Genomic DNA, 72089 nt, shown 5'->3' on the forward strand with positions numbered 1-72089 from the left:
GGAAGGAAAGGCGGGTTGTGGTGGTAGGGGATTCTATAATTTAGAAAACAGACAGGGTAATGTGTGGCTCTGATTGCTGTAACCAAAGGGTATATATTATATATATATATATATATATAATACATATTCATATATATAAGGGGTAGATCAGTGACACCACATGAAAATATTTACAAAAATGTGAGGGGTGTACTCCCTTTTGTGAGATACTAGTACTTGTGTGTGTGTGAGCATGCATGTGTACTTGTGTGTGATCATGGATATGTACTTGTGTAGGAGGATGGACGTGTACTTGTGTGTGTGAGCATGGATGTGTACTTGTGTAAGTAGGGTGAGATGGAGTATGTGTTAGTGAGTATGAGTAAGTGTGTGTGTTTAATATGTTTGAAGGGGGGGCAAAGAGGGCACAGACCAGTTGTGTGGGGGCAATGATGGCACAGACCAGCTGTCAAAAGGGGGGGGTCCGGGGCAATTTTTCACACCAGGGCCCCATGGTTTCTAGTTACGCACCTGGTGTTAGCCTTTTTTGTCATTACTTTGTTCATGCGTTACATAGGTTGAAAACCTTTATGTCCCTTGTATTTTGGTGATATTACACCCAGTAAACATTGTTTGCGTTAGCATATGTCTGTTATTTTTCACTTTCTATGTGATTTGAGTGCTTTAATCTTTTTACATTACTGCAGGTGTAAGGTACTAGACAACAAATCTGCTCTAAGAGCACCAGGGGAAAGGCTTCTAGAGTACAAAAAAAGGATAACACAAGCAGGATCCCTCTGGTGGTTACCTATAACCCAACCCTTGAGGAGATATGCAAAATTATTAAAGACCTACAGCCAGTACTCTCAGAGGACCCCATACTGAAAAAAATATTCCCTCAGCCCAAGAACAAGAGCATATACAGAATGGCACTGTACAATGCAACAAATCCCGCTGCAAACTTTGCCAACATATATGTGACAGTAACACAGCCAGTCACAACAACAAAACATACCGTATTTGCTTAATTATAAGACAAGGTTTTTTTCAGAGCAAATGATCCCTCGTCTTATAATTGGGGTCGTCTTATAATCAGACCTCAAATAGAGGTCTGACTATGAGACAAACATCCAGATCCCCCGCAGCGCTGCAGGGGGCCTGGATCCTCCTGTATGTTAACCTCCTCTGCTGGTGCTTCTGACTCTCTGGTGTGTAGTTGGGGCAGCAGGTAGAAGTCTACGTGATTTGCATAAGCAACTTTCGCTGGAGCCGGAAGGAGGTGCCTTTAGCAGCATGGGTTGTCTACGTCCATCGCGCATACACCCTCCAGCTGTCAGAGAGAACAGCGCTGCGGGGAACTTTCCTCTCTGACAGCCGGGGAAGGTCTGACATCCCAGCCAGACCCAGCTGAGCCAGGCTCTGGGAAACCTCCCCCAGACAGCATCCACGGAAGCCTCACAAGTGAGGCTGACCGTGGATCCGGGGAGGAAAGCCCTCCACGCATGAAAAATGGCCACCTGGCTAAAACAGCTTAGGAAGCGATCGGAATCGCTTCTTAAGCATAAACTGTGTTGCTGACATGCCTCGATATCGATACTGGGCATGTTAAATTTTGCTATGTGCATTATCCCACAGAGCAGGTCATTAATTTCCCGTTTGTTGGCCCTTCTTCCCACGGCACCACAGCAGGATAGTCCAGTATAGCTAGATGATCAGGCAGTGCCAGATTTAGTCATGTGGGACCAGTTTCTGAGCCACTGGAACGGGATTTATTTTTTCATCCCCTCTGCTACTAGTTCATCCCCCATAGTCTTTTCTGATGCTTCCGCTGGGACAGGTTTTTCTGCCATTTTTGGCACTCACTGGATGGCCGGGACATGGCCCGAGGAAGTTAGACAGATCCCGGGTTTCATACAGACTTCAGCCTTGTTCGAACTGTACCCCATTGTGGCTACTGCATACGTGTGGGGTAGTTCATGGGCAAATTCCACAGACACGTTCATTTCAGACAATTCAGCAACGGAGGGCATCTTAACAAGAGGTAGATCTAAATCCCCGTACGTTATGTCTTTTGCAAGAAGACTAGTTTGGCTCTCATTACAATACAATTTTCACTACTGCTGTTCCCATATCCGAGGAACACAGAACGTGGCGGCTGACGCTTTGTAACGTGCTAACTTCTCCTTCTTTTCACAGGTCATGCCAGAAGCAGACAACATAGGGGCCCCGATTCCTCCTGGTAAGTCTAGGGAAGGGGGGCACATCTCGGGGGGTGGACAGAGTGGCAGCATATCTGGGGGGGGACACAGAGTGGCAGCATATCTCGGGGGGGGACACACAGAGTGGGACACACAGAGTGGCAGCATGTCTCAGGGAGGCAGAGTGGCAGCATAACTATTACACTTTAAATTAAATTTTTTCTTTAAAAAAGCACCTAACTTTTGGGGTGCGGCCTATACTCGGGTGCGGCCTATACTCGAGCCGATACGGTATGTATATATGTATATGTGTGTATATGTATATATTTATATGTGTATATATATATATGTATGTGCAGGAGGGATCCATGCTTTCATGTTGTTTAAACCCAAGTCTGACCCTGCCATCTGAATGTTGCAGCTGGAATCGAGACTCATCAGACTAATTTTGGTCAGCGTGTGTGAATTGTAGCCTCAGTTTCCTGTTCTTAGCTGACCTTCTGGTGCTGCTTCAAGGTTCGACGTGTTGTGTGTTCAGAGATGGTATTCTGCATACCTTGGTTGTAACAAGTTGTTATTTCAGTTACTGTTGCCTTTGTGTCATCTCGAACCAGTCTGCCCATTCTCCTCTGACCTCCGACATCAACAAGGCATTTTTCATCCACGCAACTGCTGCTCACCTGATATTTTCTCTTTTTTTCTCTGTAAACCCTAGAGATGGTTGTGTGTGAAAATCCCAGTAGATCATCAGTCTCTCTGGCATCAACAACCATGCCACGTTCAAAGTCACTTAAATCCCCTTTCTTCCCCATTCTGATGCTTGGTTTAAACTTCAGCAAGTTGTCTTGTCCACATCTACATGCCTAAATGCATTGAGTTGCTGCCATGTGATTGACTGATTAGCTGTTTGTGTTAACAAGCAAATGAACGGGTGTACCTAATAAAGTGGCCAGTGAGTGTATGTGAGCTTGCCCTCTGCCCTTGCTCTGTGGTTTAGTCTCCTTCCTTTTTCTTATATTGTGGGGAGGTGTACAGACATGTGGCTGGATGTGTCTGCCTGCCGTGTGCCCTGCCTCTGTGCCTCAACGTCCTTCTTAATATTGCGGGTCAAATCTTGTTCTTTTTTTTCTCATATGGGTTATGGGATTCTTATGGCTATGGGGTACTGTACAATCTGGCTGTGTCTTAGTGGTAGTATCTGCCCTACCGCCTGTTTCTTCAGATCATTGACCTTCTTTACTCTAGGGAATCAATTCTTGTTCTTTTTTCTAAAATTGGGGTTCAGTCTCCCCTCTGCACTTCTGCTGCTGCTTTATTACCTTCTACTTCCACCTTAACACAATCGTCCAATTTTGGGAAGCATTGAATGATGCTGGATATATGTATCTATTGGAGTGGTGCTGCTGGTCCTGCAATGCAAAATCGAATCTGAAATCAAGAAAGGCCTCTGAATTTAATCCGAAACGAATGGCTGAAAAAGAAATTCGTCATCAAAAAACAAACGCAGCAAAAGGGAAAATTTTGTCTGAATCGATTTTGCTTGACTTGCACAGCAGTCTAGTGCACAACAGCAAAAATGGCCAATCATTGTAAAAAAGGGGTAAAAGCTCATCCTACATCATGATAGGAACAGACATATATATCCTCATTACCCTTTAATGCACCCCATGTTATCGGAGCAGCCGATAACAGTGAGACTCTGCTATGGCTTATGTGAAAAAGGGGGAATGATGTATAATATTTACTAGACTTGGGCACCGGCAAACTCTTTGTGTGGGAAAAAATTATCGTATTCCACGAATATTCACCCGTCCCTGTGTTTGGTTTGGGCAAATATTCGTGTACATTCTTCGTTTGTGTTTTTTCTTCGTTTTTTTGTAGAATGGGTTAATACGGGCTTTGGCGAAGAGGAAATCCGTAGGTTCGCCACCAGGAGTTAAAGGGCCTTTAAGAACGACTCTATTTGTTGCTGGCAGGGCCTTTAACTCCTGACGCGGCACTTGGCCTAGGGAGACCATTAGTCACCCCGCTCAAAGAGTTAAAGGTCTGTACGAGCGACTCTATTGGTCGCCGGCAGGGAGCTCCTCTGACATTGCGCCGTCAGGAGTTATCGGTCGCCTGCATTGGTTGATGCCAGAGGAGGCCCCTGCAGGCAACTAATAGAGTAGCTTGCACGACCCTTTAACTCCTGACGGGGAACTTGGCCTGTCTCCCCGCTCCAAGTTTAACTCCTGATAGCAAACCTACGGATTTCCTCTCCCGTTATCTACGCAGCTTCGCAGGGGTTAACGGGAGCGGAAATCCGTAGGTTCGCCGTCAGGAGATGCTGCGTAGATAAGGTAGGCTAGATGGGGAAGGGACCAGGGAAATTAGTAGATGAAGACGAACACAAAGTTCGTGTTGTGTGTCTTCGTCTTCATATATGTTTTGCCGCCTCAATGTTCGTATGTTTGGTATTCAGGCTGAACAACAAAAACGCACCCATCGTGTTCGTTTTCATGTTCGCCCGAATACGAATGCACAAGTCTAGTATTTACATTAAAACAGAAACGTTAATCTGTTAATTTCAGAATAAAAGATGCATGAATTCTGGTACAAAGAAGCACAATATATCCTCCATTATGAAATCACACAGATCTTCCATGAGACCTGTACACATTGTTACTTGCAAAGGGGGAGGAGGAGGAGGAGCATGTGATAAAACTGCAACAACAGTTCCTCACATACTAATGCATATACACACAGACACCTCCTTCTCTTCCTGCTCATGCCACACTGTTCCCTTCCTATGCAATGCAATCTTATACATCACATTTACCAATATATTCGGGCACAGGGTACATCTTGCTCACCCTTTGAACAAAATTACAGACAAGCATACACATTCTGATACACACAGATCATTTGTACACATAATCCTGCTTACACCCCTACAGCCCTCTCATAAACACATTGAACACATCAGTGGGATTCTGCTACAGAGGTAAACTGACACCCACAAGCATCATGGCTGGAGTCAAATCCCCATTTAAAAAGAGAGCCAGCCTACAGGCTCCCAGCCCAGCAGGTGAGTGAAATGAGGTTGATGCTGAAATAGACGAGGGGTGGCGGTGAGGGGTTTGTGAGTGTTTGTGCGAGGATGAGAGGTCATATAAAAGAAAAGAGGTGCCTGTAACTGATAAGATCAAATCTAATATGCATAAATCACAGTCTCTGTGGTCTAGGTAGGAAATGAAAAGGGTTCAACTCTATTTGCCATATCACCTGTACTTTGCTCCATCTATAATCTATGTTCAGGGCTGGTCCTAGACCAAATAGTGCCCCAGGCAAGAAGCCCCTTTGTCACCCCACACTAGTACACTGTGTGCAGGAAGATATCTCTTGTGCACATCTCTCGTGTATTGTGGAGGTTTCAATTGTACCTTGTCAGGTACCGGACGGACCGCTACACATTTGGGGCAGGTTCTAGTGGGTACTGCTGGGTCCACTAAGGCACTAAGACTGCCCTGCCTATGTTAGCTCAAAGCAGCCTGTGTTCCTGTTAACCGTACGTACAAGTAAATAGTGACAGCACACAACAGTGTTTACTCTCCCAGGCTCTCCAGTGTTATTATTTTAAATTATTTTATTTATTTTTAACAACCAGATGCTGCCCTTAAGACACCGCTGCTTAAAATGGAAAAATTTAGCTAGAAAAAGCCATCTTAAGTACACAGGTCGACTGATATATTTCCTCCAAGTGGTTTACCTTCAAGAATATGAACAGTGGCAACTCAGAAAGAGAGAAAATGAACGATACCATAGTCTGATTTAAACGTAACCAGTCTAGTTAATGATCTATTTATGTCCCAAAGAAAGCAGTTTCCAATTACACTGGCATTACCATTAAATAAACAGGAAGGGGAAAGAGGAAGAAATAATGGCAATAATGGTATGGAGTTCAGACATAATAAGAGGAGGTAGAATGAGGCTAGTGGTAAGAGCATAGGTGGTGTTATGACCCAAGTGGCAAATGTTAGTTATTGTCACATAAGCAGCTGGTCCGTTTATTCATCGCCCCCTTATTTTGGAATGGCACTAAGCGCTGTGCTGAAATTTCCACCAACACAACCAAAGCTTGTGCTACATCCTCTATTCTGCTTTGTGAGTATGCATTATTAAAAACTAAAAATAAAAAAAATAAATTTGCCATCCTGAGGTGGAAGCTGCAGGTGCGGTCTGACAGTTCCTGCCACTGATTGGCTGCTTCAATTAACTTAATGTAAGAGCTTTCGGTGCATGCTCTCGGAACCCCCATCGCAAACGAATCGTTCGCTGAGCTAGCCCTGGAACTGATTGGTGGTAAGCATATCACATGGATGGGGTTGGAAAATAGGCAAAAAAAGATAGAGGATGAGGGAAGGAGCAAATACATATGGGGATTCTGCAGAACCCCTTATGAATTGGCAAAAGGGGCAATGCAGGTATTATATGTACTAAAGTGCATATGATGGCTGTAGCGTCCATTTAAGGCAGTACACATAAAAACAACACAGAAGATGTTTAGGTTTCTATAGCAACAACCAATTAGAGTCTGCATATAACTATTGCAGCACATAACTATTAAGCATCCTCTGAAGTTGAAAAATAGTAGGCAAAATGTTAGTTTCATGTTAGTTTAATAATCATTTCTGTTAGGTTTTTGCCTTCCTGCAGTATTAGGTAGGACACTTATAATGCCTCATATGTGGCTGATGACTTTATTAAGTGTGGCTTCTGTCCTATGTTGTAAACAGTATCAATTTTTTAAAGCTACAATAGGAGGTCAGGAAAAAAAATAAAGATAAAAGTAACAATCACGAGAAGCTGTGCTGTTTGTAGAACTCTTTTTTTAGGATCTTGGGAAGAGTGTATAAATACAAGTCTATATTAAGCAGTCAAAATAAGTTATGTGCCAAAAGTAAAATTCTAGGAATCATGGCTGTGGGACTATTGGCTGTGAAACTATTGGTTTCACAGTGCAAATGTAGGCGACATGCAAGTAATGAAAAGGATTAAAAAGGAGCGTAACTAGAGAGGATTTAAAATGTTTTTTGCTCATCCTGATGTGAGTTGTTTAAGGTGGTCTGGTATTAAAAGTGATTTATATGTTGTAAGGTGAAGGAGATCAATGTGGTGGTTTATTCAATAGAATAAATGATGTGGGATTAATTTTAAACCTGTAATGAATATATAAGGTTGCATGAAAAGTGATATGTTCTACCTATTTTCTGAATTATGTCCCTGAAATGGCTGATACAATTTTGGGTGTAGAGTTTAAAACAAGGCAATGTTGACTGGTATTGTGCAGCATGAAAATGATGCCTATGTTCTGACTCTTTGAGGTATGCAATAATTTTTGAAGAAATTGAGCGTGGTAGAACCAAAAAGATGCACTTATTTTCTTTTCTAACAAGTGGCATCTATACTCTTAATACATTGTCACCTAGTGGCAAGTTTTATGATTTGAACAGGCTAGGACTAGTAAGAAGAAGATGGAGAAGGGCTACAGTATTTACTATAAAGGAAGAGAGACGTAAAATAAAATGGATTTTGAAGTGTGACTATGAAAAATCCATGTTCTGCAGGTGTAGAGACCTTGCATGTTCACTTTATTCATTTAGACATTATTTCCATTTTCCAGTAATTTTGTTTTTTTACACACCAGTGATGTAAACACTGTGTGCCTCATTGTTTCTTACAGGGAAATTGTATCTTGCTCAAATACTACTTGTTTAGTTTTCCAGTGGGATTCACAGGCATTGGAGGGAGCACACTCACACGAGTTGAATGTGAGTTGGATTTCAACAGAGCCCTTTCCTGTCTGTGGTTGCTTCTAGCAATCTGGCGCAAATCACGGAATGTGGAGGAGACAGTATGCCGCAACCCTGGAGTTGCAACATTTTATCATGTTAAAAGTTTATTTTTTCTTTATTACTTACTAAGTACTTTATTGTTGCAAAAACTATTTCTATGAGAAGCAAAAAAAGAAGACTACAGTATAAAGTGATAAAGTTCTGTAAAAAAAAATATATAACATGTCTGTTTCTTTAAGGGCAGCAGTTAGTGTGTTGTAACATGAAGAGGTTACATCAGTGCATGAGGTGATGGAAACAAGAGTGTTTTATATAGAGTTAGAGAGCAGGTGCAAGTCTAAAGTATGTACTGTTTCTGTATCTGCTTAAAGCTTCAAGAACCAAGAGATATAACTTGCATTAAAGTAAAAATGTAATGTTGCAGAAAGCCTCACCAAAGAACAATGCGCATTAAAGTACTTTATGAGTGCACTGAAATCAATAGGAGGTCTTTCTGCACATGTGTACGGGAGGAGCTGAGTTGGGGTGAGTATATGAACCACAAGATAAGCAAACTTAGAAGGAGGAAAACAATGAAGGAACTAGGATATCACATCCAAAACTGACTGAGCAGTGAACCACAGCATTCTGCAGAATTCTCCCATGCATTTGTGATTGGGATCACATGGAAATGTAAAGACATTCAGCCATCATATGCGCATTAATGCATGATAGCTGAACAGTCCCTTTAAATGTACAGATGTCCTGCTTGCAAATGAATTAGGGATTCTGATTCAGAATCAGTAAATGGAATGTGTTAGGCCGAACACATCTCTTGGTAAGTGGCCTACAGTCAGCTCCAGCTATGGCTCGGCGAGCATTCCAGGGTGATGTGTCTAATGAGACCCCTTGATTTAGAGAAGGGAGCTCTTTCCTGCCTCTGGCTAATTCAAGAGGAAGAGTTGTTCTTCAGCTTCCACCTAAGGTAAGTATTTTATTAATGTTATTATCATTTATTTAAAGAGAACATATTAAAGTACTCAAAAAGTACTTTAATATGTGTTTTCTTTGGTGAGGCTGAAACATTAAACTGTCCATTTAACCCCTTGATGACAACTGACGTGCCAGACACGTCATGAAAAAACAGTTAAAAGCAATTGACGTGCCTGGCACGTCATGACCTTAAACTGGTGTTGAAAGTGATCTACAATCACTTTCTTCACCCAAACGGGGTTGCTGTAATGCCTCTATGTCAAGGCATTCAGCAACACTGAGATCGGTATCAGGGGCCATGTCTGGGGCATCAACATCCGCCATACACTGTATGGCGGCGGACGCCCGCTTTAAAATCGTTTAAGCAAGAAATAAGCATTTCAGTGGCACCTAAGCTTCACTGGTGCTGCTGAAATGCCTCGATAGCGAGGCAATCAGCAACACCGAACCACCCCAGGACACACTGTGACCACTCTGGACAGCGGTCACAACCACTGCGAGAGATGTAAACACGTTTCCAAGAGGGTCTCTCCAAACCCTTCTGGGAACTCTGGTTCCTCTTGCAGGTTGAATACAGGTACTGCATTCAACCATGCAAGTCTAATCACAATGTGATAAGTAAAAAAATAAAATAATTTAAAAAAGTTAAATAAAATGGTAATATGTAAAAACAATTCTCCACTGATGTCACCATCAGAGGAACCTTCCAGTTCCAAACATTTTTTAAATTTTAAAAAGTCCAATTACACTGCTCCAAAAATTAAAGGGAACACTAAGATTACACATCCTAGATCTGAATGAATGAACTAATCGTATGACATACTTTCGTCTTTACATAGTTGAATGTGCTGATAACAAAATCAAACTAAAATTCTCAATGGAAATCAAATTTATCAACCCATGGAGGTCTGGATATATAGTCACACTCAAAATCAAAATGGAAAACCACACTACAGGCTGATCCAACTTTGATGTAATGTCCTTAAAACAAGTCACAATGAGGCTCAGTAGTGTGTGTGGCCTCCCTACAACGCCTGGGCATGCTCCTGATGAGGTTGCGGATGGTCTCCCGAGGGATGTCCTCCCAGACCTGGACTAAAGCATCAGCCAACTCCTGGACAGTCTGTGGTGCAACGTGGCATTGGTGGATGGAGTGAAACATGATGTCCCAGATGTGCTCAATCGGATTCAGGTCTGGGGAACGGGCAGGCCAGTCCATAGCATCAATGCCTTCCTCTTGCAGGAACTGCTGACACACTCCAGCCACATGAGGTCTAGCATTGTCTTGCATTAGGAGCCCAGGGCCAACTGCATATGGTCTCACAAGGTGTCTGAGGATCTCATCTCGGTACCTAATGGCAATCAGGCTACCTCTGGCAAGCACATGGAGGGCTGTGCTCCCCCCCAAAGAAATGCCACCCCACACCATTACTGACCCACCGCCAAAACGGTCATGCTGGAGGATGTTGCAGGCAACGGAACGTTCTCCACAGCGTCTCCAGACTCTGTCACGTCTGTCACATGTGCTCAGTGTGAACCTGCTTTCATCTGTGAAGAGCACAGGGCGCAAGTGGCAAATATGCCAATCCTGGTGTTCTCTGGCAAATGCCAAACGTCCTGCACGGTGTTGGGCTGTAAGCACAACCCCCACCTGTGGACGTCGGGCCCTCATACCACCCTCATGGAGTCTGTTTCTGACTGTTTGAGTGGACACATGCACATTTGTGGCCTGCTGGAGGTCATTTTGCAGGGCTCTGGCAGTGCTCCTTCTTACACAAAGGCAAGGTAGCGGTCCTGCTGCTGGGTTGTTGCCCTCCTATGGCCTCCTCCACGTCTCCTGATGTACTGGCCTGTCTCCTGGTAGCGCCTCCATGCTCTGGACACTACGCTGACAGACACAGCAAACCCTCTTGCCACAGCTCGCATTAATGTGCCATCCTGGATGAGCTGCACTACCTGAGCCACTTGTGTGGGTTGTAGACTAGAGTGAAAGCACTGCCAGCATTCAAAAGTGACCAAAACATCAGCCAGGAAGCATAGGAACTGAGAAGTGGTCTGTGATCACCACCTGCAGAACCACTCCTTTATTAGGGGTGTCTTGCTAATTGCCTATAATTTCCACCTGTTGTCTGATTGATTGTCCATCAGTGTTGCTTCCTGAGTGTGAATGACTTCGAGTTACATTGTGTTGTTTAAGTGTTCCCTTTATTATTTTGAGCAGTGTATATATATATATATGTCTGTTTTTATGAGCAAGTCCTAAAATTAACTCTATATCTTCACAAACAATTCTTGCATGGAAACAGTTAAAATACTAGCATATTAAATGCCCATGGGGTGTCTAGTTTTAAAACAATTTATGATTTGATGGGGTAAATTGAATTGCCTGGATTCAACAATGTCCCAAATAACACAGGGAGCAGGATGACTACATATCAAATTTGAAAAATCCAATGTCCCAAATGTGGCCAAATAACCCAACAAACCAATGCATGGGGGGGGGGTAGATGCTGCTGAACACATATTTCCGGGTGTTGTTTGACAGCAACATATACCAGGAGCTGTAAATTCATACCTTATGAAGAATGTGTGTGGGAAAAAAACAGGCTTGTGGTAAAATGTGTACATAAAAAGTGTTAATATAAGCATTTGAAATACCCTGTGTGTCTAGTTATCAAAACTATATGATTTGATTGGATAAATTGAACTGACTGGCTTTAAAGATATCCAAATAGGATATGTGGGCATAATTTTCCATGTCAAAATTCCAATTTGAAAAATGCACACTTCCCAAATGTGGTCGTTTAGTAGTCAGGAGATGTTGCTGAACACATATTGGGGTGTTGTGTGACAGGGACATATACCAGGACCTGTAAATTCATACCTGAAGTAAAACGTGTGAAGTAAAAAAATGACTATCACAAGATTTGACAAAGACTGGTGGTAGAATTAGTGCATGGAAAGGGTTAAAATACTAGCATTTGAAATACCCTGGGGTGTCTAGTTAGGGCTGCAACTAACGATTATTTTAATAATCGATTAGTTGGCCGATTATTTTTTCGATTAATCGATTAATCGGATAAAAAAAATGAATGTAAATTTTTCATTTATTTAAAATAATTTAATAAACAAATGATGTTAAATACAAACAGCAGAATAAAAAAACTTTGATAATACATTTCCTGTCTTTATTTCCCAACCAGCCCCCAATATATGCACATTTGAGCCCAGGCTTGCCACGCTGCCTCCCAGACATGCCATGCTGCCCCCCACATATGCCACGCTGCCTACCACAGCACTCCACGCTGCCTCCCACATATACCACATCACGCTGCCTCCCACATCTGCCACTCCACGCTGCCTCCCACATCTGCCACTCCACGCTGCCTCCCACATCTGCCACGCCACTCTACCCCCCACATGCCACTGTGCCTGATACGCCTTATACCCCCTGAAACACCACTCCATCCTCCCCAGACATGCCACCCTGCCCTCCCCACATATGCCACGCCATGCTGCCTCCCACATCTGCCACTCCACGCTGCCTCCCACATCTGCCACTCCACGCTGCCTCCCACATCTGCCACTCCACGCTGCCTCCCACATCTGCCACTCCACGCTGCCTCCCACATCTGCCACTCCACGCTGCCTCCCACATCTGCCACTCCACGCTGCCTCCCACATATACCACTCCACGCTGCCTCCCACATATACCACTCCACGCTGCCTCCCACATCTGCCACTCCACGCTGCCTCCCACATCTGCCACTCCACGCTGCCTCCCACATATACCACTCCACGCTGCCTCCCACATATACCACTCCACGCTGCCTCCCACATCTGCCACTCCACGCTGCCTCCCACATATACCACTCCACGCTGCCTCCCACATATACCACTCCACGCTGCCTCCCACATATACCACTCCATGCTGCCTCCCACATATACCACACCACGCTGCCTCCCACATCTGCCACTCCACGCTGCCTCCCACATATGCCACGCCATGCTGCCTCCCACATCTGCCACGCCACGCTGCCTCCCACATCTGCCACGCCACTCTACCCCCCACATGCCACTGTGCCTGATACGCCTTATACCCCCTGAAACACCACTCCATCCTCCCCAGACATGCCACCCTGCCTCCCAGACATGCCACTTCTCTACCCCCAGATATGCCACTCTACCCCCAGATATGCCTTATACACCCTGATACACCACTCCGTCCTCCCCAGACATGCCACACTGCCCTCCCCACATATGCCTTATATACTGTATATGCCTTATACCCCCAGATATGTCACTTCACTGCCCCCAGTATTTAGATTCCCCTAAATTAACCCTAAACTCCCCATTAACCATAACTGCCCCTAAATTAACCCTTAACACCCCCTTAACCACAGCATCCCCTAAATTAACCCTAAAGACCCCATCAACCACAACATCCCCTAAATTAACCCTAAACACACCATTAACCCCTTAACGACAATTGCCGGTCCTGGCACGACACGGAAAAGCATGTGCTTTACGACAATTGACGTGCCAGGACCGGCACGTCTTTAAACGGGTGCAGAAAGCGATCTACTTTCGCTTTCTGCACCCAAAAAGCGTTGCTGAATGCCTCGACCTCGAGGCATTCAGCAACGCCGCGATCGGCACGAAGGGGCCATCTCTGGCCCCTCCACGGGGCGTCAACATCCGCCATACTTTGTATGGCGGCGGACGCCCGTTTTAAAAGCGTTTAGGAGGCGATCAACGGTCGCCTCCTAAACTTAAATGGTGTCGCTGGAATGCCTCGATCAGGAGGCATCCAGCGACACCAAACACATACCTTTCGATGGGCTGTGACCGCTCCGGAGAGCGGTCACAGCCGCAGCTGCCCGTGATCTTCGCCATCAAGCAAGATGGCCGCCGCCCTGCAAGAGATACAAACAAGTTTTAAAGTTCGCTAGATGGTCCAGACCATCTAGAGAACTCTGGCTCCACTTGCAGGTTGAATACAGGTACTGCATTCACCATGCAAGTCAATGGAGCCCAGCTTTCTAATCACAGTGTGATTAGTAAAAATAAATTAAAAAATAAAATAAAATTAATAATAATTAGAAAAAAATAGTAAAAAAACAGTAAAATGTAAAAATCATTTCCCACTGATGTCACTATCAGGGGAACCTCCAAGTTGAAAAAAAATGTTAAATTTTTTTTTAAAAAAAAGGCAAAAAAAAAAAAATAAATATAAAAAATATATTTTTGTGAGCAAGTCCTAAAATTAGCATATTAGCATAAAACAATTCTCGCATGGAAAGAGTTAAAATACTGGCATATTAAATGCCCGTGGGGTGTCTACTTTTAAAAAATGTATGATTTGATGGGGTAAATTGAATTGGCCGGGTTCAACAATGTCCCAATTAACACCGGGGGAAGGATGGCCACACATCTAATTTCCAATTAAAAAAATGCACACGTACCAAATGTGGCCTTTTAGTTCCCCCAAAAAATGACAAACCCATGCATGTGGGGTATCACTGTACTCAGGAGATGTTGCTGAACACATTATGGGGTGTCGTGTGACAGCGGCATATACCAGGAGCTGTAAATTCATGCATAAAGTAGGTGTGTGTGGGAAAAATACACACACAAAAATACTACTGCAAACTTTGAAAAGATGCTGGTGGTAAAATGTGTGCATGCAAAGAGTTAAAATACCAGCATTTAAAATACCCTGGGGTGTCTAGTTTTCAAAAATATATGGTTTTGTTGGGCACACTGAAATGGCCCGGCTCAAAGATGTACCAAATAGGGCATGGGCAGTGGATCCCCAAATGCCAAAGTTCAACATTGAAAAATGCGCATGCCCCAAATGTGGCCCTTTTGCCTCCAAACAGCCAGGCAAAATCATTCATGTGGGGTATCACTGCGCTCAGGAGATGTTGCTGAACACATATTGGGGTGTTTTGTGATAGTGACATAAACGAGAACCTGTTTATTCATACCTGAAGTAAAATGTGTGTGGCAAAACAAATGCAAAAAAATGACTACCATAAAGTTTGACATAGGCTGCTGGTAGAATAAGTGCATGGAAAGAGTTAAAATACCAGCATTTGAAATACCCTGGGCTGTCTAGTTTTCAAAAATATATGACTTGATGGGGTAAATTGCATTGGCCGGGTTCAAAGATACCCGAAATGGCACATGGGGGGAAGAATTACCAGATTTGGAAAAAATGGCTTTGAAATAGCAAAACGCTACCTGTACTTATTGCCCCATAATGGGTAGAAAAAAGCAAAAAAACATAAAAACATTGGGTATTTCCAAACTCAGGACAAATAGTAGAATCTATTTAGCAGGTTTTTTCATTACCTTTTATAGATGAGTAAAAGATTTTTCAACTAAAAGTTAGAAACAGTCATTTTTTTCTAAATTTTTCACCATATTTTATACTTTTTTTAATAGTAAATAATATGATACAATCAAAACAATGTCATCTAAAGAAAGCCCTTCTTGTCCTGAAAAAAACAATATCTAATGTGTGTGGGTTCAGTAAACGGGAAAGAAGAAAATTACAGCTAAACACAAGCAGCGCAGAAATGTTAAAAAGGCCATTGTCACGAAGGGTACAAAAAGTAAAATCAGCCTTTGTCACGAAGGGGTTAACCACAACTGCATCAAATTAACCCCAAACACCCCATTAACCACAGCTGCTCCTAAATTAACCCTAAACACCCTATTAACATAACTGCCCCTAAATTAACCCTAAACACCCCACTAACCATAACTGCCCCTAAATTAACCCCCACCTCCCCTAACTTTCAGTAGCCCAAATATATATATATATATATATATATATATATATATATATATATATATTACATACATATATACACACACATATATATATATATATATATATATATACACACATACACATTATATATATATATATATACACATATACTTACAGTTAGATGAGTGTCACAGCCATGTGGTTCTGGCCTGGAGAAGGAAGGGGCGGGGCCAGTTGTCACAGTGATTACAGGGAGGGGGAGTAAGTAGGAGCTGCTGCTGTGAGACGGTGAGTCAGACTAAACGGATTATATAATGAGGGGGATTTTTCAGAGCGTTTGCTCTGAAAAAACCCTCATTTTATAATCGATAATAATCGATTCAACTAATCGATAATGAAATTCGTTGCCAACGAATTTCATTATCGATTATTATCGATTTTATCGATTAGTTGTTGCAGCCCTATGTCTAGTTTTCAAAAATATATGGTTTGAAGGGGGTAAATTGGATTTGATGCCTTTAAAGATGTTCCAAGTAGCACACTGGTGCAAAAGTACCAGATTTTTAAAAAATGGTTTTGAAAAACGCTACATGTACTGTTTGTCCTATAAACAGGAGAAAAAAAAGCTAAAAAAATTTAAACATTGGGTATTCCAAAACTCAGGAAAATAGTAGAATCTATTTAGCAGGTTTTTCATTAGCTTTTATAGATGAGTAAAACAAGTAATTGTTTTATTGTAAATGATATGATACAATCCAAATAATAACATTTAAAGAAAGCCCTTCTTGTTCTGAAAAAACTATATATTGCTTGTGTGGGTTTAGTAAATGGGAAAGAATAAAAATACAAAAAATAAAATCAGCCATTGTCACGAAGGGGTTAAATGATCACGTTGGGGCTTTCATGGTAACCTTGTTAAATGTTCTTTTCAAATTATCAAATACATTGACGCATACAATACAGAATCAACTAAAACACAAATACCCATACTAAACAATTCAAACATTTCTTGAAGTGAATTTACTGCAAATAGGTGCAGTCAGTAGGAAAGTAGCAAATGCGTTTGGGGGATCCTGCAGAGACCTCTCAGCTATCATGTGCATATAGTGGCTGGAGTGTCCCTTTAATTCCATACTGTGTGAATACATCATATGTCATGCCTAAATCACAGTAATCTTGTCGATAAAGTGCCAGTTATATTAATATCCCAGTACTTTGTTATGGTCCTTCAGACACTTCTTTCTATAATGGCAAGATACCGGAGATCTTTGCACAGTGTGCATTTGCTATCATATTGTAAATTATCTTTAAAAATAGTGTCACCATCTACAGGGAATGTAAATACTCCAATCTTACAACTGTAACAATCCTTTATTTCCCATTTCATGGATGTAATAGATGCACTTTTGCATGTAGAATCAGTGTATGTGTTCTTCTGGTATTTGACTTAGATAACGAGACCTCATTCTCCTTCTCTGGTTGCGTCAACTGAAAACAGCAAAGCTTCCTGTGATTGTTAGGCACTACTCAAATTGTATTCTATAGGAGCTCAGCTCCCACTGACTTCAATGGAAACACAATGGAGCATATATAGAAAAACACATGCACTGATGTGCATATAATATAATGCATTAGAATCCATTCAAAATGGATTCCAGTATGCATTTTACTTAAATATATTAGCGGAGTGTACTTCCCTTGTTTTTATAATTGACTCTTTACCCTGCGTTCCCATCTCCTTATGCCAGCATTGCACTTTGAGGCCTCACGGCTTGCTTACACTGCATCATGCTATTACTGCCCTACCCCTCCATCATCTGCTAACACTGCACTTTGTACTTCGGCACAAAGAGACTGTGACAATATACTAGGAAACTACCAAGTGTTTGTGTAATTGGCAGATTCCATTTGCTTTGGTATACAGAGCCGTAGCTTAACTCGTAAACGTATTTGATACGTTTATTTAAAACACTGGGTTGGGAAAAGCAGAATAGAAAAAAGTGTCACATCTACCTCTTCTGTTTTTTGAGTTTGAGAGACCAAGCGACATATGATCTCAATGTGTGAAAGCAAGATAAAGCTGATAAAGAACTTTGAAACATAGAAATGCTATTGTTCTCGGTTTCTAGTGTCTTTTGGAGAGCTGCACATCGACGAGGCCCATTTAATATGATCTAGACACTTTTGTCAAATATACAGTCAAAAACACAGAAAATAGGAAATATACTCTAGTTCCTATATATCTATATATATATATATATATATATATATATACCTCTAATAGCTGGCCATCATTTGAATATGTCTAGCAATTTGGATCACTGTAGATCCTAACTCAGACCTGCAAACGTACATTTTTCCCCTGTAACATTGAACAGTTCTGGATATATAGAGATTAGAACTGCACACCATAAATCGCATAAGAAGACAAAGAAAAAAGGTAGGTGGCTATGCTATGTAAGTCCCCTCTACGCACAAAATAAAGCTATATATGCAGAATGATAAGCATGCACACCAATGACAAAGAATTTGAGCAGACATGATATATATATATATACAAATAATTGTTTACTGTATATAACACAACAAAATATACATTCTAAATGAGCATCTTGAGAATTGTAGTTCCACAACAGTTCCTGCTGGTTGTCAACATGTTGGTACACTGTTCCCTAGAATCAGTCACAAAGGTTGTTAGCATTATACTTGTAGACTTATTTTGAATTTGCGTTTTCAGGATAGAATATGTGAGATGTGTGTCCAAAATGCCAGGTGCAAAATGGCTTGTTCTAATGAGCAACATACAGACATTCTGAATGATCTATGTTTAGATCAAAGGTTTGTTTGTTTTTTTGGTGATGGTTATTGTCACAACCTGACTAAGCAACGTTTGGAAGATACAGAGCTGTAACACCCAGCCTACACACAAAACACACACACAGCCATCCACCCAGCTAGCCTCTAGAAAGAAAAAGAAAATGTAGTCTACCGACGCTAGAGTATATGTGTGACTCCAACATTCCCTACATTATGTGCTACAGTGATAGCTATTTCCAACATTGGTGAGGCTTCATTATTTATATTGCCTGGTTAATAGAAATATACGTAACATTATACCACTGGATCTTGCTGGATGGCAACTGAAAAATGAGCATGGACCGCTCCACATATTTTTTAACCATCAGCCACCTTCATAATCACCCTTTTCTCGTGTCACTACTCTACCATATATATGCCAAGCTTGCTCCATATTCCTTAAAACACCATCCTCCTTAGAATGTTACATTCCAGTCCGGTGGTTTATTATAATACCATTACATCCCTACTTTTATCTAAATCCCTTTCACGAGCCTCTCATTTTATCTTCAATCCCCTGACCTTGTGTCTTCTGTTCTTACATAATCACACATTTCCCTTTCCTCGACCATCTCTGTCTACTCCTCCTCCTCCTCCTGACCTCATCTATTTTTTAACTCCTACTTATCTCTCTGGCTTGGCTGTCTCACTTTGAGAACGTAGAATCTTGTGGACCGGTCAAGGTATTTCACAAGGGTAGCAGAGCAAGTAATATGCAGTATTAATATATATCATCCTTCTCCACCGGTGACCATTATTTCTAATGCCGCCAATCTGTCGCATACACTTCAGTGGCCCTATCGCTTTATCTACTTCGCTGCATCACTTTCTCACACAGTGTTTTTTCCAGATTTCTCTTTCTTTTTGCTATTCCTACATGTATGTTTGCGGTCTACGTTTTGCTGTCTCTTTGTGACAGCCCCTCGTTTCCTTGCGGTGTGGCACAGCAGCTTTGCTGCTGATCCACGGATATGCAGCTACTCCCCCACACTCAATACTTGGTAGTATCCATCCGCTTATTTTGCTAGTTCTTCTAGGACTGCGTCTTGGAATGTTCCAATGACTTTCATAACAGAGGGGGAGACAACTGGTTCTATGCAGTAGTTTTGGAACAGCTGCTCGGTCAGTCTTTGTCACCGTTTAAGAGGAGCATACGGCAAGGTACGTATTATGCAGGACGGCGTTAGAGAAAGTGAAGACGGGTAGGAATCGAGAGAATAGTCGGATAGGGGTCAGTGAGAAGAAGCAAAGAAGAACATAATGCTTTGTGGAGGCAAATAGATGCACATTATATGTTGTAAGTGGAGGTTAATGTGTTATACGATAGATGTATAAAGGAGCTACTGGCTGTGTTAAGCAGCCTGATATTCCATCCCCATAAGCCTCTGCCATGATGAGCGTTGGAGTGACTAACTAGGAATAAGGCATTGGTTGTTAGGGCCACACGAGAGTGAAAGGTAGAGAAAGAGCTAGGCAAGGTGCAGGTGACCAAATGTGGAAGACAGAAGTGGTCAAAAGATGGGTCAGAGAAGCTGGTGAGTGTTCGGTTAAACTAAAGGGTAAGAGCATACCAATATTTAGAGAGCACCTCATATAATTCTTCACAGGGGGGAATTGAGGGGGGACACTGAAAAATACATTAAAATAAGTATATTTATTGAAATAAGGGTATGTGTCGGGGGAATTAAGCATACATGGGAAAGGCATAGAGCTACCCTGAATCTAAGAAAAGATCAAGCACTGATTAAGGAAAAATGGGCAGACTAGATGGGCCATCAAGTTCTGTTTCTATATTATATTATAAATATCTGTTCCTTGTGTTAACTGGAAAATGCTTACAAAAAATCTGGTGTAGGGCAGGGGTAACGATGAAGGAGCTGCTTACGGCCCCCCTTAGCTAAAGGGTCATTTGCACAGTGAAGGAGAGACCTGTGCAAGTCTGACACACATTCCTTGTAAATGCTTATCACAATGATATATATGTTTATTTAAAACACATTTTTGATCATTGCGTCCGTATGTTTAATTAAGCTTTATGGATATATGACATGTTTTAGAGTATTATATTGGAATATCAAAAGTATAACTCAGCTGTTGGTAAAACTGAGCAGTTGGTTGTGAAGGGCACCCTGCATACTATGCATACCAATTATGCGCAGAACAAATACTAAGACACAATCTAATTAATTATAAGTACCTAATATCAGATAAGAAAAGAGAAAACCTGTGGATTCACATGGAACCCTCATTAACTGTGTATATTCTATTGTGTACAGCTTGCTGACATAGGTAAATTGAGAGGCAGGGTGTTTAAAGGGACACTTCAGACATTATATGTACTGTAATGAATATTATAGCTCCTTCACATTTTCATGGTGTCCATTTTACAAATGCATTTTCCCCCTACACCCTCTCCCAAGATATTTACAGTGCAAGAGGAGTGGTATATTTACCTCCAGTCAGCTCCAACACTGGTTTAGCATACTAAATGGGTGGGGGTCTCTTTAGACCCCTTGTAGACGCAAGTGTTCACATTGATTTCAGTGAGGGTGCTTTGCTGACCCAGTTGCATCAAATATTGGACCACAGAGAAAGGGAGCAGCGGGTCTGCAAAGTCTAGGTGTGGTAAGTGCTTTTTTCATTTTGGAAGAATGTAAGGTAAAGTACGATAGGGTATAGAGTACGTTAATGTACATTCTGCTTTAGAGGGTGTTTTAGCCCTGGACTGTACAGATGTGCATGGACAGTCAGGGGTTAGCAGGTTTGAGGACACAGAGATCTAGATTGTAAGCTCTTTTGAGCAAGGCCCTCCTCATTTGTTTTTTCTGTAACTCTAATTGTCATACCTGGGAACTTCTCAGCTCCGGCTACCCAGAGCCTTCCCTTGCGGTACATGGCAAGGACTGCACACTGATGTCAGCGGGCGGTCCTGCTGATGTCGTGGGAGGTCCTGCTGATGTCATGGGCGGTCCCCTTGACGTCGGTGGGCGGTACCGCTGACGTCAAGGGGAACACCCCCATGTAAAGGAAAAAATGGGTGGGGAGCGGGGCGTGTCAGGACCCCGCTCCCGAGGGGATTCCAGAGGATTCAGGTCTTGAACCGGAGGAGCAGCGCTCACCCGACAATCTCCGGGTCAAAGCCGGAGAGTTCCCAGGTATGCTAGTTGTTATGTTCTGTCGTGTCCTGGAATATGATGGCGCTATATAAAATCTCATCAGTGGATGAGATTGTGCGTGTAGTTTATTAACCAAATATAGATATTTAAAAAACAAACCAATTTTGTGCACTAGAGTTTTTTTTAGCTCTCGCTCATTTTTTCTTTTACAGCTCTTCTTACGTATTTTACACTTCTGTAATGTCCCACTCTGCGAGTATTAGCTACTTATCTTTTGCCACTTTAAGATAAGATTTCCAGTAGTTGCACATTTGCAAAGATCCCACACTCAAGTCACTTTTTATTTCAGATCATCGGGGCTCTCTCTTTCACCCTTTGCAGTCCGCAAAATCGTTCTCTGGCACCTCTCACAGCCTAAAACAACTGACCCGAGAGCTGAGGACCTCCATGGACGGAAAATACAAGGAGATAGCAGAGGTTGAAAAACATTTAAACCTATGATGCTTTTCATATATAGCTCTACTACTATTCCCTCATGCTTCCCTAAGTTTTTCATTATTTTCTTTTTTCATTTTCTTCTCAATTCTGCAGGGTATGTTCCCTTTTTGTTACCTTTCCCAACACATTTTACTATTCTTCGGTCTTAGTCTCTTATTTTTCTCCAGGAGCTCTTCAGTCGCTCCCTTGCTGACAGCGACATGCGTTCTGCTCCATATGAGTTTCCAGAGGAAAGCCCCATCGAGAAACTGGAGGAAAGGCGACAGCGTCTAGAGAGACAGATTAGTCAAGACATAAAGTAAGACCTCTAAACAAGATTACAAAAAGTGGAGGGGTAATCAAAAGGCACAATAAGGAAGTAGATGCCAAATCAGGATTTCCTATGGGAAAAATTACCTAGTACTATTCTTCTCCATATTACATTTTCAACCTACATACTTACATATGTATCATATGAGAAAGAGATACGATATGGGACTACCAAAGGAATCATCCCAAGAGAGGGCCATAAAAAGGAGACTACACGCAAGATGTATATGATTATCATAAGACTTCGGGAAGGAGATATATTGCAACCAATGCACTCCATCTTTAGGGCTAATTTTTGTTATTACTATAACATTTAGAGATAGATCATGAAAGGTCCGCAAAATAGTCTGCCATTGTGAGTAAAATTAGTCAATGTACATAAAGTAAATAATGTACATTTCAACCATATTTTCACGTATTGACGTGCGTCAGGTCAATTGCATGTACATTGCCTGAACCCAATGAGTACTACTGATCATGCACAGGAAGTATACTTCCTGGCATCTACACTTCTTATTTTGTAACATACTATTAATGCGTATTAAAAATCAAACAAAAACATGACTAAGCTGTTCCTTAAGAATCAAACTAATGTTTTTTTATGTCTACACAAAAGATGTAAATCTAGATATCTGAAGTAAATTGTTTTTCCCTTACTCTCCTATAACACCAATTACAAACACAAATTTTTCTTATATCTCAGAAATCTGTTTTCCAGTGCTTTCTTTCCTATGTCATATGTGCACACCTTTTGCTTTCCCAGACTTGAACCTGACATTTTACTTAGAGCTAAACAAGATTTTCTGAAAATTGACAGCAGCTCGGACTTACAGTAAGTTTCTTCTGTCACTCCCTTTTTTTTTTCTCAATTCTCAGTTTATTGCACGTATGTTAACATAGACATGGCACAAAGTATCGAGTACAGAGTTACATCATCTGATCAGTTTACAAAAACAGCATAGGAGGATACTGCACACGAAAAAATAAAATACAGAGAATAACACATCAATCCGCCATGAGCTGGTAAGTGGGCAAACCGGGCTCACACCGAGACCATAACCAGTGGGCGACACGAGGAAAGCCCACGCATAGTGGCTACCGACGCAGGTAGCACCGACTATAGAACAGGAGTAAGTCGCCATGGTCAGAGGCAGATGTGGTATGGCGAAGTGATCGAAATAGCAGAGAAAACATGAGACATTGAGAACATTAGTGGAACAAATCAGGTACATCAATGGAATAAAGCCACCCCCTAGGGGGGAGGACGGAATGAGGCAGGTAAGCAGTAAGGTACCCAATATTACAATGCCATAAAACAATGTGTGAAACAAAAGGAAACAAAAGCAGAATAAAACATGTCTGTCCCAGGGTCCAGCAGGTAGCTCCACTACATAGTTATTCCAACCAATGGTACTAACATAAAAGTAAACATAAAGAGACGCGGGAAAGAACCGTCTCGAGGACTATACACCCAGTAGGAGAGTAGCAGCGGACACCTAGAAGGAAAAAGGATAAAGGACGATGTTCCAGGGACGTGACAAACGACCTCCAGTGAAACCACTTAAGTTCAACTTTATGACCCGCACCCCTAGCTGACCACACTAGAACTTCCATCTGGTAAATGAATTCGACCTGAGTAACCCAGGCCATAAAAGAGGGAGGGGTGGCTGATTTCCAGTGGCGGGGGAGGACCGTGTTGGCCGCATTAATCAGGTGAAACGTCAAGGACCACTTTTAGCTAGAAAAAGAAGTCTGTGTGGTGGAGCAGAATGGCCTCAGGAAAAGCCTGGAAATCGGGATTGGTTACATCACGGATCACCGTCGTAACGGAATCCCAAAAGGGTCTAATATCTGGGCAGGACCACCAAATATGCAGCAGGGAGCCGGGATGGGCACCGCACCTCCAGCAGGTTGGGGGTACCTGAGGGGCGAATCTGTGAATGTCTAGGGGAACTCTGTACCACCTCGTAAGCATCTTGAAAGATGTCTCCTGCATTCGACTAGACACCGATCCCTTGTGGACGATAGAGAGGATCTTGGACCAGTCCTCCAGTTCGAACAAGCAGGCCAGGTCCCTCTCCCATAGGCTAAAATAATATGGCTTGGCAACCGGCTCAGGGGAAAGCAATAGCGCATACAATTTAGATAAGAGATGGGGCTGCTCTTCTGTCACTCCCTTTCCTATTTTTTCTTTAATTTTATTACCCACATTCACTCACATTTTCTTGTATCCGTTTTGCAAACATTTTCACCTCATTCCCTTGGCTTCTTCATCACTGTTTCTTTGTTTCAGGTTACTCAAAGAGGAACATGAGGATTATGTTGATTATTTCTACAAGGAAGTTGTCGCTGAAAGAGAATATTTGAGAGTGTCTATCTCTGGTGATGAGAAGTGTGGGGTAAGTGCATGGATTTATCAAACAGACGTAATTAAGCAATCAGGGTGAAGAGTCTGTGGCCATTAAAGTGATGTTGTTTACCCGGGTACATGGTGATAAATAACGTATTTATAGTGGTCGCCCTTTTTACAGTTGTACTTTCTCAGAGGTTGTTATCATTTCATACTGTCCATAGATTGATTAATGTCAGGTATGACTAAAAGATTGACAGCCTTGCCTTTAGAGGCATCCTTCCTCATAACATAACATGCTTGAGTGCAATGTTAGGAAGATACAGAGAAGCATTCATGGGCTATTTTTAAGTTTCCCTATGTGAATCATCCACTGTATATTCCTAATACATAAGGCATACACATGATGCCAGGCTGTTCTTGACCATGTAAAACATAGAAGGCAGAAGGGCCATCAGGTACACAATTATAGGGATATGTGCTTTCCACAAGATTATTGAGTATTTATGTGGGAATTGTTGGCCATTCATCCAGTAGACCAGGGCTTGACAAATTTGTTGTGAATCTAGGTGCCTGCTAAAAAAGTTAGGAGCCAGGATTTTTTTTAAAACAGTTGGTCAGGAGCAATGTTCCCTCTAATTTTTCTTAGGTGGTGTGCGCAGAAAATTTCTCTTGTGCAAAAATGTTCCGAGAGCCAAAATTTTGTGCGCACAATATGCTTCTTCAAATGTTAAATTTAAATTGTTATTCTATATTTTTGGTACAGCTCGCTCATGGTTAATAACACTACATTGAGAGAGCCAAAATTTTGTGCGCACAATATGCTTCTGCAAATGTTAAATTTAAATTGTTATTCTATATTTTTGGTACAGCTCGCTCATGGTTAGTAACACTACATTATAGTGTTAAAACGGCATAGCTTCTATCGTTGGGCAAACATTGACAGGGGTACAGCATAACTGTTATTATTTACTAAGGCAGACATTGACGGTGGTACAACATAACACCTATCACTATACATTGAGCCAGACATTGACAATAATGCAGCATAACCCCAATCACTATATACTAAGCCAAACATTGATGTGGTGTAGGCCTACCACTTTAGTGTCTGGCCTAGTATATATATATATACCGTATTTATCGGCGTATAACACGCACTTTTTAAACCTAAATACGAAGCTGAAACCCTACCTGCGTGTTATACGCCGATAAATCCTAGAGCTGCACGATTTGCAGCGACGTCTCCCTCACTTCTGGTCCTGGGGAGGGTGCGTGTTATACGCCGGTGCGTGTTATACGCCGGCAAGTACGGTATATATATATATGATGCACTGAAATGAAAATTCTGGACCTAAAAGTAAAACCAAAATTAGACAAAAAAATCAATAACAATATATATATATATATGATTAACAGCAATCACACTCCTATCGTGCCCAGGTTCTAGCATGTACTGGTTGCTTGGGCATGATAAGAGTGGGATTCCTGTTAGCAATTATATATATATATATATATATATATAAATTAATATTGTTATCAAATTTTTCTGTCCAATTTTGGTGTGTGACTTACTTTTAATAAAGGTGTGGTTAACACAGCAAAATTGAACTAAAAATATATAATTGCTACCAGCAATCTCACTCCTATCATGCCCAGGCAGCCAGTACATGCTGGAACCTGAGCATGATAGGAATATGATTACAGCCTCCCTATGCCATGCAACCCCCCCCACACACTTACACATCCATGCTATCACACACACACACACTCATTCACATTCAGTTTAAACTACAGCATAACACCCATCACTCTCACACACTTACTAATTCACTCTCCAACCTTTTCTGTGTCACTTTTCCTCCTCTTCGTTCTTCCTCTTCTATGTCCTCTCCTTCTGGTGCAGTAAAGACGGTAGGCGTGGCTTCGGTGCTGTGCGCCGGGATCTGACATCAAATCCCGACGCACGGCATCAGTTGCCGCGCGCATCGCAAGGTAGCAGGATTGGAGGTCTGTATTAACAGACCTCCCGCTACCTTGATTGATTTTAAGCCGGTTGGAGGGAGGTCCTTGATCTCCCCAACCGAGCTTGCTCCTCTAGCGGCGGACATTACTGTCCGTCTCTGGAGGGGTGCTGTGCACACAACTGGTAGCGGACCGCCCCCCCCTTCGGTATGCTACTGGTTGTGCACACAATTTTTGTTTGTGTGCGCTCCCTTTGAAAGCTATGTGCGCACGCACAAGCGCACAGCTTAGAGGGAACACTGGTCAGGAGTGATCTGATCATCATCAGCCCACTTACTAAACTCACAGCATTTGACCTGGAAGCACCTTGGACTTTCGGGTCAGTGCTGTTTTTTGTTTTAATTATTTGTTTGATAAATTATTATTTTTTTTAACTCTTTCAATGCTGATGTTCCATTGGAGCACAGCATTGACTGATATTTAGTCCCCAGAAGCTTGTGGGGACAAATGTTAACCCCTGCAATGCTACGAATGTGTCATACACAATTGTGGAATTGAAGGGGTTAACGCTGCACTGTCGCTCTCATGGAGCAATCAGGGAGCAGGGGAGGGTTGGGGCTGGTCTCCATACTCATGTGGAGACCGAAGAACCCTCTCCCCCTGTCCCTTGGGACGCAATTGCTGGTCTATAGACCAGCCATTGCAGGGAGGAGTCTCTTTGATGACTCTTGTAGGCTTCCATGCCTACAGGAGTCATCAGAGGGCTTGTGGGGGCTCGTTTTTGTTGTTGCTGGTCTGCCTGGGATTCTAGGCAGACCACCAGCAGCAGAGCCCCGTACAAAATGGGAATTAACCCCTAAAATGCCACAATTGTGGCATTGAAGAGGTTAACGCTGCAGTTTCGCTCTCATGGAGTGATCAGCCAGCAGGGGGATGTTGTGTCAGGGGACCCAATTAACACTCAACCCCCTTTCCTGAAGCTTTTGCTGGTTTTCCTGCAATCGTGTTTTCAGCCTACAGAATCACTCCGTGGGAGTGATCACAGGCTCGGGGGCGGGCTCGGTGTGGCTGTGCTGGTCTGCCCAGCGTGGGGGCATTTTTTGGAGGGGATGTAACAGGCTGACAAACACCTAGTCGCCAGGACAAAATTCTCAGTCACCATGGCGACCTGGCACCCGGGATTTGTCGAGCCCTGCAGTAGACCATTTGTGATGTTGGACAAGAAGGCTCGAAATAGCCGTTCTAGTTCATCCCCACAGTCATGCTGAAATAGAAAAGGGCCTTCCCCAAACCGTTCTCACAAAGTTGGAAGCAAAGATCACCCCCAAGCCGTTGAGTTAGTAGGAGAAATATTCATTTTGTTAATTAATGGAGACTGAGAAAAGAGAGAGAGTTTAATGAGCATAATGAGTTAATTAGTTTACCAAGAGAAAGCAGAAGTAGCGAAGATGTCTTGTCAGTGAAAGTGCCCCTCCCCCCAAGAGACTTACCAGTGCAGACTCCCCGGTGTCTTGCGGGGCCGGCGGGGGACATTTACGCAATACTCGTATACAACTTCCTGTGCCGGCACTTCTGCCGTGGCAAGTGCCGGCAAGGAAGATTGTTAACGTACATCGCGCAGACGTTCACCGGCTGCAGCAATGCGAGCGTAAACAACCTCTGCTGCCGGCACATCTGCACAATGTGCTTTAACAATCTCCCTTTCCGGGACTCCCCCTGTGGGAATTCCCGGCAAGGGAGATTGTTAAAGCGCATTGCGCAGACGTGCCGGCAGCAGAGGTTGTTTACGCGCATCGCTGCAGCCGGTGAACGTCTGAACGATGCGCTTAGACAACCTCCCGTGCCGGCACTCCCCCTGTGGAAAGTGCTGGCAGGGGAGGCTGTCTCAGCGTATCGGAGAGTAGGATGCAGGTCCCCTGCAGCGATGCGGGGGATCTGTATTCTAACCCTGCTGTCTGCCCGGCGCCCGGAACTGCATGTCCCGGGCTTCGGGCGATACAAATTGCGCATTCCTGCGCTAGACCCCGAATATAGGCAGCACCCCCACTTTAAAGATTTAAAGATGGGGCAAAAAGTGCGGCCTATATTCAAGCAAATACAATATATGACGAGATTTTTTGGAGGGGATGTAACAGGCTGACAAACACCTAGTCGCCAGGACAAAATTCTCAGTCACCATGGCGACCTGGCACCCGGGATTTGTCGAGCCCTGCAGTAGACCATTTGTGATGTTGGACAAGAAGGCTCGAAATAGCCGTTCTAGTTCATCCCCACAGTCATGCTGAAATAGAAAAGGGCCTTCCCCAAACCGTTCTCACAAAGTTGGAAGCAAAGATCACCCCCAAGCCGTTGAGTTAGTAGGAGAAATATTCATTTTGTTAATTAATGGAGACTGAGAAAAGAGAGAGAGTTTAATGAGCATAATGAGTTAATTAGTTTACCAAGAGAAAGCAGAAGTAGCGAAGATGTCTTGTCAGTGAAAGTGCCCCTCCCCCCAAGAGACTTACCAGTGCAGACTCCCCGGTGTCTTGCGGGGCCGGCGGGGGACATTTACGCAATACTCGTATACAACTTCCTGTGCCGGCACTTCTGCCGTGGCAAGTGCCGGCAAGGAAGATTGTTAACGTACATCGCGCAGACGTTCACCGGCTGCAGCAATGCGAGCGTAAACAACCTCTGCTGCCGGCACATCTGCACAATGTGCTTTAACAATCTCCCTTTCCGGGACTCCCCCTGTGGGAATTCCCGGCAAGGGAGATTGTTAAAGCGCATTGCGCAGACGTGCCGGCAGCAGAGGTTGTTTACGCGCATCGCTGCAGCCGGTGAACGTCTGAACGATGCGCTTAGACAACCTCCCGTGCCGGCACTCCCCCTGTGGAAAGTGCTGGCAGGGGAGGCTGTCTCAGCGTATCGGAGAGTAGGATGCAGGTCCCCTGCAGCGATGCGGGGGATCTGTATTCTAACCCTGCTGTCTGCCCGGCGCCCGGAACTGCATGTCCCGGGCTTCGGGCGATACAAATTGCGCATTCCTGCGCTAGACCCCGAATATAGGCAGCACCCCCACTTTAAAGATTTAAAGATGGGGCAAAAAGTGCGGCCTATATTCAAGCAAATACAATATATGACGAGATCCAGGAAAAAGCTGAATCATTATTATATATTTAAATATTATTATCATGACCCTTTATTTATATGTATGCAGTTGTTTTTACAATGCATACATTCAAAGGGTATGACAAAACTATATCCGACTAAGACACACAGATAAATTTGGTAAAGAGAGTTCGCAAGGTTACAATCTAAGAGGATGTAGATAGGTATGAATGTAGTGGCATCATATTTTGCAGTGCGGTATACTGGGTCTTACGTACAGTACTGTGCAAAAGCTTTAGGCCGGTGTGAACAAAATGCTGAAAAGTGTTTTCAAAAATAGACATGTTAATATTTTATTTTCAGCAAGTTTGGGGCTGCAAACTAGTGTCCCTTTAAACTCTATAAAAGCAGAAGTAGGATGTCATTGATTTATCTTTTTTCTGTGGACCACATGAAAGAAATATTTAATTGGTTTGTTTCATCTTATTTCTTTCATGTATTCATGTACAGAATGGTTCTGTATCTATAACTGCTTGTAAGAACCAAAACACCTACAGTGTGGGTTCACCATTTTATATGAATCTGTATTTCTATATTGTATTGTATATTTGTGAAATTAAAATAGAAAGAAAGGTAAAATTTACACCAATTTATTATTATTATTATGCCATGTTGTTTCAGTCAACACAGCATGCAATGTGAAGTAATTGGAAGGAATTTGGTTTTAAATCACCTTCACGATTGTCAGTGCTCCTTCCTTGGAGCCCTTTTTAAAATTTCCCTCTGCTCTATTCTTTTCCTCTTGTCAGTGTCTAAAATATTTATTGTGTGGATTCTCAGATCATCTTATTAGTTAAAAAAAAATCTGACTACTACGCTGTGCTGTCTTACCATTCCAGGTGCCATTTACTGACTTGCTGGATGCTGCCAAGAGTGTGGTGCGAGCCCTGTTTATTCGTCAGAAGTACATGAACCTCTCCATGCAGAGTTTCTGCTGGACCACTGCCCAGCACCTGAAGGACCTTAGTGAGAGAACATTGGACAGTCCTCCTCAGGAAGAGACAGCTGACACTCCTGTGGCTGCAGGTGCAAATAAAACAGAGGGTATAAGAGTATACCCAACAGACTGTACTGACTAATGAATCAATATCTCTCCCTTGCACCACAGATGCCCCAGTACATCCTCCCTTCTCAGAGCAACATCCATATGAAGTATGTGACCCCAGCACCATGCCATGTGATTTAGGCTTTGGACTGAAGATGGTGGATGGCGTTGTTCACGTTTACAAAAAGCAGGAGGTCACAGACATGTAAGTCTTCTATATATGGCTAAAGGGACACTCCAGCATCATATGCACTTTAATGCATATGCGAGCTGTGTGGATCCTTTACATTTTTTTGTGGTCTGTTTTGCAAATCCCCCCAATGCGCATTGGCCCCTTTCCACAGCCTCCCCCAAAGGGTACAAAAAGTAAAAAACAGACTGGTCCTTAAGGGGTTAATATGCATTCTTCTTTAGAGGGGGTATCAGGGACATTAGACTGTCCCTTTAAATACCCTTTGCGGTTAAATCTGTAATAGTAGATGTCTGTAGGCCTATTTTGTCTTATGTAATTATGTTCTCAACAGGAGCACAGAACTTGATCTTCCGTACCCAGATCTGCAGGAGTTTGTGGCTGACATGAATGTACTAATGGCTCTGATAATAAATGGTCCCATGTAAGTGACCAAGATATATTGCAAGGTTGGATTGCCGGTTAAGGGACGGCACAGTGGCATCATGTTAAAGAATGTGATTATATGGTATTATAAAGCAAGTATAATGCCTTACCTCTAGTGCCTTCCATTTTCCTTTTGGCTACTTTCTCTTTACCCCTCATTTTCTTGAAAATTATCTGCATTTCCCACTTTTTCCTTAGGTATTCTTTTTAACTCTTTGTTTCCTATGTTTCCTGTCTTGGCATTTCACCTTTCCCCTATTGTATAACAATGTCTCCTCACACCAATACGCATGTTTATTTTTGTATTATATTGTCACATTTATGTTCATTGGTCTTCTTGGTGACCTGACTCTATTTTTACTAATTTACCCAATTTTTTCTCCCTCTAAGTTTAAACCTTTGCATTTTTCCCCCTAACCCCCCTTCAGTAAATCATTTTGTTACCGGCGGCTGCAGTACCTGAGCTCTCGCTACCAAATGCATGTTCTTCTAAATGAGATGAAGGAACTGGCGGCTCAGAAGAAAGTGCCTCACAGAGACTTTTACAATATTCGTAAGGTGTGTTGCCAGTTCACTGCTATATTGTAATTACTGATGCCTAAAGTTTTATTTATTACCCCTAATCTATCCACTTCAGGTGGATACTCATATCCACGCAGCATCCTGCATGAACCAAAAACACCTGCTACGCTTTATCAAACGAGCCATGAAAAAGAATAGTGAAGAAATTGTGCATGAGGAAGGAGGCAAGGAGCAAACACTAAAGGAGGTGTTCCAGACCATGAACCTGACTGCATATGACCTCAGTGTGGATACTTTGGACATGCATGCGGTGAGGCTGGATGCTTAAGGCAACTGCAAAACAATGTTTTCTTTTGAGATCAGCAGTCTCTTACATAAAAGGTTAAAGAAGACTTGCTATGCAAAATGCATTTGTTGCATTAATGCCCTGTTTTATTCTCATGCAAACTGCTGGTTGAAGTGTTTATAATTAGTTTTACATTTCCAGCACTGGTCCGCATAGTTACATTGGATTGTATTCTCTCGTGTCTTCTCGTGCCTTGGTGATAAGGTCACCAAGGAATCTGTTTTTATACATACTGTTCATAGGGACTAACGTCACCTTTTTTTGTTGTAGGATAGAAACACCTTCCATCGATTTGACAAATTCAACGCTAAGTACAATCCTATTGGAGAGTCCATCCTGAGAGAAATCTTCATAAAAACGGATAATAAAGTATCTGGGAAATACTTTGCCCACATAATTAAGGTAACAGCTTGACTATATCCTCAATTATTTGTCTTTCTGGTACTCTAAGGAGTTTAAAAGTTTTGCTGCATTCTACATCTAAGAGAAAAATAATAACTATACTTTTTAAAGGTGTTTTTATTACAGTATAATGAGTCAAGGATTTCCACTAACAATACAACAGTGGTTATTGGGGAGAAGCCTTTATCCCCTTTGTGACAGAGTATATAGGGGATACATCACCAAAAAACTGGTCCTAGAGCACCAAGGACGTATCGCCATACCTCATGGACAGCCTGGTGTCCCTTCAAAATGTGTAGCCCTGAGCTGTCAGATTGAATGTAACGACACTAACTGAGTAGAGTAGTGATATAGAGGACTTTCGGGGTCTGTAGGGACCTTAATTGAGTCTCCTGCCACAGAAACCCACTGATTGATTGCGCAGTGTGTGTGTATGATGCAGCCTTATGATAGAGGGGTCTCTGTAGGATTCCCCTGACCGCTGTAGATAGGAAGCCTTGTGGGGACTAATATTAACCCCTGCAATGCTTCGATGAGGTCATACACTATCGCGGCATTGAATGCTGTACTGGATGAATGGGTGAAAATGTCCACAGAAACTCACAAAACCGAAAAAAAAAGAAAGCTTACAAACACAGATGGACCCCACTGGACATGGCCACAGAGACTACTATGATGTATCGAAGGAACCATCTAAGACTCCTGACACGACGAACATGTGGTCACACACACCCATGCACACAGGAACATCCACACACTTAAACAACATACACACACATGCACACAATAACATACACAGACACACACTAATATACACACACACACAATAATATACCCAAAAACATTCGCACACTAATATATCTAGACACATACCCACCATAACACACCTGGTAACACGCCAATATATCCATAAAAACAGATGTGCACAATAACATACCCACAATCATACACTATCACTATCAGTATGACACACCTGCCCATACACACATGTACACTACCCATACACACACTGCTCTTATGCATACCTGCCCACAAACACACATATATGCACTGCACTTGCCTGCACATACACGCTTGTCAGTACACACACACATATGTACTACACTTTTACATGCCTGCCTACACATACATACATTGCCCACACGCACATTTGCTTCCCCATAAACATACATATATACTGCCCTTGCACATGCCTACACAGACATATACACTATAAGACATATACACACACATACACAGCCCATGCACACACACATATACACGTACACTGCCCTTATATATGCGTGCCCATACACGCACATATACACACTGCTTTTATACACACCTGCTCTATACATACATATGCCTGCCCATACACACACATAAACTTTGCCCATATACATGCCTCAACATGTATATGCACACACATACTGGATTACATGTAGGCTTAAAGCACCCCTTTCCCCTGCTTTCTCCCCATCAGTTACCCCCTGCTTTTTTCCACATCAAACACCCCCTGCTTTTTCCCCATCAGATACCCCCCTGCCTTCTCCCCATCATTATCCCCAACCCCACTTTCTCCCTAAGTCCTACCTTTCTCTTCTTCCTTCCTGATTTCTTCTTCTCATTCCTTCCTTCCTTCTTTCCTCTTGTCTTGATGCGTGAGTTTGACTTGTCTCTTGTGGTACGACTGGAATGCAAGGTCTGGTTTGCTGCTCGCTGTCGGTGCAGTGCACACAGTGACAGGGAGCACACGTGCTACCTTAGTGTTGGGGTCCGTGATCTCCCCAACCAGTCCTTCAAGCTGCAGCTGCTGATCAGGCGGCTGTGCGCCCCCTCGCAGCTGCGCCCGAGGCAAGTGCCTCTCCCGCCTCACCCTTCCTAGGCCCCTGCTTATATGTATAAAGAAGGTTAAAATAAGCATACGGTATTATACTATAAAATGATGTGCTAGATTTGTATAGCAAATGAGGGATGTAGTAACTCATTCACTGTCAAAATACCCAAATGCCTGTACTGCACCTAATGACACACAACATTTTTAAAGGGACAAGCTGTGTGGTCCTTAAGATTTATGTGTTTTTCCCCTTGCAAATGCATGGAGGGATTCTGCAGAGTGCCCCATATGAAAATGTATCTTTCCTTACCACCCAGCTATTCGCTGTCCAAGAGATGTGTTTGCCAAAATACACTCACTGGCCACTTTATTAGGTACAGTGGTGACTCTAGGAAGAATATATAGGGGGCACATGATACCATACGTTGCCTATACGTTTAGATGGCACTCTGCCATTTGGTCTTGCAGCTGGAGGAGGGTTTCCAAATTCAGTGAGGGGACAAAAGGGGGGGGCAATTGCTGTAGCTACACCAATGATTAGGTACACCTGTTTGATTGCTTGTTAAAACAAATAGCTAATCAGCCAATCATATGGCAGCAACTCAATACATTTAGGCATATAGACATCAAGACAACTTTAAGTGACTTTGAACGTGGCATAGTTGTTGGTGCCGGACGGGCTGGTCTGAGTATTTCAGAGCGTAAATATTTGCTACACACCAGACAAACCCATGCATGAGTGGTAATACTGTACTCAGGAGATGCTGCTGTTGATTGGCAGTTACATAAACCAAAGGCTGTAAATGCATACCTACAATGTACAATGTGTGTGAAAAAGAACACACAAAAACTGACTACCACAAACTTTGACAAAAGCTGGTGGTAGAATTAGCGCATGTGAAAAGTTTAAATACCACCATTTCAAATACCATGGGGTGTCTAGTTTTTTTTTTAAAATATGGTTTAATTGGGTAACTTGAATTAGCCAGCTTCAAATATGTCCCAAACAGGACATAGTTCCAAAGTTGAAAAATGCACACAAATGTGATGTTTTACCTCCCAAACAACCCGACAAACCCATGCAGTATCACTGTACTCGGAAGATGTTGCTGAACACATACCAGGAGCTATAAATTCATACCTGAAGCACAATTTGTGTGTAACAAATACATCAACAATTACTATTACAAACTTTGGTATAGGCTACTGGTAGAATTCATGAAGGGAAAAGGTTCATGGGGACAGGATTTGGAAAAAATGCTACGTATTGCTCTATAACTTGAAGAAAAAAAAAAACTCTGGACAATTAGTAGAATCTATTTAGCAGTTTTTTATTAGCTTTTGTAGATGAGTAAAATAATTTTCAAATAGAAGTGAGAGACTGTTTTTTTCAATTTTCACCATATTTTATTATTTTTTTATAGGACATATAAAAAAAATGGTATCTGGAGAAAGCCCTTGTTCTGGATAAACTTGTGCAAGTACAATAAATTAGAGAAAATTACAGCTAAACACGAGCACCGCAAAAGTCTTAAAACTGCCTTGGTCATAAAGGGTAGAAAAAAAACGGGTAAGCGGGTAAAGTAAATTAAGTAACATTGCCCTTGCTCATATTGCCTTATCCCTCTGGTTATCTCCAGGAAGTGATGGCTGACCTTGAAGAAAGCAAGTATCAGAATGCAGAACTGCGCCTCTCCATTTATGGACGATCTCGGGAGGAATGGGATGGACTCGCTCGCTGGGCAGTGAACCACAAAGTGCACTCCAACAACGTGAGATGGCTAGTGCAGATCCCTAGGCTCTTGTGAGTCTAATATTTTGAATAAGAGGGCTTTATGTTACATCTTTCACTAACATATATGAAAATGAATCACATAATTCTTATTAATTTAGGTTTATACTTTGTATCTACCGGTATATATTTTTTAGCATTTTTGTTCTCCTTACTTTTGCCTCTATCAGTGATGTGTTCCACAGCAAGAAACAAATTACTCATTTCCAGCAGATGCTAGAAAACATTTTCCTTCCCTTGTTTGAAGTAACTGTGAACCCAGCAAGTCACCCAGAGTTACATCTCTTTTTGGAACATGTGAGTATTAAGCTCAGGTTTTTGTTAAGGGTCATTACCACTAAAATATGGAATAGCTATAGGAACGTTAGCTATATATCCCATATATATATATATATATATATATATATATATCCCGTTATCTGTTACATAAAGGGATGAATTAACAGAATTTGTTACTTCAGTTGCACATACAGTTATGTAACAACAACATTCTGAATTCTTTAGTTTAACATATGGCATATTCTAACAATCATCTGTTTCTTAGCAGGTCTAAAATTTAGGTAAATACAACCTCAGGTAAACAACACTTCATGTTGTTACACTGTGTCATGATTTATTTAACAAAATGGAGAAGCCATACAGTGAAGGAAAAAAATATTTGATCCCCTGCTGATTTTGATATATTTTTATATATTTTTTTTATATATTTTTATAATTTTATAGTTTTACTCAGTGAAATAAGTATTTGATCCCCTATCAATCAGCAAGATGTCTGCTGATTTAAGAGGAGCACTCTCTTAAATCTCAGCTTGTTACCTGTATAAAAGACACCTGTCCACAAAAGCAATCAATCAGTCAGATTCCAAACTCTCCATCATGACCAAGATCAAAGAGTTGTCTAAGGATGTCAGGGACAAGATTGTAGACCTACACAAGTCTGGAGTGGGCTAGAAGACCTTTGCCAAGCAGCTTGGTGAGAAGATGACAATTATGCGATTATTCTCAAATGGAAGAAACACAAAACAACTGTTCAAATAAACCTACCATTAAAATTATAGACTGGTCATGTCTTTGTCAGTGGGCAAACGTACAAAATCAGCAGGGGGATCAAATAATTTTTTCCTTCACTGTATGTGAAAAACTAAGACAAGACCAAAGTGGAGATGTTTGGCCATAATGCACCACATTTGGTGGAAACCAGTACAAAATGTGTACAGTATATCAGCACAAACACCTCATACCAACTATCAAGCAGGGTGGTGGAGGGGTGCAGGTTTTGGTTTGTTTTGCTGCCACAGGACCTGGGAACCTTACAGTCATTGAGTCGACCATGAACTTCTCTGTATACCAAAGTATTCTAAAGTCAAATGTGAGGCCATCTGTCCAACAGCTAAAGGTTGGCCAAAATTGTGTGAAATTGCAACAGGATAATGATCCCAAGCACAGGAGCCAATCTGAAACAGAATTGCTGAAAAAGAAAAGAATCATGGCCCTGTCTAAGTTTAGACCTTAACCCGGTTGAATTGTTGTGGGTGGACTTTAAAGGAGCTGTGCATATACTAATGCTATTGAATCATAATGTGTACTTAGTTTTTCACACATGGCTTCTCCAGCTTGGCTTTATTTTTGTTGCATAAATCATGATGTTGTGTAATAAGTCATGTGGCATGGTTCATCTGAGGTTGTAAATACTTAATTTTTAGACCCGCTGAAGAAGAGATGATTGTTATTACCGTATTGGCTCGGATATAGGCCGCCCCCGTATATAGGCCGCACCCTAAAAGTTTGGTGCTTTTTTAAAGAAAAAGTTTTTTTCTTTAAAAAAAGCACCAAAAAAACATGCTGCCACTCTGTCGCCCCCCCCCCGAGATATGCTTCCACTGTCCTCCCTCCCCGAGATATGCTACCACTGTCCTCCCTCCCCGAGATATGCTTCCACTGTCCTCCCTCCCCGAGATATGCTTCCACTGTCCTCCCTCCCCGAGATATGCTTCCACTGTCCTCCCTCCCCGAGATATGCTTCCACTGTCCTCCCTCCCCGAGATATGCTTCCACTGTCCTCCCTCCCCAAGATATGCTTCCACTGTCCTCCTCTGCCCCCCCCCCGACTTACCGGAGCAGACTCCCGGGTGTCTTGCGTGGCCGGCGGGGGACATCTACGCAATACAACTTCCGGTGCCAGCACTGGATGTGCCGGCACCGGAAGTTGTATACGCGTATTGCGTAGTTGTCCCCCGCCGGCCCCGCAAGACACCCGGGAGTCTGCTCCGGTAAGTCCCGGACGGGGGTGGTAAAACGCATCGTGCGGACGATGCGCTTAGACAACCTCCCGTGCCGGCACCCCCCCGTGGGAAGTGCTGGCAGGGGAGGCTGTCTGAGCGTATCGGGGAGTAGGATGCAGGTCCCCTGCACCGCTGCGGGGGATCTGTATCCTAACCCCGCTGCCTGCCCGGCGCCCGGGACTGCATGTCCCGGGCGTTCGGCGCTAGACCCCGAATATAGGCCGCACCCCCACTTTAAAGACTTAAAGTGGGGGGAAAAAGTGCGGCCTATATTCGAGCCAATACGGTATGTTCTGATATGTAAAACCAAAGAATTCAAAGAGGATAGTTGCATAGTTGGTAAATGAGACAGTTGGTGCATGTCATCATCCTAAGTAATAGTGCCTGAGGGCTGTGACTTCAAGAGCTTATGTATAATATAAGTGTGTACATATACACACACATACATACACACGTGTACACTACCATTCAAAAGTTTGGTGTCACTAAGCTGTTTTCATGGAATACAAGGAAATTTCTATGCAAAAGGGTTTTCTAATAATCAATTAGCCTTTAAACTTGAATTAGCTAACACAATGTGCCATTGGAATGCAGGAGTGATGGTTGCTGATAAAGGGCCTCTGTAGGCTTTGTGTAGGCTTGAACATTTAGTTTAGTTTGTTCCAACATTTCTTATTCCTTTTAGCTAAAACTATATTGTACTTGTTAATGATACTAGTAAACTTGCCATCAGTACCTTTTGTACCTTATGTACTATATTGTAAACACACTGTTATAATATCCACACTTAACTATTTGCAAATAATAAAAATATCATACCTGATAGCGCACCCAATACCTCTTTCTCTTTGGTGTGTTGTACCCCTTTTGTTTATGTCACCCACAGGTGGATGGGTTTGATAGTGTAGATGATGAATCAAAACCTGAACATCATATCTTCAATATGGATAGTCCATTACCTGAGAACTGGAGGGAAGAAGACAACCCACCTTATTCCTATTACTTGTACTATATGTACGCCAACATGACGGTGCTCAACCATCTACGAAGGTACAGCTTTAAGCAAAGCATACTGAGTCATTTATAAATGAATGTAATTAGGGTGTTGCAACACACCTTGATGTTCTGTGATCACAGAGTCAGCAACTGCAGCCTGCCTTTTAAGAGCCTAATGCAAGACTGCACATCAATAGTCCTCAAAGGCCACAAACATCCCAGGAATTATGAGTCCCCTTCATGAAAATAAATCCTTTCACAAAATTACTAAATAATATAATAAGACACAAATGAGTGCCCATTTTGTTATGTTGAGGTGGGAGCATTGTTTAACCCTGCATCTCACTGTTGATATGTAACTGATTCAATCTCAGTGACATTCCCAGGGTGCTAGCTAAGTAGGAGGTACTGTCATTGTTACCTGTCAGCTAACCTGTGGCAAGGAGTGTGGGTGTGAAAGGTTAATGTCAAACAGCCTTTTGGTTATTCACTTAATCTAAACAGCACACTAATTTCTTAAACAGAGAAAAATACTACTGCTGCTATCACCAAGTTATATTTTAAGATTCAAGAGGAAAGCTTATGAAAACTTCAGTAACACACAGAAGTAAATTTAAAGATTTAAATAGAAGCTGACAGAGAAGGAAAGGTTAGACAGATATGAGGAGATCCAGGAGAGCGCTGTATCTCAAATGCCTGTAGAAGCAAGTGAGTCAAGAAGAAGGTGGTGATCAACATTATCAAAAGCAGCACATAGATCCAAGAGTATTAGAATGGAGTGACCTTTTGCTTTGGCAGAGAGCAAGTCATTGGAGACTTTTGTTAGAGCCGTTTCAGTAGAGTAAAGGGGCTTGAAACCAGACTGTAGAAGGTCAAGGATGGAATTAGAGGAGAGGAAGTTAGTAAGGCGATTGTACACAATACGTTCAAGTAACTTAAAGGTAAAAGGAAGCAGAGAGATGTGGCGGTAGTTAGTTAGACAAGTGGGATCTAAGTAGGGCTGCAACTAAGGATTATTTTCATAATGATTATTTTTTCTATTAATCTGATAAAAAAAAATTACATTTTTCATTTATTTAAAATAATTTAATAAACAAACAGGATGCCAAAAAAAATTGATAAAAATGTATTTCTTGTTTTTATTTCCCAACCTGTCCCCCCAGTTATGCACATTTGAGCCCAGGCTTGCCACACTGCTTCCCAGATATGCCACATGCCTCCCAGATATGCTACTCCGCACTCCCCACATATGCCTTATATACCCTATATGGCTTATATCCCCTGAGATGCCTTATACCCCAGTATGCCTTATACCCCCAGATATGCCATATTGCCCTCATAGATTCACAAACTCGTTCTCAGACTCATTCACAGCACACTGGCACAATACTTATAAATACAGGATTGATCTTCACTGCCCCCAGTATTTAGATTCACCTTAGTTTGCACCCCTTTACCTCTACCCTTTACCTTAAGTTAACCTTATTAAATTATTAAATTAACTCTCAGTCCTCAGCATTAAATTAACTCTAAAGACCCCATTAACCATAACTGCCCCTAAATTAGCCCTAAAGACCCCATTAACCATAACTGCCCCTAAATTAGCCCTAAAGACCCCATTAACCATAATTGCCCCTAAATACCCCATCAGCCATAACTGCCCCTAAATTAACCCTAAAGACCCCATCAAACATAACTGCCCCTAAATTAACCCTTAAGACCCCATCAACCACAACTGCCCCTAAATTAACCCTAAAGACCCCATCAACCATAACTGCCCCTAAATTAACCCTAAACACCCCATTAACCATAACTGCCCCTAAATTAACCCCCACCTCCCCTAACTTTCAGCACCAAAAATATTAATTTCATACTTACCATTAGATGAGTTGCTGAGCAGTGTGGATGCTATAAGGAAAGGGGCAGGGCCAATAGTCAGTGTGACTGCAGGGAGGTGACTGAGAAGCAGAAAGGGGCGGGGCCAATCATCAGTGTGACTGCAGGGAGGGACTGGGAAGCAGAAAGGGGCGAGGTCAATCATCAGTGTGACTGCAGGGAGGGACTGGGAAGTAGTAACTGCTCTAAGTGACATTGAATGAACCGAAGAATCGGATCCGAACTTCATCGCACAGCGCACAGACACCCCCCACCCCCCCTTGAGAAGAAGATCCTGTTCCCCTGCAGCGCTGCGGGGGATCTGGATCTTAGTGTTATTATCCGACCTCTATTGGAGGTCAGATTATAAAACGAGGGTTATTTTTCAGAGCATTTGCTCTGAAAAAACCCTCATCTTATAATCGATAAAATCGATAATGACATTTGTATATTATTGATTATTATCAATTTTGTCGATCTAAAGAAATATTTTTTAGAATGGGTGTGATTAGCACATGCTTGAAGGCTGATGGGGTCAAGGGGACAGGTTGTTGGGTGAGAGGAAGAAAGAAGAGTGGCGATCTCTTATTCAGTTGTATGGGAAAAGGCAACATGGGACGAGTGGAGAGAGTGATGGTGGGTGGTGTAGGAGGAGGTTGCAAAGAAGCGAGGTCTTGTCTTTGAAGTAGATAGCAAGATCATGTGCAGTTAGAGAGGTGGGGTGGGTGGGTATGGAGGGACAGTGAAGGGAGTCGATGGTAGAAAAAAGTAATCGCAGGTTGGAAGAAAGGGAGTATATGAGAGTAGAGAAGTAGAGCTGTTTGGCGAAAGAGAGGGCAGAGTTGTAGTTGTGAAGCATGAATTTGTAGTGAGTGAAGTCTGCGGCAGCACTTCTGAAGAAAGCGCGTGATTTTGGTATGCCATGGTTGGCGTTTCAACTGTCGGGGGTAACATTCAGTAACTGGAGCTATGCTGTCGAGAGATGAGGCAAGTGTATTGGAAAAAGGGTTAATATGAAATGTAAGAGAGGTTCCAATGTGGCTGACAGTTGGGTAAGGGTATTGGTAATGGCCTACAAATATGAGGTGAAACCTGCAATGTTGTTTGGTTAGGGATTAGCACTGTGGTGGTCAAACAGAGGGAAGAGAGAGAGATGGAGAAATCTGAAAGGGAGCATGATCTGGAAACAACCAAATCAAGTGAGTGTCCCTCAGTGTGTGTAGGGAATTAGTCCATTGTGAAAGACAAGAAGAGGATGTCAGGGAGAGGAGTTTGTCAAAAATGTGAAAATCACCTATAATAAGACAGGGGATATTAGAAGAGAGGAAGAAGGGGAGCCAGGCAGAAAAGTGGTCAAAGAACTGTGAGGTAGGACCAGGAGGGCGATATATTACTACAATTTGAAAAGAGAGTGGAGAGAAAAGACAGAGCAGGGATTCTATCGGGCACGGTTAAAGACGGGAGGGAGTGTATGGCTGGAGATGATAGGAATTAGATTGTTTAGGTTGCGCATGTTGGTTGAGTTTAGTGTTTGGTCGTGATGGGAATACAGTGAAGGAAAAAGTTATTTTATCCCCTGCTGATTTTGTACGTTTGCCCACTGACAAAGACATGATTATTCTATAATTTTAATGGTAGATTTATTTGAACCGTGAGAGACAGAATAACAACAAAAAATCCAGAGTAACTAATTTCAAATATGTTATAAATTGATTTGCATTTTACTCAGGGAAAGTATTTGAACCCCATATCAATCAGCAAGATGTCTGGCTCACAGGTGTCTTTTATACAGGAGCACCCTCTTAAATCTCAGTTTGTTACCTGTATAAAAGACACCTGTCCAAAGAAGCAATCAATCAGCCAGATTCCAAACTCTCCACCATGGCCAAGACCAAAGAGCTGTCCAAGGATGTCAGGGACAAGATTGTAGACACAAGGCTGGAATGGGCTACAAGACCATCGCCAAACCGCTTGGTGAGAAGGTGACAACAGTTGGTGCAAATATTCTCAAATGCAAGAAACACAAAATAACTGTCAGTCTCCCTCGATCTGGGGCTCCATGCAAGATCTCACCTCGTGGAGTTTCAATGGTCATGAGAATTCATGATCATTGGTGAGGAATCAGCACAGAACTATACGGGGGGATCTCTTCAATGATCTCAAGGCAGCTGGGACCATAGTCACCGAGAAAACAATTGGTAACACACTACATGTGAATGATTCAGAGGAGAACTGGGTGCCCGACACTTTTTTTGCTTGCAGTGCACAATTCCAATAACACTGGGAAAACACAGAAATCCCTACTGATCTGTTCTGTGTGAACCTTAGATATTGTCCTTGTTTCTTCCCAATGCTCCACGAAGAAAGATTCAAAGTTTTTCTGTAGGATAATGTTCCCGCCCAGGTTAACATTCTGGTATTATAGGAAAGAAATAGCTTTCGTAATCGCAAATCTGGAAAAAAAAATTTGTAGGCGATAGTAGTAGATAGTTATCTACTACTATCGCCTACAAATTTTTTATTCCAGATTTGCGATTACGAAAGCTCTTTTTCCAGATTTGCGATTACGAAAGGTGAGGTGCGGGTGGGAGTATATATGTTTGCATGTATGTAAGCATAAATGTAGGGCTGCAATAACTAATCGATAATAATCGATAATTAAAATCGTTGCCAACGAATTTCATAATCGATTAGTTGAATCGATTTTTATCGATTATAAAATGAGGGTTTTTTCAGCAAACGCTCTGAAAAATACCCCTCATTATATAATCCGTTTGAGTGACTCACAGCAGCAGTTCCTACTTACCAGTCCCTCCCTGTAATCACTGTGACAACTGGCCACGCCCCTTCCTTCTCCCAGAACCACACGGCTATGACACTCATCTAACTGTAAGTATAAAATGTATATTTGGGCTGCTGAAAGTTAGGGGAGGCGGGGTTAATTTAGGGGCAGTTATGGTTAATGGGGTGTTTAGGGTTAATTTAGGGGCAGCTATGGTTAATGGGGTGTTTAGGGTTAATTTAGGGGCAGATGTGGTTAATGGCGTGTTTAGGGTTAATTTGGGACAGTTGTGGTTAATGGTGCGTTTAGGGTTAATTTAGGGGCAGTTGTGGTTAATGGGGTCTTCAGTGTTAATTCAGGGGATGCTGTGGTTAATGGGGTGTTTCGGATTAATTTAGGGGCAGTTATGGTTAATGGGGTGTTTAGGGTTAATTTAGGGACAGTTGTGGTTGATGGGGTGTTTAGGGTTAATTTAGGGTAGTTGTGGTTGATGGGGTATTTAGGGTTAATTTAGGGGTAGTTATGGTTAATGGGGTGTTTAGGGTTAATTTAATGATGAGGACTGAGGGTTAATTTAATAAAGTTAACTTAAGGTACAGTTAGAGATAAAGGGGGCAAACTAAGGGGAATCTAAATCCTGGGGGTAGCGAAGATTAACCCAGTACTGGGGAGGACAGAGTGACATATCTGGGGGTATAAGGCATACACGGTATATAAGGCATATGTTGGGAGGGCAGTGTGGCATGTCTGGGGAGGACGGAGTGCTGTATAAGGCATATCTGGGGCCACAGTGGCATATCTGGGGGTAGAGTGGCATATGTGGGGAGGGCAGCGTGGCATGTCTGGGAGGCAGTGTGGCATGTCTGGGGAGGATGGAGTGGTGTATCAGGGGGTATAAGGCATATCAGGGGCCACAGTGGCATATGTGGGGGTAGAGTGGAGTGACATATGTGGGGGTAGAGTGGAGTGGCATGTCTGGGAGGCAGTGTGGCATGTCTGGGAGGCAGCGTGGCATGTCTGGGAGGCAGCGTGGCAAGCTCAAATGTGCATAAATTGGGGGGGCTGGTTGGGAAATAAAGACAAGAAATGCATTTTATCAAAGTTTTTTTTATTCTGCTGTTTGTATTTAACATCATTTGTTTATTAAATTATTTTAAATAAATGAAAAATTGACATTCATTTTTTTAATCCGATTAATCGAAAAATTAATCGGCCAACTAATCGATTATGAAAATAATCGTTAGTTGCAGCCCTACATGAATGTCTATGTATATGAATATGTGAGCATGGATCTCTATGGTTAAGGGTAAGTGAGCATGGATATGTATCTGTAAGTGGTGTGAGATGGAGTGTGTGCTGGTGAGTATGATGGCACAGACATCTGGGGGTAAAGATGGTACAGATAAGCTATTTGTGGGCACTGACAACCTGGTGCAAAAAATGGCACAGACAGGCTGTTTGGGGTTAAGATGGCACTGATAAAGTGATTGGGGCAAAGGAGGCACTCATAAGCAGTTTGGGGGCAAAGGTGGTACAAGCTTCTTTGGTGGGCAAAGGTGACACTGTGGGACATGTTGCCTGTTGAAATGGAGGGCCTTAAGAGAATTTGTGCACAGGGGCCCTGTGGTTTCTAGTTTATGCCGCAGCTTGTTTCTAAGCAAATTAATATAAAAAAAATCAAATCTGATCGCTGACTTTAGGCAGCAGTTGGATCTACAAAGCAGACAGTATATAGCAATAGCTATAGCTTCTTGCTATCATAAAAAAGAATATTAAAGAACATGCTTCCAGCTAATCTATTAGCTGGCTGGCATGCCAAAAGAACCTGATCCCTGCTACAAAGCAGGAATAAGATACTGTGATACCACAGGTACTCTCCACTCAATAAAAAATGGAAAAGTAGAGACAAGGACACATTTCGTTACTTAAATATTTATTATTGTTATTTTTTAATAAATTGTTGAGCTTTTGTGGATTATAGCTGCCATCATATTCATTAAGAACAATGAAAAAGAAAGTGTGTGTGTCTGGGTACATACATGCGTGTTTGGGTATGTTAGTGTGTGTCTGGGTATGTTAGTGTGTATGTGTTAGTTTTGAGTTTCTCTGTGTTAGTTTGTCTGGTTGTGTTAGTGTAAGTGTGTGTTAGTGTTGAATGTCTGGTTTTGTTAGTGTGAAGGTCTATGTGCATGTATGCTACTGTGTTTGATTGTGTGTGTCTGTGTGTGTGTTAGTGCGAGTGCCCCTCCTGAGGTCAGGTTCTGAATCTACTGAGTTTACTAGGAGGGATTGGGACTTTATTACTTGCCATCATTTTTACTAATGTAGGCTTTTGTGTGTATTTTACACATACCCTGTGCAAAAAAATCTAAGCAACACAGAGGTGTGAAAAAAAGCACAGGAAATAATTTCTGCAGCCACCTTTGACAGTGATTGGTGGCCAAATAGCTGCATGAAGAATGCCCAAATACCCCTGATACGATAGTGTGGGTTGTCCGCTTTACAGAAATATATACTTCTGTGGGTATTTTTGGTTTATTTGTTTAAAATTAGAGTTGCAATCCCATCATACCTAAAATTCTACGGCTTTATAAAGAATAATGTACACCTTATAGTATGTTTCCTATAAGTGCTGGGAAAGTAGGGAAATTCTTTAAAAAAAATTAGGCATTTCTAAAATCAGGACACCTGAATTCATAAATTTTTCAAATTTTCGCTAGTTGTTGCTAAATTTCTCATCCTAAATTTTCAGCTAATTATCTAACTATGGTATCAAAAGAACGCCCTTTCTCTCCTTGAAAAAATAATATATAGTTTACATGGGTACACTATTCACAGGAAAGGGGAATAATCGGTGAACCGACATACCGCAAAAATGCCAAAAACCCCTGAGACTGAAGGGGTTAAACTAAGTATCTATAAATGGTGTAATGTGTCTTAAAAAATATAGGCATCCCTGTTAAAGGTGTAAATTATTTGTAAGGCTATAACTATAGCAAATATAAGAAAATTAGCCCAACTATGGTCAAAGAGAAAACACTTTTTCAATGGGACTTCCCCTTTAAAGAATCTACTACAAAAGAAAAACCTTACGTATTTACCTTATGTGATATTGTATGGGATGTAGCCTACTCATATAGTAAACTGCGAGTTTTCAGGAGAGTTAAAAATTTCAACATCCAGATATCACTGTGTATTAAAAGGGCCAACCCATTGGGCTTTTCCTGGCAAGACTAGCTAAGCTGACCCGGCATAATGCAGATCTGAATCAGAGGGATGACTTTTAACCCCTTAAAGACAATGGGCGGTCCCTAAACCCATTGAAAACATAGCATTTTGAGCCCGTACATGTACGGGCTTTGTCATTAAGGGGTTAAGAAATCCCCACATTAAGTACCCAATATGAAAGTCCAACTCAGCTCTTAATGTGGTTTGTCCTTCATAATACATAATGTTCAGGAGTTGAATTGTCCAACTTTCCTGGAAACCGCTAATGTTGGTAACACATATTATGAGGAAGCATTGCATTTACATCTTTATTCATTCATCACTTCAGGAGCATGAGAATAACACTTCATGTTATGAGGCAACATTGCATGCATCCTGCTAAAAAAATAGCACTGTTACTCCCGTCATCCCAATCTTTTTCTAATAGGTTCAGATAAAACATTGCAGCCACAATAAATCCTGACCTATGTAAAAAAAAATGCCTCTCAGTTTCGGGTCATGTGCAAAGAATCTTTTGTTTTCTAATTATAACCTTTCAAAATATCCCGTTGTTCTATCTAAATTACCATTGACAAGCTCAGTAATAAAATTTTTCCCTCCCATTATTTCATCATCCGTCGGTTATTATATCATGCATTTTAAAAAAATTATATAACAGTGTTGTAAAAACACTAATTTCTTTTGATATTCCCTTGTGTCTTTATGGTCACAGGCAGCGTGGATTTCACACATTTGTGCTACGACCGCACTGTGGAGAAGCAGGGCCGATTCACCACCTGGTTTCTGGATTCATGCTGTCACAGAATATCTCACACGGGCTTCTGTTGCGCAAGGTGATTGTGGCCCTAAATTCAATTAGCACGCACTGTTGATCTGGAATTGCTTCCTGAATACCCTATTAGAGACTTTAATTTAATCCCATACTTATTGTCACTGGCGCTGTCAAATTTGCCATATGCCAAACAAAACTCAACTTTTCTATTTTTAATCTTTCTCTACATTCTGTTCTCATTTTCTTTCTTCCCCACCTGTGACTCGTATTAATGTTTTATACAGGCTTATACAAAATACTTTGCTCACCCCATGCCATCTTTTCCTGCAGGCTCCAGTGTTGCAGTACTTGTACTACCTGGCACAGATTGGCATCGCTATGTCACCTCTCAGTAATAACAGTCTGTTTCTCAGTTATCACCGGAATCCACTACCAGATTTCTTATCTCGTGGCCTCGTGGTATCTCTGTCTACAGATGACCCACTGCAGTTTCATTTTACAAAGGTGCAATTGGGGAACGTGTTTGCAGAGGGTGGATAGAGATAAGTCAGGAGAAAATATTTTCTGTAGTGTAGCAAGGTGGCAGTTTGGAATTACTTAACTTTGATCTACATTGTTTTGTGTAGGAGCCATTGATGGAAGAATACAGCATTGCAACCCAAGTTTGGAAGTTAAGCTCATGCGACATGTGTGAACTAGCAAGGAACAGTGTTTTAATGAGTGGCTTTCCCCACAAGGTAATGCTTTCCAATCCATCACATTACAACCATGTATGAACATGTTCATTAAAAACTAAAGAAATATATAAAAAAAACATTTGAACACTTTGAAGTGGCAGTTTTAGCATAACTTTGTTCATTAAAACTGCCTATAGCCTGTGATTTTTGTTTATCAATTAGTATAATTGTCTTGTAGATACATAGATAAAATATGGCCTTTTAGCTTTATAATGCATATTAATCCAAGCTTAATTTTACGATAATGAAAAAAGCAGTGGAAACTTTTTTTTTTTTATCAACTTTAATATGTCATTCTATCAATACTGAATTACTTAAACAGTAAAACAAAGTCAGTCCACAAACCATTTAAAACTAGTTTAGCCAAATAAAACTGCACAAGGCTGGAGCACTCTGTGGGTACAAGATGGATTTAAGATGTCTGATGCACACTGGAGGCAGGGCTGGATTAAGGGCATCACAGGCCTGGTGCTGAGGATTTTGATGGCCATTTTATGGAAATAAGTAAAATAGACAGAACTTAACTCCTCGGCATCCATGTATACTGGATAAAGATGACATCAGTGTGAGGCAGATAATACAAGATAGAATCTTATGTGATGGGACTTGGAGTAATCAGTACACTAAAAAAGTCATCATACACAGGACGCCTGAAGCCACAATTTAGTACCACTAATCCTTTTTAATAAAATATGCAGATTTAAATAGAGTAAATAACACAAAACCTTTACTTTTCCTCTCATTGATTTCTGTGCCAAGAAAGTTTTGTCCTCTGAAGTGACTACAAATTCAGGAGTCTCTGGATAAGAAAAAATTCAATAGTTCTATTTATTCCTGCAGTAAGTAAAGTGCCAGGAAACAGACAACCAAATACACACCAGGACAAGCTCTGCCCAACGACACACACACACACACATCAGGACAGGCTCTACCACACTGACACCCAAACACACACACATCAGGACAGGCTCTGCCACACCGACTTCCAAACACACACACATACACACCAGGGCAGGATCTGACACACTGACACACCAAACACACACACCCCAGGACAGCCTCTGCCACACTGAAACACCAAACACACACACCAGGACAGGCTCTGCCGCACTGACACACCAAACACACACACCAGGGCAGGATCTGCCACACTGACACACCAAACACACACACACACACCAGGACAGGCTCTGCCTCACTGACACCCAGACACACACACCAGGACAGGCTCTGTCACACTGACACCCAAACACACACACCAGGACAGGCTCTGTCACACCGACAACCAGACACACACACCAAGACAGGCTCTGTCACACCGACACCCAAACACACACACCAGGACAGGCTCTGTCACACCGGCACCCAGACACACACACCAGGACAGTCTCTGCCGCACTGAAAATGTATTTTCTACACCACTTCGTCATTAACTGCCCCTTTTGCATTTTTGCCCCACACCCTTGTATATTGATTTATGTGATGCCCCAGCCAATCCCCTCCCTTGTGTATTGATGCCCCCCACCCTTTTTGTACTGGCTAATGTGATGCCCAACCAACCTCTTGTCTACTGATGCCCCTACTGCCATGTGTATTACCCCCAGCCACCCTCCCCTATAGATTATGTAATGCCACAACCCAGCCACCCCCCTTTTGTATTTAATTTTTGTCCCAAGAGAATTCCCCCCCCCCCTTGAATATGGGTCCATTTTTCTAAAACCCCTAACAATTTTTTTGGTAATACTTAGATTTTTGTGTTTTTTTCCCCCCTGCTGTCCTCCGACGTGACGATCCTCTCCCTGTCAGGAGGAACTCTTCTGTAAGCCCGCCCTGTTGAACGTCACGCGAAGTTCAAAACAGCCGTCGTGCGGCCGCTTTGAATGATGGTCTGCCAGCCTACCAGGAAATCAAATCCAAGGTCAGGGCTGGCAGAGAAGGTTCAGTATCGAGAAGCAGTCCGAGTTCGTAGGCAGGCAGAGAAGAGTCGTGGTCGCTAACAGGCAGAGATCGGTACACAAGGCAGGAATCAAGAGTAAGGAAATGCACACCCAAAAGCTAACTGGCGCTAAGAACGGGCACTGACTAAAAGGAAAAACGGGTTTAAACAGGAAGAGGAGGCGGAGACAGGAAAACTAGCGCTAAAACGGAACAGACGTCACGGTCCGCGGCTTACTATATGCCACTCTGCCTCCATGATATGCCTTATACCCCCCACTCTGGCATATAGGGGTTAAAAGGCATATCATGGGGCACTCTGCCTCCAGAAAAGCCTTATGCCCCCCATATAACACTCCCCCCCGACTTACCAGTGCTTCTGACTCCCTGTTGTCTAGTGGGGGCAGCGGGTGGAGGCCGGAAGGTCATGTGACGCCGGTGCTCCGTCATAGAAGCCCCGGCAGAAGTGCCAGCAGTAGCGGAGGTTGTCTACGCGCATCGCACAGACCCTGGCTGCCAAAGAAGAGAATTCCCTGCAGCGCTGCTCCTCTCTGGCAGCAGGGGAAAGTCTGTGCGATGCACATAGACAACCTCCGCTACTGGCGTCACATGACCTTCCGGCGCTCGGTGATAGAAGCCCTGGTGGATGTGCCGGCAGCAGCTGAGGTTCCCAGGCGCTGCGGGGGATCTGGATCTTAGTCTCATAGTCAGACCTCTATTTGAGGTCTGATTATAAGACAGGTGTCCAAGTTTTTTCCGCGGTGGCCCACTTCATCAGAATTGTATACGTGCAAGGGCCGCACTCATTTTTCACTGTAATTTTTAGCCTTTAATAAGAAATGCATTTTAAAATAAAGTAAATGACACAAAACCTTTTCTTTTCCTCTCACTGATTTCTGGGCCTAGAAAGTTTTGTGACTACAAATTCAGGATTTTGGATAAGTAAAAATGAAATAGTTATATTTATTTTAGGGATGCACCAAAATGAGAATTCTGGACCAAAACCGAAAATTCAGGGTTCACTTAGGCGAAACCAAAAATGACCCCCTACCGTTAAAAATAAAAAAAACCCCCACATTTTTAATAAAAGTAAGTTACACACCAGAATTGTACAAAAAATGTTATAATGATTATATATATATAATGATTGTTAACAGGAATCTCAGGCATACCCAGATTCCAGTATGTACTGGTTGGCTGGGCATGATAGGAGCGTGATTGCTGTCAACAATCATATATAAATTAATATTGTTATTGTATTTCTTTGTCCAATTTTGGTGTGTTAACCACAATTTTATTAAAAGTAAGTAACACACCAAAATTGGACAGCAACATTCAACAATATGACTTGGCATGATAGGAGTGTGATTGCTAACACTCCTATGATGTGATGTCACGTACATTCACGTGACTTTGCTGGGTTCCGCTTCCTCTGTGCAGTACAGAGGCTGCCGATCTCACGCGGGCCGCACCTCGAGGTCCTGCGGGCCGCATGTTATAAGACAACCTCGATTATAAGACGAGGGGTATATAATCTTATGATCAAGCAAATACGGTATATCAGATACATTCTAAGTACTGGCATTCTACTGAAGCACACATGGCTCTAACTGAGCAAGCCCAGGTATGTCCCAGTGCACCTCTGTTATTAATTTAGGGCTGCAACTAACGATTATTTTAATAATCGATTAGTTGGCCGATTAATCGGATTAAAAAATGCATATTTTTTTTTTTAATCAATCTTTATTAGAAATCTTTATTTTCCATAAAAAAAATAAATTTAGACAAATAACAAAGACATTCAATCGAGTCACAATGTTGAGACATAATGGGTTGATAGAATAATTCATATACTAATAAGTAATCCCAACGATAAGCGATTTCCAAGTTGTACATTTCAACTATTAACAGTCATACCAGGCATACATGGAAGAGATTCGCAGGCGGCGGGGGAGTGTTACCACAAGTTCAATAGAAGAAAGAAGGTTATGGAGATAGTTAAGAGTTTTGTATTTTTTTTTTTTTTTGCAATGCACAGGAATTGTGCACCAGTGAATGGAAACCACCTATGCCAAATCATCTTATATTTCTCATCAGCCTTAGATATGCCTTATACCTCCTATATAACAGGGATTCCACTGTGCCCCCTGATATGCCACTGTGCCCCCGATATGCCAGTCATATGCAACTGAGCCCCCTGATATACCTTTTACCCCCAGATATGTCTTATGCCCCCCTGATATGCCTAATATCAATATACCTTATACCCCCTATATGCCACTGTGCCCCCTGATATGCCTTATAACTTCCAATATGCCACTCGTCCCCATTTATGCCTTATACCTCCCTAAATGCCTGAAATTCATTACTCTACCTCCCCCTATACACCACTCTAACCCCCCCAGATATGCCATTCTGCCTCCCTGAAATTCATTACACCCCCATACACCACTCTGCTACCCTGAAATTCATTATACCCCCCATATACCACTATAACTCACCCATACACCACTCTGCCTCCTCCCCCCTCCCATACACCACTCTTCCTCCTCCCCCCTCCCATACACCACTCTGCCTCTATTCCCCCTCCCATTCACCACTCTGCCTCTCTCCCCCCTCCCATTCACCACTCTGCCTCCTCCCCCTTTCCATACACCACTCTGCCTCCTCCCCCTCCCATACATCACTCTGGCTCCTCCCCCTCCCATACACCACTCTGGCTCCTCCCCCCTCCCATACACCACTTTGCCGCCTCCCCCATCCCATACACCACTCTGCCTCCTCCCCCTCCCATACACCACTCTGCCTCCTCCTCCCTCCCATACAACACTCTGCCTCCTGTCAGCAACGGAGGTTCACAAGACACCAGGGAGCCGGGTAGAGAGGCAGAGTGGTGTATGGGAGGTGGAGGAGCCAGAGTGGTGTATGGGAGGGTGGCTCCCATACACAACTCTAACTCCTCCCCCTCCCATACACTGCTCTGCCTCTCTCCCCCGACTCTTTGGTGTCTTGTGAACCTCTGTTGCTGACAGGCACTTTCACTGCAGCTTCATAGAAGCCTCAGCGTAAGTGAAGGGCAGTAACAGAGGCTGTCTGTGAGCATCGCGCAGCCCCCCACCATCTGACAGAGAGGATGATCCTCTGCAGGAGACCTCGATTCTCTGTCAGCTGGTGGGGGTCTGCACGATGTGACAGACAGCCTCCGTTACTCACCTTCACTTCCGCTGGGACTTCTACATCATGTGATGCTGCCACTGCATCGTAGGAGCGGAAGTGGAGGGGAGAGGCGGAAGTTGTCTGTGCGCATCGCACGGACACCCACCGGCTGACAGTGAGGGGAATCCAGGTCCCCTGCAGCGTTGCGGGGGATCTGGATTCTAGTGTTATAATCCGATCTCTGTTTGAGGTCGGATTATAGAAGGAGAGGAGTTTTTCAGAGCATTTGCTCTTTAAAAAACTTTTTTATAATCGATAAAAATTGATTCGACTAATCGATAATGAAAATCGTTAATGATTTTCATTATCGATTATTATTGATTTTATCGATTAGTTGTTTCAGCCCTATATTAATTATCTTAGTTTTTTAACCCCTTAAGGACAATACTCGTAGTATATTGTGGGACAATGGCTCTTTTAAACATTTTCAGTGTTGCTGTTTACCTGTGGTTTTCTTCTTTCTTATTTCATGCTCCCACACATTATATATTGTTTTTTTCAGGACAAACAGGGCTTTCTTTAGATACCATTAATTTTATCATATCAGCTAATTTACTATAAAAAAAATAGATAAAATATGGGTATTTTTTGTTAAAAAAATTACTTTTTCTAACTTTTTAAACAAAAAACTTACTCATCTGCAAAAACGAATGAAAAAACCTGCTAAATAGATTCTACTATTTGTCCTGAGTTTAGAAATACTCAATGTTTTATGTTTTTTTGCCTTTTTCTGCACGTTATGGGGCAATAAGTACAGGTAGCGTTTTGCTATTTCAAAACCTTTTTTTTCCAAATCTGGTAATTCTTCCCCCATGTGCAATTTCGGGTATCTTTGAAGCCGGCCAATGCAATTTACCCCATCAAACCATATATTTTTAAAAAACTAGACACCCCAAGGTATTTGAAATGCTGGTATTTTAACCCTTTCCATGCACTAGTTTTACCACCAGCCTTTGTGAAACTTTATGGTAGTACATTTTTTTTTAATTTTTTTCACACATGTTGTACTTCAGGTATAAATTTATATCGAGGCATGTCAGCAACACAGTTTATATCGAGGCATGTCAGCAACACAGTTTATGCATAGGAAGCAATTTTGATCGCTTCCTAAGCTGTTTTAGCCTTGTGAGGCTTCCGTGGATGGTGCAAAGCCAGCGATTGTGGCGATGCAGCTATTTAACGACAGCCCGTACATGTACGAGCATTGTCGTTAATACGTGGATTGCCGTTAAGGGGTTAACTCTAATAAATAATGTATGCTCCAATTTGTATGCCGTAAAATTTTCAGGACTAGACTTAAGTCGTAGGAAAAGTCACTCACTGATACTAGAAAGGTAGATTTTTAATTATACTAGCTGCTGTCAGGCAGTTTTATATGACTTCCGAATCCATGTTTCTGTTTATTTTTATAATTATTTTGTTTAGCTACTTCACTTCAGCAGTATTAACCCCTTCAATCCCAGGGGTTTTTCGTACCTCAAGTCCTGGAGCAATTTTGCCATTTTTGCGCTTCAGTGATTATTCTCTTTTCCTGTGAATAGTGTACACATGTAAACTATATATTGTTTTTTCAAGGAGAGATAGAGCTTTCTTTTGATACCATAGTTAGATGATTAGCTGAAAATTTAGAATGAGAAATTTAGTAAAAACTAGCGAAAAAAAACCACCTAATTTTTTATAAATTTTCCTTCTGAATCCTCACAAAATTAGGTAAAGTGATGGAAAATCCCCTCCAAGTTTATCAATTCAAGTGTCCTGATTTCAGAAATACCTAATTTATATAAAATGTCCATACTTTCCCACCGCTTATAGGAAACATAGTATAAGGTGTACATATTCGTAGAATTTTTATGCTTATAGCTTAACAGGTTTGGGAGTTGTGGGCAGGAGGGTTATACTGGGTAGATGTTGTGTTAGGGGAATGGGATGTAAGCTTTTTAAATTTTTTATTATGTTTTTTATATATATATATATATATATATATATATATATATATATATACACACACACACACACACACACACACACACACACATATATATATATATATATTTATTTTTTTAAATGGTTAAGAGGTCCTCTTACGGAATTCTTGAACATGTTATTAATGCCAGTTGGTGTCACAGGTTAATTTCCTGTACCCTGATAAGTCTGTATGGGTGCACAAACATGGAGAACTCAGGATTCCAACCTCAAACAGCATGGACACTGCATAGGTTTTCATAATAGAACAGAGGTTTGGAGGCACATATTACTCGGTTTCATAAATAAATATGCAGCCCACTGTGCTGCCAAAACACAAATCACCAAATACCTTTCTTCATCAGACCCCTAAGAAATCAGGCTATTAATCTAACCTTGGTGTAAACTGCAAAATGTTTTCTGTTGAGTAATAAAACATTTCTACCTAGAAACAAGAATGTTTCTCCTTTGTAGGTGAAAAGTTACTGGTTGGGCCCTCATTACCTGCGGGATGGACCTGGAGGCAATGACATCCGCAGAACTAATGTTCCTGATATTAGAGTTGGTTTTCGATATGAGACTTTGTGTGAAGAACTAACACTCATCACCCAGGCTCTGCAGAGTGAAGAACTAGAGGCGATTCCGGAGGAGATTCTGTGCATGTCAGGTGGGCTGCCGGGAGGTACCAGAGGGGAAGAAGAAACACCAGCTTTGGGTAACGAGAAGAGCAAATCCTTATCATAGAGATAATGCTCTAGAGGGTAGGGGAGGAATAGGAAAAATGAAGGCTAACCCTGAACACGAGAGGAATGAACATGGGGTGAGATAGACTCAAAGGTTTGCAGACAGAGAACTTTAGCAAGATGAGACACCACTGGTAAGGAAGACAATGGCCTTGAAATCACCAAGTTTTGGCATGGGACAGGCAGACAAGATACCTTAAAATGTAGATGATACAGGGTAATTTAAATGTTAAGTGAACAAAACGGGGAGTAGGGAGAAAAAAAAACCTTAAAAAAGTGAGAGAAATCTGGAGTTCTGAGAATAAAATAGGGCTTAAAACCATAATCCTGAGAAATCAAAACTAATTTGTGGAACGTCAGGAAAAAAAAATCTGAGAATTTTAAAACCTACATAATAGTTTCTCATAGAGTGGTAAAGGTTCCAGAAAGACAACATGAGTAGAAAAGTTGGGTTTATTCACTTGAGAGAACTGTGGTTAACACTCTTATTAAAAAGGGCCAGAACTATCACCAGCAACAAGGGTTGAGCTGACCTGCATAATGCATAATTCAGTGAGAGAAAAAATTCACTTTTTCAGCAATTTATTATATAGGGCCAGCAAAACTCTAACTGTAGCAGAAGATCACTTGGTTAGACACTTCATAATGCACAGAGAAGTCAAGGGATGGAAACCACAACTGTCCTACCAAAGTCTTTACCATCTTTTACATTGAATGACCATCATTTGTCCATACAGCAACCAACAATCCCTTGCATAAGCCATAAGATACCATGCGCAAGCATACTTGGTTTAGAGAATTCAAAACCGTTATGGGCCCTTCAGGAAATCTCATGGATAGGAATGCAGCTTTCTGTGTACAGCATTGGTACTAATCAGATTGGAATTAATACTAAACACAGAACAAAACTCAGATGCAATGAAAGGACAATCTGCTCATTAAGCAGTTCTACATAATTAAGATATGAAACAAGAAGGCATGCACAGAAACCAGAACTATAACATCAATTCTAAAAAAAATAAAAAATTAATGTAGTTGATACATTATTTACTTACTGTACTACATTTTTTTTATGTGAAAGTGTCCATTTACCTAGGATGCTTTCGGAATGATTACACAGAATAATTGAAGTGAAATAAACCCAACTTTCCTTTAGCAGTAAGAAAAACGCAAAATGATGAAGTGGTTAGTCTGGATGAAAAAGCAATGACAAAGAAAGATTGAGATGAAGCTAAATGACATGAATTTTATGGACAGTTTGTATATTTAAAAAAAAATATATAAGTATAAAGAAACAGTGTAAGATGGGTTGCTCTACAAAAGATGAGGATTGGTTTACATTGAGAGTAAAAGATGACAAGACTGTTGCCAACTACACTAAGTGCATGGTCAGGGGCAGTAATATTCGTAAGTTTGAGGTGACAAAAGGCTGTACTAGTCTCTTGTTTCTGCTTGGTTATTTGCCTGTCTGTGTTCATGTGTTTTATCTGTCCTTACTTTGCTCTGTGTGCATCAGAAATACAGAAACCTATGTTAGCAAAATTTACCAAAAAAACAAATTAGTAAGATACTGAAACTCGTAACCCCCCCCCAAAACATGTGAATGTGTACATTTTGCAATTATAGCATTTTGTTCAGAAACCTTTGGATGCTGGCACAACATCTGCATTAAAGGTGCTGTTCCACCTAGGGGGCCTCTTAAGTTATATCAATATGATTAAGATATTTTGTGTGAGGGGTTTTGTGTGATGGAGTGATAGATGTGAGGTGTTTTGTGTGATAAGTATAGTCCCTTTAAACTAGAAAACCTTAAAGGTAACACCCATTTTATGATGATTGGCAGCCAGAGCAGTGCAAGATTAAAAGGCCCAGCTGAAATGTTTTCAACATGAAAATACAACAAAACATTGTTATTTACAAAAAGGAATATAGTTGAGGATAGTTGAGGAAGAATGTCTATGTGGAACAGTACCTTTAAAGTCTACTTCTTTACACAACCCAGTTATAGTCTCCTTCCGAAAATGCTGCTATGTGTAATATGTCATGTAATGAGCTTGCTTGAGACATAATTTTGTTTGTTACAATAAATTGGTGGAACCTGTGTGGGAAGCCTTTTCTTTTCTGAAGGTTTTTTAATAAAAAAGAAAAACCAAAACACCTTTCTATGGGGAGTGCTTCTGAAAAATGTGCCCAAATGTGAAGCAAAATGTGACCTAAGTAAATACTTCTGGGAAGGGTTTGTGCAGTCAACAGTACCCGTGTGAAAGGTTGCGCTTGATGGACTGAAGTTGTTTCCAACCTAATATACTATACCTACCTGGAATTATGTCTTTTAATGGCACATTTAGTTACACATGCTAAAGAGTACGTTGATCATAACCTTGAGTGCCAACACTGAGTTCACAAAAATTTGTTTTGGGACGTAGCTACACATACTCGGAACTGCTAAAGACAAGGATCACGGATCCTGCACTCAACAATTTCAATGGGAACAGGTTGTAGACTACAGATTACAAAATATTTAAATATGCATTCTTCATTGACAGGGTTGCACGGGGCACTGGAGTGTCCATTTAACCCCTTTAGGACCAGAGCAATGTTTGTGGGTTTTTTGTTACATCTTCACTGTGATTTGCCACTAACTCATTTAGTTTGCTCCTACAAATTATGCTCTTTTGATATGGAAAAGTTCCATACTTGGGTTTGGGCCCCAGCAGTGGCTTGAAAAACCAAAAGTTTTTTTTTTTGAAAGTGTCAGGGTCCATCCAGGCCGCGGAGCTCCATTTCTCTGTTTTTCCCTGCGTTGCCTCAGTTCCCATGTTTTGCTGTGGTTCGCTCCTGGATTTCTGTATGCTCTGTCCTGAACCTCTGATTCCTTGATTCCAGTCTGCTCTTTGCTTCAGCTCCTGTTTCCTTTATAAGGTGTGTCCCACGTGTTTGTCTCAGTCTGTAGTCTAAAGGTATGTCCTTCTTGGTTCTGTGTTTGGCTTCAATGTTTAGTTTATCAGTACTTTCATATGCAGGGCTTAGCGTTAGGACCCACCGTCATTGGAATACTTTGGCATAGTGGTGGGCTAAGCATACTATGGCCATATGATGTGATGGAATCTCCAATTGTTATTTTATAGTCCTACGCTAGTTCCTGTATTCATGTTTGTCTGTCTTTTATGTACCTTTGCCCTTTTTCCCTGTATCATCTGAGGATTTCGGTTCCTCTCTCCTCTCCCCATGTCCCAGTTAAGTTGTCCTATCCTTGCTTAAAGGAGAAGCGCCCGAGGATTCCGGCTCCTCACTCCTTCCCCTGTGTTTCTTGCCTTGTTCCCTGTCCTGTGTTGTGCCCTGTATTATGTATGTCTTGTAAGGTTATGTTCCTTGCTTGGTCTCCCTGTTCCTTGCTCTGTCCTCCTTGCTTGCCACGTTTCTGTTGATACTCTGCTTAGCTTCCATACTCCCAGCCTGCAGCATCCTGCACATGATTCCAGTGGTATGTTTCATGCCTGCTCCAGGGTTCCTGCAGGATATCTCCAAGCTTTGTTCGTTTTGTCAGATCCAACTTTTGTTATGATTTCCACATCCAGCCAGGTTTAGTCCTGCTTTGTTCTGGACATCATCTGCTGCTATGTCAGGGTGCTGGTATGTGGCTGCTCAACCCTAGATGCCCACCTTGGAGAGTGCAGTCGCCTGCACCAGGCCTTGTCCAACTCCACCACTGCGTAATACCTCCTGAACTCCATCTTTGGGCGCTCTTGGTCTTTACAGTCGTCTGTATGGACCCAGTCCCTGACAGAAAGTTGACAATTTCAACTAGGGACATTTCAACACTTTATTTAACCATCTTAGTTCCAATCTGTGCAGTAAAATGTAGCTTTTTCCCCATCTTTAACAAACATATTGCAGTATTCAGTATTTTTTTTTTGGACGTTGTGGGTTGAAAGTTGGAACACGTACATTTTAACAGATCAATTGATAAGTCCACTTCTCATTTGAGGTGCAGTAGAGTCACATGTTTCACTTTAACTCCATAAAACCATATTTTCAAAAACCATACAGCACATGGAATCTGATTAGAGACATACCGTATTGGCTCGAATATCGGCCGCACTCCCCCCCCCCACTTTAAGTCTTTAAAGTGGGGGTGCGGCCTATATTCGGGGTCTAGCGCCCGACGCCCGGGACATGCAGTCCCGGGCAGGCAGCGGGGTTAGGATACAGATCTCCCGCAGCGGTGCAGGGGACCCGTATCCTACTCTCCGATACGCTCAGACAGCCTCCCCTGCCAGCACTTTCCCTGGGGGGGGGTGCCGGCACGGGAGGTTGTCTAAGCGCATCGTGTGGACGTTCACCGGCTGCGGCGATGCGGGTAAACAGCCTCCGGTGCCGGCACGTCTGCACGATGTGCTTTAGCAATCTCCCTTGCCGGGAATTCCGACGGGGGGAGTCCCGGCAAGGGAGATTGTTAAAGCACATCGTCCGCACGATGCGTTTTACCTCTGCCCCCAAGACTTACCAGAGCAGACTCCCAGGTGTCTTGCGGGGCCGGCAATACGCGTATACAACTTCTGGTGCCGGCACATCCGCTGAGTGCCGGCACCGGAAGTTGTATACGCGTATTGCGTAGATGTCCCCCGCCGGCCCCGCAAGACACCCGGGAGTCTGGTAAGTCGGGGGGGGGGGCAGAGTGGCAGCATATCTCGGGGGGGAGTGGCAGCATATCTCGGGGGGGAGACAGAGTAGCAGCATGTTTTTTTGGTGCTTTTTTAAAGAAAAAAACCTTTTCTTTAAAAAAGCACCAAACTTTTAGGGTGCGGCCTATATACGGGGGCGGCCTATATCCGAGCCAATACGGTAGCATGCCCCATGTAGCTAATTCCATAACAGCACATTCAAAGTTGGTGCAAAAAAAAATCCACTTTGCAGTTACCATGTTTTTTTTGGATATGTGCAAGAACAAAAACTGTTGAGCAGCACTCATGTTGTGGGGTCAAAATTGGAACATGTTATTTAAGAGACAGTAGGTGTCACATTTTAACCACATAAGGCTACATATACCATAAAAACACACCCATTAAAGATTTCAAAGCATAAAGCACATACACTGTATGGACAAAAGTATTGGGACACCTGACCGTTACACCAACATGGACACAAGACATTGCATTCTCAATACAGACATTAATATGTAGTTGGGCCCTCCTTTGCAGCTATGACAGCTCTGGGAAAGCTTTCCACAAGATTTTGGAGTGTGTTGTACTCCCTCATGTTCCCCTCAAATGAAGAAGGAAAATGGGGTATCCGATTGCAGTGACTTTTATCGGTAACAGCAAAAACTATCAAAGTTCGGGGACTTCCGGTCGGCAGCCATAGCGGCAACATGCACTCACCTTAGGCTCTGAGCCTTTCTACCCTCCAAGCTCCACCATCGAGAGTCACCGCCTGGAAAGAGCGCTATTTAAAAAAAGATGAGAGCTCACACACTCCAGCCGTGGCTCTGTCTTGAACCTCCGATCTCTGCTTTAAGCGGATGGAGCTGGATTTCTGGACTCCTGACCTTGGCTCGTATGACTACCCGTTCTGGCTCCTGACCTTGGCTTGTTCTACGACCACCCGCTTGTCTTATGTTTTGGATTCTTGTTATTATTTTATTTTAATAAACATTTTGACCAGTACCTTTTTGCCTCCGTCCTGATTCACTGGTACCCTGACACTCCTCTCAGGATATTAATCGAACCTTTGAGGCCTACTACAAGACGCTTTATTCTTCCAATACAGTTTCATATGATTCAATAGAGGCCTTTTTACATCGAGTTAATCTCCCCTGCCTTTCACAATCCCAACAAGACTTCCTCAACAGAGACATAATGCAGGATGATGGGCTCCCCGCGGAATTCTATAAAATATTGAAAGAACAAATTACCCCCGATCTTACCATGGCTTTTAATGCCTCTTTCACTACACCAGAGATTTCCCCCCACTCTAATATTGCTCGTATAATTGTTCTACACAAGGAAGGCAGGGATCCCTACTCTCCAGCTTCATACAGACCAATCTCATTGTTAAACTCTGACTTTAAAGTTCTACACAAGATATGTAGGCTTGCTTCCCTTCTCCCAACATTAATCTCTCCAGTACAAAAGGGATTTGTAAGAGATAGACATTCGGTCACTAGTGCCAGACATATAATCGCTGCCATCCATAGGGCAAAATCCATTCCGCATGTCCCTCATCTCCTCTTAAATCTAAACGCGGAAAAAGCATTTGATAATGTAAATTGGCAATATCTTCTATCTCTTCTCCGACACCAAAATTTTGGCTCACTTTTCAGAGAATATATCGCAACCATTTACTCCACCCCCAAAGCTTTCATAACAACCAACAATTTAAATTCCCCCCTCTTTGCTCTGAGCAATGGCACTAGACAGGGCTGCCCCCTGTCCCCACTCCTCTTTAACCTTGCTCTAGATCCCTTTCTACATCTCCTGCTGGATTCACCATCTTATCAAGGAATAATGGTGGGAGAGACAGAGATGAGGGTGACAGTGTTTGCAGATGATATGTTACTCTTTGTGGGGGCTCCACTCACTACAATCCCTATCATAATGTCCTATCTGCATCAATTTGAATTAATTTCTGGGCTCAGGGTGAACCTAGACAAATCCGAAGCTTTATGGTTATCGACTGGTAGACCTCCTGATAGTTTGCAATCTTGGCCATTCTGTTGGTCCCCAAATTATATCAAATACTTGGGAATTATAGTCCCAACTGATTTGTCTAGATTATATGAATTAAATATGCTCCCCATCATTATCAAATCCTCGACTGATTTAAAATCCTGGGCTACTCTTCCACTCAATCCCATCGGAAGGATTAACCTCATAAAAATGGTCATCTTTCCCAGGTTCCTGTACAGCCTCAACATTTTACCACTTTTATTGTCACCAAGCGATATACGGAAAGTACACAATTCATTCTCTCGCTTTATATGGCGAGGGGGGCGGCCCAGAATTAGCTTCCAAAAACTAACCCAACTGAAATCAAATGGTGGCCTAAACCTCCCTAATATTTAGCTATACAACATAGCATGCCTGCTCCGGTTTGCGAAGGACTGGATTTCCCATACTGATTATTTTACAGATTGGAGCCGAGATCAGAACTTCTGCTCTGAATGGAGCTTATGCTATCTCTTACATGCTCCAACACGGGACATTCCAGTCTCTTGTCGCTCAAATCCCCTTTTAATGATGACCATATAGGCCTGCAGTACTGCTCGGAAGTCGCTTTTTGGCAACTATAACTACTCGCTATTTTTACCCTTAACTGGTAACTGTAAATTTCAAGGGCTGACTCCAGATCTCAGGTTCGAGAATTGGAGGGCCAAAGGAATCAAGCTATTAGCGGACATATACAACTCCACTACTGGAGACTGTCTTCCATTCCCGATCCTTAAAGCAAAATATTCCTTACCCCCTTCTCACTTATGGCCATATATGCAAGCAAAACATTATTTACAAGAGACGTTACGCAGCGTGCATCCCACTCAACAGAACCATGTATTAGAACTGTTGCTCAATCCCTCATACTCGAATAAGGTATCAATTTCAACATTATATAGGGCGATATTCCAACCCTTAGATTATTCTACCTCTACTACGGGCCTTGCAAAATGGTCCCTTATTCACCAAAGAGCTTCTCTCACTCCTTGCGATTTATTACTTTCACATACCCGTCAACTTAAAAACCTACAGGCCTCCTGGTTCCATGATACTACACTCAAACTACTCCACAGAGCATATATCTCTCCCGGTTGGTTATCCACCTTCACCCCTACTTCACCATGTCACTGCTGTAAATGTAACCTGCTATCGGCTGATCTCGAACACTGCTTACTTACCTGCCCTAAGATACTAGGTTTTTGGAGGGCTGTGTGTTCTACTATAGGCGACATTTTAAATTGCAAAACACTTACCATATCTGCTGACGTAATGTTAGGTATATACGACACACTAGGCATCGAGGGGAAACACAGAATAAACCTCCTAGATCACCTGTTACTGATAGCAGTAAAGGCTATTCTGGATTACTGGTTGCAATCACTAGCCCCCTCCCTCCAATATTGGAGGAACAAGGTATCAAAGACGATGTTTTTGGAGTGGACTACAGTCCTACATGATAAAGAAGGTCAAGGAGAATTTTTTTTTCATGTATGGGAACCATATATCACCACACTGTCTCCCAGACAACAAAACCAAATTACTTTGGTCTTCAAACACTCTGCTCTCGGGCGCTAATCTCTCCTTGACTTGCATCGCACTTACACGACATCTATTTCTTTGTTGAGGCTGTACAATACTATGCATCCCTAGGATATAATCACTTTGGGCTCACGGTACCTTCCTTAGCAACTTCTCAGACAGGCGTCTATGGAAGCTCGTTCATAACTCTCTTGAATCGGTCTTTTCTATTGTAACTGTTTATATTTGTTACAGTTATGTTTCTGTAATTAAAAAAAATAAAAAACAAAGTACAAATGCACAGCCTTACCTCTGCAAAGGTTTGAAATACACGCAGGTTTTTGATTCAACTCCTGTATTAACGCATTTACCTTCTGCTGCCACTATAACGCAGTATATTATGCCATCCAGATGCTGAACCACTTTGTTGTTTTGCCCCAGCTACAAGAGACTATATCTTCTTCATTTTTATGTAACAAACATGTATCTAATCAATGTGGAATTAGCCTGTTTTCTGCCTGTGTATGATGTACTTGAATAAACAGTTTTGGAAAAAAAAAACTATCAAAGTTCTTCATACAGCAGGCAGTTTAAATCAAAGGATAATTTTGCGATAAACAAAGCAAAGGAAGCCGTTCTTGTTAACTGAAATAGGTTGTTTCACCATGTAAGTTGCCAATTAAGCAAAGGGAAAATAAAGTTCATAACCAACAGTCCAAATGTTAGAAGCAAAGAAAAAGAAAAATTTAATCCAGCATTAGTTACCAAGGTCTTACTGGGGAAAGTAATTTCTTTATGGAGAAAAGTAAAGCAGTTCACAAACTGGCAAGCTGTAGTTGTGGAAGCAGAGTAAGACTGGATTCCATTAAGGTTTCAGCAGGTGAGTATAGAGCAAATGAAGTCCACATGTTACATCCAGGAATAAAAAATAAGTAAGCAGTTCAAACTGTAGATATCCAAAGTGAGGCAAGACGAGTTTCAGTTCAGAGGTAAATTGGTTATTCCAAGACACATATATCAGAAGGCTAATATGAGAGCCACAGGTGCAAAAGAAACATGCTGCAGTCAACTCATTAAGAGTGCACAGATTCACTGACATGGAAACCTTAAATATGTTGTTAATTGTCATAGGACCTGTGAACTTAAAGGAAAAGTAGAACCAAAATATTTAAAGAGACAATACACCTGAAATACATGTTCCTGACAGTTTCTGTATTGTCCTAGCTTTTTGCACTGGGGTACAGTCATGCTGGAATAAAAGGGGCTTTCCCCAAACTGTTCCCACAAAGTTGGAAGCACAGCATTGTCCAAAATGTCTTGATATGTCCCCTTCAGCAATTTAACACCCACTGACGTCATGGGAGACACCAAAGTTTAAGAGGGAAATAGATAGGGAGTGGGGCGTGTTAGAGTTTTTGTTATGCACATAAACCGAGGATTTCATAGCTAATGGGAACACAAAATTGTAGTTTTCTGTGCCTTTTTAAAATTTATTTATTTTTTATACATGTTGGCCACATTATGGGATGGATCCCAAACATTGGCCTACTTAAAAGAAGACAGAAAACAATTAATCTCCCACTTCGCCTGAGCACATGTATACTACATATCTGGTATGACACGGTCACAAGACACCTCCAAACCATGTGAGAACAAAGAGGTTTTAACTTTTTTACAGCATAACCAGGAAGGTGCACCTCATGCTTTTGGAGATAATAACACCATAAACTATATATTTTCTGAAAGCTCAAAGACGTCCTACTTACCTAAGTGGACTATAACAACCACAAATTTATTGGAAACACAAGATATTAAAGTTTTTTCTTCTACCTTTTCACATTTCTTGCATGTACAGTGGGGCAAAAAAGTATTTAGTCAGCCACTAATTGTGCAAGTTCTCCCACTTACAGAGATGAGAAAGGCCTGTAATTTTCACCATATGAGATACAGAATGAGTCAACAAAGTCCATAAATCACATTGTCTGATTTTTAAAGAATTTATTTGCAAATTATGGTGGAAAATAAGTATTTGGTCAATAACAAAAGTTCATATCAATACTTTGTTATGTACCCTTTGTTGGCAATGACAGAGGTCAAACATTTTCTGTAAGTCTTTTTTTTTCACACACTGTTGCTGGTATTTTGGACCATTCCTCCATGCAGATCTCCTCTAGAGCAGTGATGTTTTGGGGCTGTCACTGGGCAACACAGACTTTCAACTCCCTCCAAAGGTTTTCTATGGGGTTGAGAGCGGGAGACTGGCTAGGCCACTCCAGGACTTTGAGTTGCCCAGGCATTGCCCGGGTGGTGTGTTTGGGATCATTGTCATGCTTAAAGACCCAGCCACGTTGCATCTTCAATGCCCTTGCTGATGGAAGGAGGTTTTCACTCAAAATCTCACGATACATGGCCCCATTAATTATTTCCTTTAACACGGATCAGTCCTCCTGGTCCCTTTGCAGAAAAACAGCCCCAAAGCATGATGTTTCCACCCCCATGCTTAACCGTAGGTATGGTGTTCTTTGGATGCAACTCAGCATTCTTTCTCTTCCAAACACGACGAGTTGAGTTTCTACCAAAAAGTTCTACCTTGGTTTCATCTGACCATATGACATTCGCCCAATCCTCTTCTGGATCATCCAAATGCTCTCTAGCAAACTTCAGACGGGCCCGGACATGTACTGGCTTAAGCAGGGGGACACATCTGGCACTGCATGATTTGAGTCCCTGGCGGAGTAGTGTGTTACTGAAGTTGCCTTTGTTACTTTGGTCCCAGCTCTCTGCAGGTCATTCATTAGGTCCCCCGGTGTGCTTCTGGGATTTTTGCTTACCGTTCTTGTGATCATTTTGACACCACGGGGTGAGATCTTGCGTGGAGCCCCAGATCGAGGGAGATTATCAGTGGTCCTGTATGTCTTCCATTTTCGAATAATTGCTCCCACAGTTGATTTCTTCACACCAAGCTGCTTGCCTATTGCAGATTCAGTCTTCCCAGCCTGGTGCAGGTCTACAATTTTGTTTCTGGTGTCCTTCGACAGCTCTTTGGTCTTGGCCATAGTGGGGTTTGGAGTGTGACTGTTTGAGGTTGTGGACAGGTGTTTTTTATACTGATAACAAGTTCAAACAGGTGCCGTTAATACAGGTAATGAGTGGAGGACAGAGGAGACTCTTAAAGAAGATGTTACAGGTCTGTGAGAGCCAGATATCTTGCTTGTTTGTAGGTGACCAAATACTTATTTTACCGAGGACTTTACCAATTAATTCATTAGAAATCCTACAATGTGATTTCCTGTATTCTTTCCCCCCATTCTGTCTCTCATAGTTGAAGTGTACCTATGGTGAAAATTACAGGCCTCTCTCATCTTTTTAAGTGGGAGAACTTGCACAATTGGTGGCTGACTAATACTTTTTTGCCCCACTGTATCAGGTTGAATAGCAGGATTTCGGTTTCTCTTGCATGGCATAAATTTTGCTGATGTTCTTCCCTTGTTTTTTTCAGCAATTTTTAAAAAAATTTTGGTGTCTCTTCTTTCCTGGGTGTTGGGGTATTTTTTTAAAAAATATTTGTCTCTCCTTCCCTGGGTTTGGGTCTAATTTTTCAAATTACATTACATTTATTTATATAGCGCCAGCACATTACATTGCAGTTTAAAATCAGAGCCAGTAGGTTAAATTTAAAATCACAAACAATAATAAACTGGTACAAAAGGAAAAGAGGGCAAGCTTACAATCTAGTCAGTTGAGTGGGAAGTGAAACAGTAGGAGAGGACTGCTTGGATGAGGATGAGTTGGTTCAGACAGGATGAGCTGTCAAGGTTGTTTGTTGCTCAGATGGCTTAGACAGGATGCTGGCTGAGAGTGTTATGAGGAAAGATGGTATGCTTCTTGAAAGAGATGTGTTTTCAGAGAGCTTTTGAAATTTGTATATGAGGGAGAAAATCTGACAGAAAAGGGAAGGGGTAGCGCGTAAGTGAAATCCTGGACACGGCAATGGTTGAATAGAGACTAAGGTCATGAGAGGAAAAGAGAGGGTGGTTAGGGGAATATTTGGATAAGAGATTGAAAGGGATGTGGAGTTGTTAAGGGCTCTGTAGGTCAGGGTCAGAAGTTTGAATTTGACTCTAAAGGGTATGGGGAGCCAGTGAAGTGATTGGCAAAGATGAGTGGTAGATGAGGGATGGTGAGGGAAAAAGATTAACCCCTTAATGACAAAGCCCGTACATGTACGAGCTTGCAGTGCAATGTAATAACGTCAAATCCCGTACATGTACGGGCTGCTGTTACAGCTGCATCGCGATTGGCGGCTTTGCGACATCCACGGAAGCCTCACAAGTGAGGCTGACTTTGGATCCGGGGACGAAAGCCCTCCACACAAGAAAAATAGCATATTCTTACTCGTAGTAGATTTTGGGACAATGGCTCTTTTAACATTTTTCAGTGTTGCTGTTTAGCTGTGATTTTCTTTTTTCTCATTTCGTGCTCCCACATATATAATATATTGTTTTTTTCAGGACAAACAGGACAGTCTTGTCATTAAGGGGTTAATCTAGGTGCAGTGTTGAAGACAGATTGGAGTGGTATAAGGAGGGAGAGGAGGAGACCAGTTAGTAGGGAGTTGTAATAATCCAGGTGGAAAATCATAAGAGAGTATATTAGTATTTTGGTTGGTTTTTGTGCAAGGAATGGACGGATTCGGGAGATGTCTTTCAGGTGAAGGCGGCAGGATTTCGTGAGAGACTGGATGTGAAGAATGAAGGCGAGAGCACCAAGCCAGCAAACCTGGTCAAATATATTATTAGCAAATAACATGTAACAGCTTAGTGGATATACCTAGTGGTTAGGTTATGGGATAGGGGCTGACATAAGGAGTAGTGTCGGGGTCCCATTAACGGATCGCAAAAGTGTTACGGTTACATCTTAGGGTCAGGTTACAATTAGTGTATAGTGTTAAGGATGATGATCAGATAAAGTAACTGGCTATTGATCACAGAGACTGATCAATTATTAGTAACAGAATATTTCCTCTTGGGGGCGCTCATATAAGATCCAATGAAAGAAAAAATAGAAATAATAATAGTGTAGACTATTTCAATATTTCTCAATAATAATATAAATCATTCATTGCATTCACAATACAATCATGATTTTCAAGTAAATAAAAAAAATAATAAATGCACTGCACAGTAGTCCCGTCAAAGACGTGTCAACCCACAACGGAGTGCGGGATACTTCAAAATACAACCAGTAGCTCCAGCCGAAAAAGAAGGCCCAGCAAGTGGTGATGCCAGCATATGAAAGGGAAGACCAATTTAGGTGGAGGGGAGCTGAACCAACCCCAGGTCTCGCATACAGGCGAAGACAGAAACATTGACCACGGGAGCCACCGAAGAGTATTCCGGTACTCCTCCCCCTTGGCAGAAGCAACTAAGTCCTCCATCTGGGAGATTGCGTTCACTCTAGAGACCCAGGCACTGACGGGGGCGGACCCGGAGTTTTCCAAAATCGCAGAATAACGGATTTAGCAGCCTGGATAAGATGGAAGGTTAAGGACCGTTTATATGAACCGTAGGAGGAGTGACTGTGATGGAAAAGGAAAGCCGTAGGAGAGGGCACGAAGTCGGGATCAGCAATCTCCCTGACCACCGTGCCCACCGTATCCCAAAATGGCCTGATATCTTTACATTCCCACCAAAGATGGATATAGGAGCCAAAATCTACGCCACACCTCCAACACAGAGGAGAAACCTTTGGTATATAATGGTGGAGGTCCTGAGGAACCTTATACCAACGGGAAAGTAATTTATAGGAGCATTCCTGTATCTTGCTAGAAATGGAGCCTTTATGAGTCAACACTAGAATCTTATCCCATTCAGAATCAGAGAATGGGGCGGGCAGGGAAAGATCCCTCTCCCACAGACTAAGGAAGAACGGCTTAGTCTTGCAATGTTCATCCACCAGGATAGAGTAAATTTGCGAAAGGAGGTGTGAAGGCTTGCGAGGTGAGAAGCACAGGTTCTCAAAATGGGAGAGAGGTCTGGTGAGGTGGGCGTTCGGTAGTAAAGTGGAAATGAAGTGCTTGAGTTGGTGATGCAAGAAAACGCAGGGAAAGGAGGAAGGGGCTTGTCTCAGGAGGTCCCTAAGGGGTCGGAATGTAGAACCTTGGAGAAATTGATACAGGCGTACGTGCTTAGTACGAAGCTGTGTACAGAAACTCCGGAGGCCTGCCTGAATATTGCGGTCAATAGCGGGATTGTGAGAGAGGGGGAAAAGGGGACTGGGGGACTGGGGGACATCGATAAGAGGCGACGGGAAGTCAGCCATTTAAAGACACGTAAGGTGGTCGAAATAGTGGGGTGAGTAGATACAGTCAAACTGTGATAACGGTCTGGAAGCCACGGTACCGCCGCGATGTGATGCGCCAGGAAGGAGTTTTCCAAGGGCACCCAAAGCTTCGGGACCTCCAAGGACCATTCCACTATGCGGTGCAGGTGAACTGCCATCCAGTACCACTCCACACACGGGACCCCCAAACCTCCCTTGTGTTTGGGCAGAGTCAAATGAGTGAGGGCCAACCGGGGATTTAGATTCCCCCAAATATATCTACAAAACACCCTCTGGCAAGTCTTAAAATACACCCTGGGGAGAAATATCGGCAAGCATTGTAACAAATAGAGAAATCTGGGCAAGATGTTCATTTTCAAAACTCCTATACGGCCAAACCAAGATATGTGCGGGACCGACCATTTACGGAGGTCCGTGATAACAGAGGAAAGCAAGGCATCA

The 72089-nt window shown here is 42.3% G+C and overlaps 1 protein-coding gene across 3 annotated transcripts; it reads left to right on the forward strand.

Annotated features, from left to right (window-relative positions):
- Positions 1–4911: 4911 nt before the first annotated feature.
- AMPD2 (adenosine monophosphate deaminase 2) lies at positions 4912–58637 on the forward strand. Of its 3 annotated transcripts, none has more exons than XM_053454285.1 (19): positions 19233–19822; positions 20038–20179; positions 22086–22213; positions 22402–22532; positions 23307–23375; positions 24837–24942; positions 30851–31037; positions 31120–31261; positions 31581–31670; positions 32101–32230; positions 32310–32504; positions 32811–32942; positions 36399–36562; positions 36721–36847; positions 39719–39882; positions 48426–48546; positions 48816–48989; positions 49112–49222; positions 56810–58637. In XM_053454285.1, exons 2-19 carry the CDS (start codon positions 20113–20115, stop codon positions 57077–57079), a joined length of 2508 nt encoding a protein of 835 aa, XP_053310260.1. In that variant the 5' UTR covers positions 19233–19822; positions 20038–20112; the 3' UTR covers positions 57080–58637. The 3 variants fall into 3 exon arrangements, with proteins under 3 accessions (XP_053310262.1, XP_053310260.1, XP_053310263.1); XM_053454288.1 differs by lacking the exon at positions 20038–20179 and having other exon boundaries at positions 19296–19303; positions 19658–19781; XM_053454287.1 differs by lacking the exons at positions 19233–19822; positions 20038–20179 and adding an exon at positions 4912–5244.
- Positions 58638–72089: the final 13452 nt, after the last annotated feature.

The sequence above is a fragment of the Spea bombifrons genome, chromosome 2, assembly GCF_027358695.1.
Source record: "Spea bombifrons isolate aSpeBom1 chromosome 2, aSpeBom1.2.pri, whole genome shotgun sequence".
NCBI lineage: Eukaryota > Metazoa > Chordata > Amphibia > Anura > Pelobatidae > Spea > Spea bombifrons.

Coding starts and splice junctions, on each gene's coding strand:
- AMPD2 (XM_053454285.1), top strand. CDS start 20,113: ATGTGGAAGACAGAAGTGGTCAAAAGATGGGTCAGAGAAGCTGGTGAG. Junction 22,214..22,401: donor AATACAAGGAGATAGCAGAG/GTTGAAAAACAT, acceptor ATTTTTCTCCAG/GAGCTCTTCAGTCGCTCCCT. Junction 48,547..48,815: donor ACGGGCTTCTGTTGCGCAAG/GTGATTGTGGCC, acceptor CTTTTCCTGCAG/GCTCCAGTGTTGCAGTACTT.